This window comes from Lacerta agilis, chromosome 12, assembly GCF_009819535.1.
Source record: "Lacerta agilis isolate rLacAgi1 chromosome 12, rLacAgi1.pri, whole genome shotgun sequence".
Classification (NCBI taxonomy): domain Eukaryota; kingdom Metazoa; phylum Chordata; class Lepidosauria; order Squamata; family Lacertidae; genus Lacerta; species Lacerta agilis.
This window is the reverse complement of record NC_046323.1, coordinates 27,204,279-27,265,576: the sequence shown is the minus strand read 5'-3', so window position 1 is coordinate 27,265,576 and position 61,298 is coordinate 27,204,279. Positions and strand designations below refer to the sequence as shown.

The 61,298-nt window shown below is 43.1% G+C and overlaps 1 protein-coding gene across 1 annotated transcript; it reads right to left on the bottom strand.

Moving 5' to 3' along the window:
- Positions 1–3,741: 3,741 nt before the first annotated feature.
- VWDE (von Willebrand factor D and EGF domains) lies at positions 3,742–49,079 on the bottom strand. The gene is made up of 30 exons (XM_033165943.1): positions 48,632–49,079; positions 46,302–46,486; positions 44,861–45,092; positions 41,499–41,717; positions 39,324–39,718; positions 37,745–37,834; positions 36,370–36,514; positions 34,352–34,566; positions 33,534–33,607; positions 31,377–31,650; positions 29,536–29,744; positions 26,367–27,361; positions 24,741–24,877; positions 22,245–22,400; positions 21,757–21,861; positions 18,795–18,909; positions 16,998–17,248; positions 16,646–16,868; positions 15,661–15,798; positions 14,806–14,952; positions 13,023–13,703; positions 12,061–12,156; positions 11,882–11,977; positions 9,364–9,459; positions 8,485–8,580; positions 7,355–7,450; positions 5,856–5,951; positions 5,636–5,731; positions 4,900–4,995; positions 3,742–3,869 (listed from the first exon to the last, which is right to left on the bottom strand). The coding sequence occupies exons 1-30, from the start codon at positions 49,038–49,040 to the stop codon at positions 3,742–3,744; spliced, it is 6,291 nt and encodes a 2,096-aa protein (XP_033021834.1). The 5' UTR covers positions 49,041–49,079.
- Positions 49,080–61,298: the final 12,219 nt, after the last annotated feature.

Here is a 61,298-nt window from a genome sequence, read left to right as displayed (position 1 = left end):
ACTTATGTTTTCCAGCAGCTGATAAATATTGGAGGTAACATCTAGCCAATGTTACTTGTAGCCATTGATAGTTCTATCCTCCATATGTGGCAGGCGATGTTTCTGTGGTTTTAAGAACATAAGGAGAACCTGCTGGATCAGGCCAATGGCCCAACTAGTCAAGCATCATCACAGTGGCCAACCAGACTCCTATGGGTAGCTTGCAAGCTGGACCCAAGCAACAGAGCACTCTCCCCTCCTGCTGTTTCCAGCAACTGGGAATCAGTTTTTTTGCGTTCGCTTTTCTTGTTTGCCATTTTAATATGTTTCATGAAGCCTGGTGGAAACATAAAATTGTAATGAGTGTGTGTGTGTGTGTGTGTTGGGGTGAGAGCTCTGTGCAGGCTTGGCAACTGTTGCCAAGGAAATAAGAATGGCAGGAGAGTGATAGTTGGAGGGCATTTTAAGTAAATGTGCAGCTGTTGGGGGGGGGACGAAGTAATGATAAATGAGGGAAAATAAATAGCTGCTTGGAGTTTGTGGGGACATCTTTGGTGGCGAAAGAACAGACACAGCATCAAAACAAGACTTGAAAAGCAGAGTGGGGGAGACTGCAGTGCCAGCTCATCTCTCTATAAAATAATTACGTTGGGGAAAGGTATCCCTTTCTCCACTTATAATTAACACTGATTTACCAAAGTGTTTGTGTAGGCTTTCAAACTCCCTTCCCAGATGGCAAACTGAGAGTGTAGCCTGTCACAAGTCTTCTGGTGTCACCACAGGATCTGGGAATGAGGAATTGGAAGCCGAGATGAACAGGGAAGCTGGAGAGGAGCAAGGCCCTGTTCAATTTAGGCATCTCCAGGAAGGGCTGAGATGGACTTCTGTCTTGTGGTGGCAAACTTAACTGGTGTGACTCAAGATACCAACCCATGGTAATTCCTCAGTTGTGCCCTCTTTGTTATCTAATGACTCTCACGCCCATCCTAGATTTCAGTGAAATCCCACTTCCAAATTCAGGCTTATGTCTGCTGCTACAGCTGGATGCCCTTTGTATTCCCAAGGTGTTCAGCTTTCAGGCACATGAGCTGAAGGCTGCTCCAAGCTGTTTTTCTTCTTATGCCTCAACCTCACAAATTGAGCTGCAGGAGCCCCGATTCTACTGGAAGACTTTAGCTCATGGGCAGCTATGATGCTGAAACATCTGCAGGGCACTATATCAGCTACCCCTGCTTGATTTAATCTCTCTTCATTGCCTCTTGTTCTCTGTCCCCTAACCTCTGCACTGTGTTTGATATTTTCCCCAGATTTAGTTGGGCTTCCTCAGCTGAAAGACACCAACCAGTCAGTGTCTTTCTAAATGCTAGATTTCTATTTTAAACTATAATAGGGGAACTCAAAAACAAACTCAAATACAACTTAAAAGGGGAAAAAACTTTAAGAGGGGTGGGAAGCCAGCACCTCCTCTCAAGGACTGTGGTGGATGAAGGAATCCCATGACGTGAAAGAGTTGGTGGTAGTCTCCATTTGGGTATAAGAATCCAGACCCCAGTTTCCCTCAACAACCCAAAAGAAATACAGATGAATACCCTAGCCCATTTGTGACAATATACTTCAGTGAAAATCCAGTTGTTCATTTCTCTTTGTTCACTCTGACAGGACAGATCATTCTCATATTTCAACTCCCTCACTTCTTTCCGACTTCCACACTCCCCCAATCTTGCTCCCATTTTCCTCTCCTTTAGTTGGAACATGTAGTGTGTGGCACATGAACTTTGCCTGCTTTTTATCTGTCCTTCCACAAATAAGGTGGGTCTCTAGGACTTCTCCACAAAGCGATTCTCCACCTCTTGCCCCTTCTATTTCCACAACGTGGAATGGATAAACATGCAGCCTTTAACCATTTTACTCTCCTACATCAGCACTTCAAGCCTCAAAGCCTTTTTTATTTCTTGTTTGGCCAATTACTTGTGGGTAAGCATTCTAATTATAACAGCAGTGTGATTATTTCCAATTCTCTGAAGCAAGCACTCCTACTGGCATTCAGGGGGTCATTGTTAAGACTCCCTAGTGCAAGTGGCGTAATGGGGTCTATTGCAGTAACAGCTGTGATGTGCAACCAGCTGCAGAAAATATCTCCATAGGGGTGCTAATTCTCCTAAACCGGCATTTCTGTGACTACAGGTCCTTCTTGGGCATATGCCAACCTGGTGACACCACCAACAAGCAGCAGGTCCTGCCAGGGCCCTGAAACAGCTTCCCAAGGATGCCAGCTGCTACTCTTTGGGCAATGGACTCTTAAGAATCAGAAACAACATGCTATTCACTGGATCTGTGTACATGCGACATGTAGCCAAAAGTTCTCTTATGTAGATGAATTGCTATAGAAACCAAACTGTGATAAACCATTGGCTAAGGCAGAAATGGTTAACATTACAGGAGCACAGGTATGCTTGAAGCAGTAACCCTGAGAAGTAGATGGAGCCATCCAGCACCCCCCAGCTTACTCAGATGCCGGTGTGAGGTTACAGTGGTTCACAATGTCCTATCTTATTCACAGGTCCACAGCATGCTGAGCATCTTCACTGTTGTTGAGTTGGTCCTTTTGTAAGTGGGCGTGTTTGATCTTTAATTTGCAACCTCGGCAAAAGTTCATCGCATACAAATATGGAATTCTCCTGGCTCACAGAGTATGGTGCATATTTATGGTGCTGGCATGTTACATATGAGGGGATGTATAAACCGTTCCAGAGTTTCAAATTCATACTGTCTCCAAACGCTCATTTTTTTTCAATCAGTTGCAGTAAACAGATGGCTTAAAGTGGCACAATTGAATCCTACACCATACATATTCCATGACTGAACTGGCAGAGGCACCTCACAAATTGCAAGACAGGACCCCAAGCAATATTAGGCACAGGTTTCTTTTCTGAAGCTTGCTCCCTTCAGCTATCATGGATTGGGAATCCGAATTATCTGCCTTATCCAAGTATTTATTACACAAATTTAACCTAGTTCTGAGGCACCATGACAAATGTGTAATTGATGATGTGTTATGCCTGATTTGGATATTTTAGCTGTTTTGCAAAAACTAATCTCATTGGTTTTCAAAACCATGCTGAGACGGATTCTTTGCTGTAACAAACTCGGGGTACTCCAGCCAGAGTAGCAGTGTGATGGATATTGATTGACTGGCAATTTACTGCTATTCTGAGCATGCTGCAACTTACTCAGCCATTTGTGGTTAAGGTAAAGCCTGGTTCAACCTCACCTGGAAGTATCTAGCAGCCCAGTCCCCCTTGGATCCCACATTTGATGCCACTATCTTTCTGCTGCAAAGAGTCTGTGCACCACAGCCATGGGGAGAGGCAGGCCACTGGGTGCTTCGAGGTGAGCCCTGAACAGGCTTCTGCTTAATGTGATTGGCTGGGAAGGTTGCAGCATGCTTGGCAAAGCAGCGTTGTCCCCTACACAGAGGCAGCCTGGTGGGGAAGGGGGGAACTTCAAAGCATTCCTACGAAGAACAACTCTGCACTCAGCATGTGGAAGGGGCCAGATTGTGCCACTCATGTAACGTTGTCTTGAGTGATCCTCTCCACACCAGAGATGGCTGGCTGGCATCCATGCAGCACATTGTGCGATCCAGAGACATTCATTTTTCACGCGTGGCGTCCTTGTGCTTTGAAACATAAGCAGCAAAAAGACCGGCAGATTAGGATGCAACTTAATTTCTCCCTAAATCTCTTCCATCTTTCAAAAGAACTAAGTATTTGTACTTTGATTACCTGAGTTTTTTTTTGCACATGTGACTCCCGTGTAGCCAGGACGACAAGCACATACGTTCGGCAGTATGCACGTACCTCCGTATAGGCATTTCCGGTTGCACGTGGCTGAAACATACAGGTGTGCATGTGTTTTAATCTGGCAATCGAAACAAAACCTGTCTGTTGAGGAGAGAGCCCCTGGTGATTCTGCAGTAACTCTTAAGGTGTACAAGGTGTGTTTAGATGCTACAGCTCAGCAAGATGTGTGGGAACACATGAGGTAGTGCAAAAAAAAGAGAGAAAGAAACAAAAACAAAACAAAACCAAAACAACAACAAAAAGCATTGGTGGTTTGAGGTCAGAAAGGTTCAGTTTCCAAATGGCCCATAACTTTACAGCAACAAAGCAATGTTTTCAAGTGTGAGTGGCTCTGCTAATAGCCCAGTCATTTGATGACTATAAGACGATTTTAAAAATGGTATCGCACTCCTCAAAGGCTGTGAAAAAAATGTATGTATTGACTTCCTATGACACTGTGTTGGAGATGCTAATTTTAGACATATTTGATGAGAATGTAGGGAAATACAGAAGTACTGGGCTGATGAATATATAAGAGAGATATTAGGATATATAGACTGCTAACAAATACAACTGTGTTGCTTTTAGGAAAGCTTGATGGTGCAATCCTGTAAAATGGCAGGTAATATGTGGATTGTTCTTGGTATGAGCTTTCGTGTGCATGCACACTTCTTCAGATACACTAAAACAGAAGTCACCAGACCCTTATATATAGTGAGAGAGTGGGGAGGGGTATTACTCAGAAGGGTGGTGGGAATGAGTGATTGGCTGATTTTGTGGGAAACCTGTTGACGACTGTTAATGACTGCTATTAGTCTTAAAGGAATAACCAAGGGGTGAGAAAAGCTCATACCAAGAACAAACTTAGTTGGTCTCTAAGGTGCTACTGGAAGGATTTTTATTTTATTTTTTATTTTGTTTTGACTATGGCAGACCAACACGGCTACCTACCTGTAACTGTTAATAAAGATCAGTTCATATGGTGCAGCTCTGGATGAACAAGCTATTAAAAGCCCTATAAAAACACATGTGCCCCCCCCCCCCGTCCACTGTAATCCAAACATTACATCTGACTCACGTGTTTGACACTGAACTCCTTCCCATCCTGGAGGGCAATGGCAAGTACTTGGTCCAATACATTCACCCCCGTTCCTGCACTTCTGAAGGCATATAGCTGTACAAGAAAGGCATGCATAGAAAGAGAAGTGTGAATGCCCTCAATGGCTCAAAATCTGCGCAAGCAATGAACAAATGGTACTGAGAACTGTAAGATATACCTTTGCTTAATCTGCATCATGCCATGTTGATGTGTTCCCACCCTTGATAGTTTTCTGCGAGCTTAGGCAAATTCTAACAACTGTCTGCTGCTCTTGGTGGTGGCATTCTCCGGCTTTTTATATATGAAATTAATGCAGCCTAATGTTGACCTCATTTACATTAGTTTAATCAAGCTACAGCCTCATGTCTTCTGGAGGAGAAATGGGAATTTGTCTCCCAGAACTGTGGTAATGCTTCAAAAAGACATGCTGTGCCAGTGAGATACTAAGTTGAGCATTCAAAGCCTGTTTGCTTAAGAACGGAGATAAACAAGGAAATCTGAGCATGCCATTCTGGAGCAGAAGCTAAGACCTGCTTCCATCATTTAGACAGGAAAACCCTCAGGGTCACATTAAGCAGCAGTGGAAAGATGCCCTCCAGTTACAAGTGAATCTAAATTAAATGCTACTTATTGCTGTAGCTTGGACGGAGAGCTTTTTTTATATGCCCAATTTAACAGGCTTCTCCTTTTCCAAGCGGCTGAGAGTAATACCTACGAGTGTTACATCTTTTGCCTCTCCAGCCTGATGGGCAGGAACAAACGTTTGGGCCCACGCATCTCCCTCTGTTCATGCAGACCGGGTCACAGACACCTGAAACCAAAGAGCAACGAGAAAACGTTCAGCACACACGACTGAGCTGCCGGCATCGCCCTGAGTCGGCGTGCTGAGATGCGAGAGCGTGTTGGGTTTTTTCTTTTTTATGAAGCAGCCTTACTTTTTTCACACCGTCGGCCACCATAGCCACCAGGACAGGCGCAAACATTGTTTCTCATGCAGTGGCCGCCATTCTTACAGGCAGGGTTGCAGATGGCTAAAGACAACAGAGAGAGAGGTGGGGTGAGGCAGTGGTTCGAGTGCTGCATAGCAGAGGGGCCTGTTATTTTCACTTTCTTTTCTACAGGGAAGAGGCACCTTAGGAAGGGGTGGGGGATGTGGCCCTCAACTCTTCTGTATCTGGCCCTCCAGATTCTTCGCAGGCCACACCCCCTTGGCTCCCCTTCACATCCTGTTTTTGCGTGGCTGGGTTGTTCCCTTGAGCTCTGATCATGCCTCTGGCTTCACAGGATGGAGGGCACAGAGGGGTGTGTGAGTGCAAGCACACTAGTGGCCAAAATTGTGGAAACCTTTTTGGGGAAAGTGTATTTATGATGTTTGATGGCTCATAACACCTGATTGACTCTCTGAACACTCGTGCTCATTGACTACATTCAAATGAAGGAAAGCGACTGCATATCAACCTAAGCAAGTTGTGCTTCCATTTCTGGTCATTTGGCTATAACTTTGGACAGAATACAGATAACTGAACAAACTTCATTGCATTACATTCTTCATTAACTTATGTTTCCATTGATATATAATTTTATGGTATTTACTTAAAAAAAAAAGTGTTATGAGCCATCAAACCTAAGAAATACACTTTTCCCAAAAGGTTTCCACAATTTTGGCCACTAGTGTAAGCTACTTGTGTGACCCTCAGAAGGGAATGCCGCCCATGGTGTTTTAAAGGTTCACCACCCCCTGATCTAGTTAGATCTGAAATTCACGTCATTGAGGGTTGAGAATGGGAGCTGATGGGTTCTCTCCAGCTTCTTACTTAGAACAGCTACTGCTGCTCTGAAGCCTGTGACTACTGACTGCCCACACTTAGGCCTATTCATTCCCCATCAGCACAATCCGATGAAGATCAAAGGTGGGGCATTGTCCCCTTTAGTGGGTCATGTATAAAGCGGGCCGTATATGATGAGTGGTGCTGGAGTTGAGACCCGCCCCCCACTGCCCTGCCACAATACGGTCAAAATGGGAAAGTCTGAAACCTGATGGCAATGAAACCCTCCATCTGGATCCAGCAGTGCTTCTGCAACAAATTGCTCTCCTTCAGCTCCTACAAATTCTGAACAAGTGCTTGGGTTTGCCCAATGCTCGGACCATGATAAGCTACATTATTCCCACCAGGGTTGTTTTTAGAGCACTGGTCCATGACACAAATTTGCATGTTTTGCCAGAATGCCCATAACCGAAATGGGTGGAGGCACAGAAGTTGTGGGGTCCACCATATAGACACAGGGGTCACCACCCCATCGCAATGCCCTTTGTGCCTGCTATATGATCCATTTGGAGCCATTCTATCAATGTTTCTTCCTTGAAAAGTAGAAGTGCGGGGGGGGGGAGCATTAATTATCGCACACTTCTTTTAAAATACCACAACAAAATTACCATTCTGGCAATATGCACCGAAGAATCCATTGGGGCAAAGGCAAATGTTTGGTTTAATACAGGATCCACCGTTGAGACACACTGGGTCACACACAGCTAGAGAAGACAAGGAGAGAAGAGAAGAGAAGAGTATTTCATTTTAAAGGTTAAGTGGAAACACATTTAAGCATGCGTGCCATGTAGCGATTTCATTTCACTGCACGCAAATACTTCGTTAAGTCACTTAACTAAGTTGTAATGGGAGAAATAACTGAAGTGTAATTTGCTTTGAACTGTTCTTTGGAAAGAGGGCTGCTATTTCTATCAGGCCAAAAGAAAAAAAGAATAACCTATGCTTATTTGTATAGTTAGGAGGCTTATATAAATATATGCTCAGTTAGTTAGAAATGCCTTTTCACAACTAGCACGGAAACTGTAATTAACAACAAAACACCCTCCTTTTCCGGGAGAACAAAACACAAAGTGGGGGGGGGGAGAAGAGAACAAACAAACAAACAAACAAACAAAAAAGAAAAACCTTGGTTGGCTGGCTTAAAAGAGGCCAGGTGACAGTCCTACCCAGTGTTTAAAAAACCAGTGAGAACTACAAGAAACTGCATGAAAGATTATTAAAGCTGAACTTGCACACATAAGAGGGTATTCAAAGCTCTAGCAACCCCTGACTTCCCCCACAAAGCCTCTGTAGAAGGTTGGAACCCACCCCCCAAACCCCCCAGTTCAGAATAGGAAGCCAGGGGCTGCTGAGGGGAGGAGCAGGCAAGAGCCCATGTAGCTTCAGTGGAGAGATCTGAGCAGCAAATTCTCCTTCCATAACTTCCTTAAGTAGGACTGAAGCCTTGACTGTTATTCTGCAGAGGAATGCTGAGCAGAGCTCCACCATGTGTTTCCTACAGAAGCTTTCCAGACAGAAGTTCTTGTGGGAGCCGCTCCCTCTCCATCCCTACCTTAACTCTGGTGCGAATAAATCTCTTACCACAACCAGCGTAACCAACGTAACGCTGGTCCTTCAAAGCCTGTCACTTTTCATATCAACCAGTTGTGATTTCAGCATTTTTGAGCTGATCTTGTATCTCTTGGTGGCAACGTGTGTGTATGGTTTTACTACAAATAAATGGGCTTTTTTTATATACCTGTGCTGCATGTGGGTCCATTCCAGCCAACCCTGCACTGGCAGACATCTGGGGCGAGACATTCACCGCCATTTTCACAGTGCCTGTTGCAAACCACTAAGCAACCAATGTTTAAGAAACAAAATAAACAGAGGTTAGTAGAGAGAAAAAAGGGGTTGCTGTCATATCTTTACTGCAATATCTATATACACCCAAATAATTTTCCAGGTTTTGTCTGTAATTGTCTTTCTGCTATGATATTTTTAAATAAAATTTACACACCAATTGATTGTAAAAACAAACAAACCTCAAAGTGGTTTTACAAAGAACTACACCTCAAGATATTTAGCTGAATCGGGACTTAACCATGCTTAGACATCAAAGCATGTTGACATCAAAGAGGTTGCTGTTAGTATGTATTATTCCATCCAAACAGCTAAATAGGAGTCTTAGGTGCATTTTTCTGTTTTTTTTATCATTGCAAAGTATATTGTTGTAACATACTCTGGGACTAAATGGTGAAGAGTGGTTATGCAATCAAATAAACAAATGACCTCCAATTAATTTATTCACTGGTTTAGTTTTGAGGGTTTTGGGTGGTGATTTTGGCATTGTTTTCATTTGTTTTGTTTTGTTTTATGCTGTATTTTGTGTGATTTGGTTTAATTTGGGGGCAGGGGGTTGTTTGTATTATATTATTGGTTAGTTTCCTTGACTTTCTTTGGAAAAATCAGGAGGGTCAATTTAGAAAAGGGAAACTAATAATTTACTTCTGACAAATTCACCAAGAGGTTCTTTTGGGGCACAGAACATCAGAAAGATATAGCACCTCTTATCTACGTGCATCTTGCTACACCAGGATGTTTTGTTGATATGTTTGTCACGTTTTGCATTACTTACTTGTTTCACAATGTGGACCCACAAACCCATATGGGCAAGTGCAAAGGTTTCTGGTCAGACAGGTCCCTCCATGTTGGCAAGGTGGCTCACAATGTGCTGGAGGTGGAAAGGGAGGCTGGTCAAGATATCAGTTCCAGAAATCAATTAACATTAGAAACTTTTAAACAAAAGGGGAAAAAATAGAAAGAAAATATTTCTACTATTTTTGCATTGGTTACTGGTAAAACGATCAGGTTAGGTCTATGTCCCCACCTAGTGGTCAAAAGGCAGGACAACAACTTGTGAAGTAGGGGACTCCCAGAATGCATCGCAGTTCATCCTGCCTTTGAACAAAACCAGTTCAGTTTCGCTTGTGAACAATTTGAAACTGCCACCATCTTGTTAAAGAAACAACTGAAGCTGCTTCTTGGAATATTGAGAATATCCTGGTTTTAGCAGGGATTCAACTAAAGTATGCGTATAAATAGGCATCACTCTGATGATATCAACAGAGGCAACACTGATAAATGTCAGTGCTGAACTCAATCTGTGTTTGTTTTTGACAGTGGTCTAAGTAGCTTAATGACAGGAAATGTGCTCCATGGCAGATTTAAACCCCAAGGGCTATTTCATTTATTTCATTATCATCCTGCGCTTCACAGGCAAGCAATCCCAGGGTGAGTTATATAATCCAAGCAGACTTTATACAGTAAAGCGACACAATATTGAAACGTGTTTTTACAGTCTTCCATAACTTACTCCATCTCCTCCTTCTCACCATTAAAACAACTGGCCTACTATATTAATCCTCCTCCTCCTCACCAAGAACCTGGAGGTAGAGCTGGGCCTTTAACAGGGCTTTTTTTCAGCCAGAACACACCTGTACTCAGTTCCGGCCCCTCTCAGGTGGGCACCATTGCCATTCTAAGAGAACGAGGGAGGCGTTCATGGTGAGTTCTGGCACCTCTCTTTCTAGAAAAATATCACTGGCATTTAGATTATCTGTTCTAAAGGAAACATTAATTTGGCCAGTTACAGGTGGGTAGCCGTGTTGGTCTGCCATAGTCAAAACAAAATAGAAAATTCTTTCCAGTAGCACCTTAGAGACCAACTGAGTTTGTTCTTGGTATGAAGGTATCTGAAGAAGTGTGCATGCACACGAAAGCTCATACCAAGAACAAAATTAATTTGGCCGTGAGGGATATGTTTCACTGAATACAGTGGTACCTCTGATAACGAACTTAATTCGTTCCGGAGGTCTGTTCTTAACCTGAAAACGTTCTTAACCTGAGGCACCACTTTAGCTAACGGGGCCTCCTGCTGCCGCCATGCCGCCGCCACGCAATTTCTGTTCTCATCCTGAGGTAAAGTTCTTAACCTGAGGTACTGCTTCTGTGTTAGCAGAGTCTGTAACTCAAAGTGTTTGTAACCCAAGGTGTTTGTAACCTGAGGTACCACTGTACTGTGCATTTAGACAATATATCAAAATGCCGGCCATCAATAAAATGACCACCATTGACATCCATCTTTATACATATGAACAGGTATGGGAACTATGATTCTAACACTGAGAAAAATATAGGGTCTTTAAGGACAAGTATATGTACAAAACTGTGTGTATGGATACTGTTGAGATGGAGAGTTGGGAGGTATATTTTGAGTGGCGTGGGGAGAAATTCGATTTTGTTTGCTTTTTAATGAGAAACTTCCTAATTTGCGCTTTTCAATTCAATACGCGAACCACAATTTATGTGCCTCCAAATTTTGTGATGCAGTTCTCCAGGCAAACAATGGGTGCAGAAACAAGTGTATTAGGGGAAGTGTGCACACATGATGGAAAATAACAAAAGTAAATGCATTATGTTTAGGAAATTTTCTTCCGAAATGCATACATTAAAAACTGCATGGGGGGGTTTATGTATTAGGTGAAATTTGCCCTAAAATGCTGATGAACTTTCATGAGGATTCTTTTTAGAATGCAGAGTGCAGCAGAAAAGTGAATTGCATTTAAAGTTGGAAAAAATGAGAAACTGAGAGAAACAAAAATTGACAGATTCATCAATATCCCGACTATACCTTCCCTACACATTTATCACACCAAAAATATAACACAAAGCTGTGGTGCAGGGTAGAACTAAGGAAGATGGAATAGGATGCAAACAGAACTGAGAAGAGCTTGGGGGGTGACTCAAGCATGCATTTCAGCCACTCTAAGGCCAGTTACACCAGGGCAAATCTTTGCACCAGATACATGGTGGCAAACTGCCTGCCTCATGCAGGGTGCCATTACAGGTATTGCTATTCTCAGTACAGTTGCAGTTCTTTGGAATACCTTTAGGACCAAGAGTGTCGCATTAGAGCTTCTGCTGTTGTGGGAACGTTCTGATAAACACAAAATACAACTTTTTCATTTGTTTCAGCTGTTTTCTGGAAGGATTGAAATAGCTGACACTGCAACTTCTGAGAATCAATTTTGGCACCGACATTCAGCATGCATTTTGGGTCATCCTTTAATATTAAAAGGACAGCCCAGTGTTACCTTCATCACAGATGGGGCCACTGAATCCTGGGGGGCATTCACATACATTAGGCTTGGTGCATTTCCCATTGTTTTTGCACTCTGGTCGACACAGAGCTGTATAAAACCAACATTAAATTCTTAGATGTACCATTTAATATTATTAAATGCAGAGGGTGCATAAAACAGGCATCACTCACCAGCCTGACAGCTACGGCCGGAGTAACCAGGCTTACATCTGCAAGTATTGGGTGCCACACATTCCATGTTTTCACCACAGTTATGCCTGCATATTGCTATGAGAGAGAGAAAAAACAGGGAAAATAATATCAGTAACTCATTTGGTTTGTGGTATTCACTTTCAATATCCAGCATGCAAAATTAGCTAACAGCATTGACCTTGAGAACACTATACTTTCCATCAGTTTGTGCAATTATGAAGTTCAAGTTGTTCTGCAACCCCATCATATGCGGCCACCACCAGATATGGCGAAACGCAATGATCAGTGAACAGAATGCGCATTTGGGGAGTCATTTGTGCAATTTCTGTGACCTTGTGGATAGCACTCCTGCTCCTCTCTCCTTCCCCACCATGACTGCTCTTAAGACACAACTCAGCCATGCAAAGTTTCACATAGAACAGCAACTACCCTAAATTTTTGTATACCCCATGCAGCTTGGAAACGGCAAGCTGTCCAGCTCTATGGTCTGGTTCACACATAACAATGAGCCTTAGCTTATTTAAGCAAAATCATGAGGTAACCATATGTTGTTCCACAGATGATCAAACAAAACACTTTTTTCTCCAAAGTTTGTTTCCAGCTGCTTATGCCTCATGTGTTTGTAGTTTAGTGAATCTCTGGAGTGGAGTGCTCAAGCCATGGTAATGGTGCTGAGTTCACATATAATCAAAGGTTCCTAAGCCAACAACATAAATATGGCTTTATATCATGTTTGTTAACAGTAAACCAATGCTGGGCTGGGTTTACACACAAACCTAAGCAATGGTTAATAAACCATACTAAACCATACTTTAATAAACCACAGTTTAGCGTTATGTGCAAATCAGGCCTCTACTGCCATTGTAAAAGTTTGGCACGAACATCTGCTCGAAATAGGATTATGTTGCAACAAAACAACAAAACGTATGTTGTCGCAGTACCTCTACAAATGATACCATCTCCGTAATAACCGAAAGGACAACGACCACATCTGAAGCTTCCATTTTCACTTGGCTCACAAGGAACCCCGGGGAAACAGGGTGACTCTGCACAAGTGAGTAACAGGGAAACAGTTGATGCAGAGCCTGATTTTCGATCTGTGCCAGGTCTTTGGAGTGGCCTAGCAAACCTTTCAAAGGTGGGTTGCAAAGTGCTGTCTTTAGGTTTGCGGAATGGCCTTTGGAATTTGTGGCCACTTCCTCCTCCCAATTCTTTGCTGGTTATTAGTGTCACGTTAGCTTTGCTGCTCAATGTTACGCTGGCTTCTAGGGGAGAATAGATCTGCTTTCGTACCACCTTCGTCTTCTCAGGAAATACTGTCTTATTCCTAAATGGTGTGTCAGATGCAGAGTCTACTGCTGCTGACTCTTCCTTTGCGGTGCCAAAATGGATGTTTACAGTACTGACACCTAATGCATAACCAGGGGATGTGCTACTAACAGGCTTTGTCAAAGCTGGGCTCTGGGAAATGAATACATGTGAAGACACAGTTGTTTTGGCTGCAGAAACGGACCGACTGCTGTTGGCTACTTCTGTGGGAATGAAACTTCTGGGAACATCTGTGGGATTAAGAGGGAAGTCTGTGGTATTTGTAACTTCAGCAGTTGACAGTTGCAGGAAACCTGCCAAACAAACAGGAGACAGACACAAGAGCATTATTACAAGATTTACATTTCAAAGAGAATAGTTTTAAATCAAGAAAAAAAAATAAGTGGACTTCTACATTTATCTGGATTTTTCCAGTCGCATTTGCTGTGGTGTACTTAGCATTAGAAGTCTACTAGAAAAACACACAGGAGGTTAAACCCAAACAAGAGCTCACAGAGTTGTCGGCAGGGAGCATAAGACACAATGGAGAGTTGGCAGGGAGCGCAAAACATAAACCTGAAATTAATACTCCTTAGCATCTACCTATCAGTAGCCTGCGCAAGAAGTGAGCCACAGCACAAACCCTTTCCATAGCATTTCCTGTTTGTCAGTCCATCTTCCTTTAGATAATACATTCTCCAGAACCTACAGCCTAAGCAAGATGGATAGAAAAACAGAAAAGAGTGAGGCCGAGGGCTTATGCAAAGTAAGAGTAATGAGAATGAGGCATAAAGGAAGACTAGGGCCTACAATAAAGTGTTTCAGCGAGGAATGCACCTGCTCAGGATTACAGCCAGCTATGCCCATAATAATAATAATAATAATAATAATAATAATAATAATAATAATAATAATAATAATAATAAATTTATACCCTACCCATCTGGCTGGGTTTCCCCAGCCACTCTGGGCAGCTTCAACAAAAGGTTCAAAATACATTAAAACAACAGTCATTAAAAACTTCCCTAAACAGGGCTGCCTTCAGATGTCTTCTAAACGTCAGATAGTTTTTTATTTCTTTGACATCCCTTGGGAGGGCATTCCACAGGGCGGGCGCCACCACCACCAAGGAGGCCCTCTGCCTGGTTCCCTGTAACTTCGCTTCTCGCAGTGAGGGAACTGCCAGAAGGCCCTTGGAGCTGGACCTTAGTGTCTGGGTTGAACGATGGGGGTGGAGACGCTCCTTCAGGCAAATGTCATTCCGTTTTCAGAAATGGTATATCCCCAGGAATACACTGCCGTTCATTCTGATGTTCAGAAATCAGAAGGAATTCTAATAATAAGGTTTGCCTCCCACCCTGTTCTTCTATCTTAAAAAATATATATGAATAACATAAACCTGAGCTCTTTACTTGCCAGAGACATTTTCATCAGTATGGGCACCAGCAATTCTGTATCTGTGATTTTTGCCCACACCAATTCTTTCACTAGGGTCTGTTTTGTTATATCCATCTTCTGGAGTCAAACGACCAGAGGGAGCCTTGCTTGTTGGTTTTATTTCAGCTACGACATAAACAAAAGAACGCCCAAATCAAAGGGATAGCAAACCAAAGGTAGCTTATTCAAAGGACGACTAAAGGGTTACATAAAAATTTGTTAGGCTTATTGGAAAATGTCCAACTTTCCAGGTTACAGCCACTGCCAGCCTCACTATTCCAACTGTGGCCAGAAAGATTCTACACACATCTTCTGCAAGCACACAGAGGAACAGGCTGTACAAACAAACATTTAATTGGAAGTTGCTTATATGGGAAAACACATACAGGCACAATTATTTTACAACACTGTGCTGATCCTCTCTTGGAAAGTCTTAGTTTCTTACCCAGTAAACGCTACTGTTGTTGTTTTTTGTTTGATTCCAACTCCCATCAGCCCCAGCCAGCTTGGACAATTGTCATGGATGTTGGGAGTTATTGCCCAAAAAATCTGGAAGTCAACTGGTTTGGGAAGGCTGACTTAAGTCAATCTGTTCAACCTATCTACCCAAACTTTTCTCATTTGAAACCCATGTTTCCTATCCCATATAGACAGAATCAGCTATCAAGCATGAAAGTCCTATGAATTTCTATTATACGGACAGTATTAGACAGGTTTCTGCCTTAGGCACATCCGATGTTTTAAGCGTGGATTAGTGCAATGAACAAAACACTTGGAAATAAAATGAAATATGATTTTTTTTTTTTGGGTGACCAACAAAGGATAGCTTTTTACCATAACATCTTTTCCCATCTCCGTACAGGCCACTGGGGCATGGACCACAATAATAGGAATCCATAGTATTGAAGCAAGCTACTCCAGGGAAGCATGGTCTGGATTTGCATTCATCAGGGTCTTTTTGGCAATGTCTACCTAAACAGAAAGAAAGACATTCGGGCATGCATCAAAGGCTCTTCTCAAGTGTCTGTTCCTTCTCAGGAACTAGTAGCTCACAAAAAAAGCCACAAAGATATTCAAAACAGAAAACAAACGCTGGTTCATTGCCTAACTCTTGGGAGATAGCAAGCCCTCGATTTTCCAGAAACAAACAAACAAACAAAAAATCTGGGATGTTTTATTATGTATTTGTTCTACATACATTTAAGGGAACGTGGCCACTTTTGCAGGAAAAAACCTCCAGCATCAGGAAAAGTTATTTGGGATTTATTTCAAACAGCTGCGATGGAGATTCTGAGTTTTGATTGTATAGATTCATCTGGACACATATCTCCCCTATTTATTCTTAATGTTTGGTTGTTTCAGATAAGATCTAAGACAAAATGATTTCATGTATATATTTATGCGAAAGTTAAAAAATGAATTTTATGTAGTTTTTTTTTTTTTTTGTTCTCCTTCTATGCAGTCCACGGACTAATTCAATAGTAGCCTATCCTATTCCTATATAACCCTACATCCAAGCCTCATTAAAGTCAATTGCACTTGCTTCTGAGTAGGCATGTATAGGATTGCACTGCGCTTTTTAACTTCTTATTCTGGCTTCCACTGTAATCCGCAAACCACACAAGCTTTTCAAAAGACAAGCTTTGCCCCTCTTCCTCGTTGGTTTTAACTGGCTTGAGGAGGCGTATGCGAAGATCTAACTCAGTGATGCTTGAAAAATATTTGTTCTGCTTAAATAAACCTCACAGTAAACTGGAGCCTGAAATCATGCATGTAATTGAATTATTGTTATGCAAATGCCGAATAAGTGACAATTCACCCTGCAGCCCAGGTGTACATTCACAGCGGAAGCTATTTATTCCATCAAAACATCTGCCAAGGCCACAGGGGTTGGATCTTGTGCAGTCATTGGTATTCACTTGACAAAGGTCACCTTCAAATCCTGGCATGCAGACGCACAGATATTTCCCACTTCCAGGAGGGAAATTGGTATCGGTCACACAGGACCCTCCATTTAAGCAGTCACATGGTTTCACGCCGACCTACAAAACATGCCCAATAAACAGCAGGCTATAATTACTCTTGAATGGGATACTCCATTTGCAATGGAGCTCTTGTTATGGCTGCATGATAGCAATTAGCGTTGGCTACTTGACCACAATAGTTATTACCTCTATTGCAACTTTGGTTTCCGCACTGCAGTCGTCCGTTACGAAAAAGGTAAACAGCTCAGGCTTCTCTGACAGCGCCTTCCATATCAGGAGTCCAGCGGGAGAAAGACTGGCACCTGGTGGGCCGGAATTCAATAAGAAAGCGACAGCAGAGCCTTCTGGATCCGTTGCTGAGAACTGATACACAAAATCCTCCCCATAAAAGGTCTGCAGCCTTTCTTGCAAATTTTTAAATACAGGAGGCTGGTTGTCTGAAAGGAAATAAATGGAACAGCCACAAAGTGAGAAATGTGAAAAAACTTATGACATCATGAATTTTTTTGATCTGTTCCCCACCTACTTACATAGCCACTGGTAGGAGCCTATACCAAATGTGCACCTGACCGCAGTGCTTTACTTGATCCCATATCATAGCGCTGTTGTTGGAAGAGAGCATGAGGATCACCTAGTGCAACCCTCTGCAATGCAGGGATCTTTTACCCAATTTGGGGCTCAAACCCACGACACGGAGATTAAGAGTCTCATTCTCTACTGACGGAGATATCCTCTTGTGCTTTTTCATTAAGCACTGCAGTAAGTCAGCCTTTCCCCAACCCGGTGCCTTACAGATATTGTCAGATACCAACTCCCATCACCCCTGACCATTGGCCATGCTGGCTGGACCTGATGGGATTTGGGGGTCCAACTGCACCTGGGGATTGCCAGGTTGAGGGAAGTTGTGCAACCAGTCCGTGACACCGGCTCTAAGCATCTGCTGAAAGGGATTTCACTGGGGTGTGTGAGTTCCTGCACAAAGTGGTTTCTCACTTGCCTGTGCCCATCATGATGGCAGGCATTGCTCTACACAAGGAATCAGATACAACTACAATTCCATTTCCTGGAATTTCAATGGGAGGGAGTTAATCACAGGTCACACTGAAACCAATGGGACTTCAGTTAAGTTAGTCTGGATCAGGCTTCCTCAACCTTGGCCCTCCAGATGTTTTGAGACTACAATTCCCATCATCCCTGACCACTGGTCCTGCTAGCTAGGGATCATGGGAGTTGTAGGCAAAAAACATCTGGAGGGCCGAGGTTGAGGAAACCTGGTCTGGATCCAACTCAAGGCTCTTTAACATTCAGTGAGTCATGAAATGTGTTTCTTCAAGACCTGTTTGCAGGTGCCAATGGATGCAAACAGGTCATGAAGAAACACATTTCATGACCCGCTGACATGCAATAAACATCACCCTTCCCCAAGAGCATTATACCACAGAACAAAATGGCACAAATCCATCAGGAAAATGAACCCATGATGAACTTTAGCCATCATCCTGGCGCAGGCAGCTAGGAACAAAATGAGCTGGCGCAAAGCAAGCAATTGCTAGATAGCAAATTTCGTCTGAAGTTTCTGTTTGTCATGAGAAGGTTCACAAGTCATAAAGTCTAGAGAGGTGATGTGCTGCTCCAAACTTTCAGGCAAGAATGGATAGCCTGTGGCCTTCCAAGATGGTGTTGGACTCTCAACTTCAATCAGCTCCACCCAGCATGGCCAAGGGATAAAGACTGATGCAGGTTGTAGTCCAAGAATATCTGGAGGGCCAAAGCTTTCCCATTCTTGTAGGAGTAACAGTTGACTCACTGCCAACTCCATGTCATATGTATCTCCTCCTAAACTTTCTGGAGATGTGTCTCCCCTTCACAGTTTACTGTAAACATTGGTATGCACATGGAAAACATGCATGAATCTGAGAATACAAATCATTTGTTAGGTTTAGGCATCTGAACCCATGAGCTTCATAAAAAATTAGAACTTACTTTCAGCAACTGACCAAGTTAACTTTGATATTTCCGGTCTGCAGAGTAAGCAAGGGCTTGTAGGATTTGTGTCACCTTCGCCATAACAAAGTCCATCTATGTTGCATGTTTTCTCCTTTGCAGAAATAAAACATCATTCCTTAAGACTTTGGAATATTTTTCGTGCATATTTATTCATGTGCCACAAACTGTCAAAGCAGTGGCCTGCTAGTTACTCTCACGTGCCCCCAGCCTCAATCTAATTTTTGCATGCCGATGCTTCAGAGAGTTCACAACTTGTAACAAGCCAGTTCTTCAGAAAAATATTCTATACCACTGTCACTAAAATGAACAGAACTTGGGCTGGACCAATTATGGCCAAGCTATTGCACAAATGACATGCCTTCCAGTGGGGCATTCAGGAAATCCTTTGTAGTCCACACCAGATAGGATTTCAAGGTGCCTTGTTGAAACTTACTGAGTTTGGTGTTTCAATTCTTGATCACGCAAAAGGTCCACTATGGGAATCTGAATTATTGGGAGGGTTTTGTAGTGGATCACTAAATTCAATGCTGCATTGTATTGTTCTATAGCAGATTGTGAATTTGGGTTGCAAATACTGTAGAGATTTGCCTAGGAAGAATTCTTGCTGAACATAGTGTGACTTACTTCTGAGTAAACTTGCACAGAATGACCACATCCTTCCCTGAACTGGTGCCATCCATATGTTGTTGGACTCCAACTCCCATCAAACCCTGTCAGCATGGGTCAATGGGCAGGGATGGTGAGACTTGTAGTCTAGCAATGTCTGGGGGAACCAGGGCAGGCATGATTACAATTATTCATATCATTTCTTTGTAGTGGATACCATTTTGCATCCAAGTAGAAGCTGCTTATTTTTACTTAGAAAGTATATTTTAAAGAATATACTTTCTAAGTATATTCTTATACTTAGAAAGAGAGATTTCACTTTCTTGGGTTCCATGATCACTGCAGATGGTGACAGCAGTCACGAAATTAGAAGACGCCTGCTTCTTGGGAGAAAAGCAATGACAAACCTAGACAGCATCTTAAAAAGGAAAGACATCACCTTGCCGACAAAGGTCCGTATAGTTAAAGCTATGGTTTTCCCAGTAGTAATGTACGGAAGTGAGAGCTGGACCATAAAGAAGGCTGATCGCCGTAGAATTGATGCTTTTGAATTATGGTGCTGGAGGAGACTCTTGAGAGTCCCATGGACTGCAAGAAGATCAAACTTATCCATTCTCAAAGAAATCAGCCCTGAGTACTCACTAGAAGGACAGATCCTGAAGTTGAGGCTCCAGTACTTTGGCCACCTCATGAGAAGAGAAGAATCCCTAGAAAAGACCCTGATGTTGGGAAAGATGGAGGGCACAAGGAGAAGGGGACGACAGAGGATGAGATGGTTGGACAGTGTTCTTGAAGCTACTAGCATGAGTTTGGCCAAACTGCGGGAGGCAGTGGAGGATAGGGGTGCCTGGCGTGCTCTGGTCCATGGGGTCACGAAGAGTCGGACACGACTGAACGACTGAACAACAACAATATTTTAAACAAACCATTCTGTGCCTGAGACGATCCATCAATGTTGCGCAGTGTGAAGCTTCCACAAAATCTGTGTTATGCTGATTCAAGTGCTGCTCTGAAGCAGCTCTGCTATTGGTCTAGGCCACAGATGGAGCAATGGCAGTCCTCCAGATGTTGCTGGACTACAACTCCCATCACCCTCAGCCACATGGCCAATGAGCAGGGATGGTGAGAGTTGGAGTTCAAGAACATATGGAGGGCCATACTTTCCCCATGCCTAATTTAGGAGATGTGAGACTCAGTAGTACACACAAGGAAGTGATATTGTCACGGCTGTGATAACCTCGTAGGCTGAGAGATGCATGAGACACCTTGAGGACAGGAGGAGGAGGAAGGGCTGAAAGAGAGCACTTTACCTTCTGGAAACAACCAACAAATACATCAGAAATTATTTCTGGAATGAATTCAGTCAACCCAGTTGGAAGTTGGGAAACAGCAAAAATAGAGATAAAGCATTGCGAGTACCAGACTGCCTACTTCCAGCCTGTGAGCCTTAAAAGTTTCATGTTCCCATCACCACGGACTATTGGCCATCCTGGTTGGAGCTGTTAGCCAATGGGGAACCCCCCAAGATGCTCCTATCCCTACACATTTAGCTGGGAGTCTCACTTAACCCAATCAGGCTTGCTTCTGAGTAGACATGTCTAGGACAGTGTTGTTGGTCCTATGCATCTGATGGTGTGGACTCTAGTCATGAATACACGTGCCATAAATAAACATGTTGCTCTTTAAGGGAGTAAACCCCAAGGAAAAATCTGTACTCGCTCCCTTGCTAAGGAGCAAACCCTACACAAATCTGGAGTGGAGTCTCCAAGATGGTTGGATCGCATCTTGTACGCCTCCTTCCAGCAACTCCTGCAGCGAAGCTCCTGCCAAACCTATTGCTCTGCTTTCCCTTGCATCACATCAGCAAGGCCAAGAGTTAGGGGGCTTGTCATCTGGGCAGCCCAGGACCTCCATGCACACTGCCAGGGCTTACACTCCAGAGAGGTCACTTTGGCAGCAAAAACAATGCAGGAGGCAGCAGTCATGAGTTACCGATCTCTGCAGCCACAGCAGACACTATGATTCTCCAGCGGTTTGGCTTCACCCCCGGAGGAGCATCCTGTCGTCTCTCAAGACAGACAGATGCCAACAACAACTCATTAAGGTGCCACAAGACTCACAGCTATAACTGATTAACACTGTTGCCCCTCCAGAAATTGTGTATTGCATATTTAACTGACTAATTGATTGATCACTCCGCTAAAATTGTACATGATTAATCTATTCCGTTTCATTTAATGAGATGACATCTCTGCTAGATTTATCCTCTAGCACTAATGAGGTTGTAAATATTCAAAGCAAAACAAAAAAACAAAAATAAGAAGACACTTGCCTTTAACGTGCAAAATCCATTTGATTCTGGGTCGCATATCTGACAAGCTCCATCAAATAACGTCACTGTTTTAGGGTTGCTATAAGTGAACCCATCGTTAGAAATCTGTTTAGACACAGAGCAACAGTTCTGTGAGTTATATAAGCATCCGAAAGGGGATTATGGTGCATTTCACAATTGACAACATGCATATCCTACCTAGATCCCTACATATATTAAGCTTGATTCCTACGTATTGTAGGGGTAAGCAGAAGATAGAACAGGGAGTAATGGTATATCTCTGGATTACCTATTATAAACAGAGAGCAAAACTTGTTTCTTTTCTATGGTACAATTTGCATTATTCCCCCCACCCCACCCCATAGTGTGCCTTTTGATGATTTTTAAATGGTTTTACAAGCTATGCTTGTGCACCTCCTCAGCTTACTTCTGCGGAAGGTGAATCGGGATTTGTTTTTTAAAAAATTATCTCAGTCGCTAGAGATTACCTTAATTTGCCACCTTGCAACGGGTTGGCCATCCACAAGATCCAGACCATCAGTCTGGTGTCCTTCAGTGGGAAGTTGGCAATCCACAGTCCTGGTGTTGTGGAAAGTGGCGTGGATGAATAAAGATTCCCCAAGCACCCACTTGTTATCACTGTACTAAATTAAAGGACCAAAAATGCCTGATTTAGTGACCCTATAAACAAGACAGTGATATACAAATAGATATACAAATAATCTCATCTGCTACATGAAGCAAATCTTTACAGAGTACCTTAATTTGCCACCTCTTTTGACCAGATTTGGCAGTTCTGGGGGTACAAAATGGGCAAGTATTCTGCAGCACTAATGCATAATCAAATCAGAGCCATATAGCAAAGATGGCAAAAAGATCTGTTATTGGATCTCCTCAGGGCTTTTTTATTTTATTTTAAGCAATGGAGCCCCTAATTTAGATCTAGGCTATGACACTTGGCAAAACCAGTTCCCCTCCTCACTGAAGAATACAAGTAGGTCCCAGCTTGTGTGTGTGTGTGTGTGTGTGTGTGTGTGTGTGTCATTTGGATTGCAAAACCAGTGCAAGGAAGAAAATGGCTTACTTCTAGAGGAGGGACTTTTTTTGCTGCATACCCTGAAATGATTCTCATTCAACCTGCGCAAGCACCTATCTTCATCCACTGACAATGGGTCGCTTTTATATTCTGTCAGTGAACTCTTTATTTACAACATAGTGGGTGGAATGTCCATGGGCCACTTAAAGAGTAAAAACACTTCTGCTTGCTTCTTCAGGATGGTTTCCACTGCTCCCACATATAAGATTTTTTTTTAAAAAAGGTAGAGGACCCTTGGAGGGTTAAAGTCTAGTCAAAGGCGACTATGGGGTGTGGCACTCATCTCGCTTTCAGGCCGAGGGAGCTGGCGTTTGTCCACAGACAGCTTTCCGGGTCATGTGGCGAGCATGACTAAACCGCTTCTGGCGCACCAGGACACTGTGATGGAAGCCAGAGTGCACAGAAACTCTATTTACCTTCCCACCACAGCGGTATCTATTTATCTACTTGCACTGGCGTGCTTTCGAACTGCTAGTCTGGCAGGAGCTGGGACAGAGCAACGGGAGCTCACTCCGTCATGGGGATTCGAACCGCCGACCTTCCAATCGACAAGCCCAAGAGGCTCAGGGGTTTAGATCACAGCACCACCAGTGTCCCTCATATGGAGCAACTCAAACATAATACCTTTCTGAGAAACAACAGAAATGCAAAGTACCGCACAACAAAAAGGGGAGTCGGGGGAGAGAGAAATAAAGATGGCAGTGGGTAGGCATAGTGAAAAAAGTATGCCATCTATAAGGTGGATTGCAGGAGCTGTGCAACACAATTCCATGCATACATGTGCTGAAACAGGTCCCACTGTGTCCAACGGAGCTTACTGCCAGAAAAATGAGCATAGGACTGCAGGCCTAATTAGGTCAGGCTGTGCTGTAAGTGAGCAAAAAGATCTCAGGTTGTGCCAGAAGTTATAGCAATAGCTGTTCTTCTCCCTTTGGAAAACAATTAGATATCACTCAGATCTAATGGACTCACATGGCAACCCAAAACTTTATCTGCTTGATAAAAGGATAGGCCACAGAAGCTTTTTGTGGGGAGGGAGAGAGCATAAGACCAAGAGTGTCGCTGCTGAAAGTGTTATTAAAACCCTCCAGCTTGCAATGAGTGAGGAGTGAGACAGTTCAAGCTGTGATAAGTGAACTCCCAATAATTGTCTCACTAGGAGTTAGGGGAGCAGCTCTTAACTTAATGGAATGTAAATGTGCTGTTGGCTTTCTCCTTTCAAACTGACTTGCTGATGAGAGGATCCATGTCGTGTACAAAGGGAAATCCACAGCCTGCACTGTAATATAACCTGCCAAAATAACCTCAGCACCAGCTGGATGGAGCCAAGTATAAAGGTGCACTGGAAAAAGAAAATGTTTTCTACTGAGTCGATGTGAAGATGGAATTTCTTGTACATAAGGGATTCTTATTTTTTTTTAAAGTTGTATTATATCTCAGAGGCCAGGCACTGGTTTCAGCTCCTTTAGCTCAGGCTTCTGATACTGGCCAATTGATCAAGGGTCTTGGATAAACTCCAGTTTTGAGTAATTGCTTTCTCCCCTACAAAAATCGTCCTGTAAATTTTGCTCGCAGTCTTCATACCTAACCAGTAGTAATGCAGAACCAAGTAGCTGCACCTACAAGTCTGCATGGCACTTTCCAGTTTGTCACCTTTGCACAGGGCCAAAAAATAAAGTTGAGGGGGGGGGGAAGAAAAAGAAAACCATGCTGAACTCGGTTTCTCATAGCCTTCCATTTGCAGGCTCTACCACTTGTGCCACGCATGATTTCCTCAGTCAACATCTGCTTGGATATGGAGAATAGGGATGCAGAATGGCTTACAGGATCTTAAGGTTCTAAAAACCTGAGCGCTGAACCTTTATCAATACTACATAAAATAATCCACCTGCAAATTATTAATTTCACATCTGGGGCCTGGTGACTCCATGAATCCACGGCCAAAAACTCTTACAGTTGTGCAGTCATACTGCCGGACATCACACAACCCTCCATTGTTCAGCTCTGTAATTTCCGGAACCTGATCTTGAAAATGAAAATCAGAAAGTGAAACACACCAAGTCAATCAACGGGCCGTGAACAGTATGACAAAGCATTTGTGCTAACAAATGCCTATCAAGCAAATGTGAAGAAAATAGGGCACTACGGACACAAAATCTGGGCAAAGAAACAAACTAATTTCAACATATTTCACGTTGAATTTCTTCAAGAGAATTCGACACACTGAGTTCTGTTAAAGGAAGACATAGGTTTCACAAACAGTGAGCATGGGGGGGCACACTTGTCTCTGAACCACAAATTTTCATTCTGCGGCTGGGGCGGGGGGCACTCATATGATTGAATATTGTTCCATCCAAAAATATCCCCTGCGCTGAGAAAACTGAATGTCAGAGAGAAGTGTTCTTAATTAGATATGCTAATTTTTTCACATGTGCAAAGAATACAGGGATCCTATTTAGATCCATTACAATCTGGGTTCAGACCTGGTCACAGAATGGAATCAGTCTGGGTTGCCTTGATGAATGACCTTTATAGAGAGCAGGACACAGGGAGTGTGACCTTGTTCCTGCACCTTGATCTTTCATCGGCATTTGATACCATCAACCATGGCATCCTCCTGGACCAGCTCTGGGAAATGGGAATTGGGAGCACTGTATTACAGTGGTTTCAATCCTCTCTTCAGTCCAGAGAGTAGTATTCAGAGAGTGTCTTTCGGCACCCTGAGAGCTATGCTGTGGGGTGTCACAGGGGACTGTCTTATCTCCAGTGCTAGTTAATATCTTCATGAAGCTGTTGGGAGTGGTCATTAGGAGTTTCAGGATGAGATGCCATCAGTATGCTGATGACACTCAGCTCTATTTCTCCATAACATCTGAATCAGGAGGCCACACAGTCCCTGACAGAGGCATAGTGTGGGGGGTGCCAGGGGTGACCATGGCCCCTGGCACACAATTTATGAAAGGCTGTGAAGCAGGCACCCCCATGTAGACACCCCCCAGCATGGTCCTCCTCTCCACCCACCAAGGGCTGTGTCATATTATATAAAAGAGCCAAAATACCAGAAATACGAAATAGACGCATCTGGCTACATTCCATAAGGAGGCTGACATGTGAAATTGTACTATTTCCATGAGCTAGTAACTGAGACTAGCATTCCAGTGCTTAAATCTGGCATAAAATAGGAAACAAAATAGGAAATTCTTTCCAGTAGCACCTTAGAGACCAACTGAGTTTGTTCTTGGTATGAGCTTTCGTGTGCATGCACACTTCTTCAGATACACTGAAACAGAAGTCACCAGATCCTTAAATATAGTGAGGGAGTGGGGAGGGCTATCCACCTGTAACTAAATCTGGCATGACAGGAGCCAAATATTATATGACTTACCTCTAGGAAACAGGACAGATGCAGAACAGACTGCAAAGCCAACTGTTTTACAGATTAGAATATAGATGTTGGAAAAGGAGGCCTGCTGTGGGGCAGAGAAAGAAGGCTAGTAACTGCAGCTCGACTCACCGGATGAGGTGCTGCAGTCGTATGAGCTGAAGCCTTGAAAACAAGCACAGCCCCATTCAACACAGTGACCTCTCCCGCTGCAGAGGTTGGGGCACTTCAGCGCTAAGAGCAAGTCCTCAGATAATCTCTTGTCTTCTTCTGCGATGCAGTAATTAACTTCTTCCAAAGCTCTCTTTTCACACTCGTTTTCTAGGAGGGCCAAGCCTGCCTTTGCCCAGCTGAGGTCGTCTTTCAGTTGCAGATCCTTGATGCACAAGTCTACCACATCGTTGACCCGCTGGCCGAGGAGAGCCTTGCAAGCCCTCACTATGCTGGAATTGACAACTGTCTCCTGGCAAAGGTCCAACGCATCTGACTCAGTGAGGCCAGAAGGCGTAGGCCATGAAGACACGGGCTCTTGGTATGGGTCAGCCGTGTGATCTTCTGGGAAGAAATAGCTAAATCCATCCAGATCTGTTTGGCTTAGGCTCTGGGATGGAAACACAGAAAGGTACTCATAGTCATGTTGGCGCTTTGGGCGTGAATGTCTTTTGCGGCGCCGCTGTCTGCCAAACTTGTCTGTGTAGCTGTCAGCCCCCCGGCCCCAAACACCCTGTTTGTGTGTTGTAAATCCTGCCTTTGAGTTCAGAAAGAGAGCTGAGCGTTCTGGGGTTGCTGTCTGAAGAGCTCTTTGATTCAGAGAGCGTCCCTCTCTGGAGGGAACAGCAGAATAAACCCCCTCAAGCACGGAAGCACATTTCCTCAAGCCCCTGATAGGATCAAGCGAGCCGATGTATTCAGCGGTTACATCCAGTCCCGGGATCAAGGAAGGGAGCCAAGCGTTTTGTTTGTTTCTTCTGCAGGGCAAAGACAATTCCGCCTCAAAAACAGAATTCAGTTTATTTGCTGGTTGATCTTCTCCCACGCCACCAGCATTGCAGTTACAGAAAACTATTTCCTCGGCTGGAGTTGAAAGATCTGGTGTTCTGTCAAACAGGCTCTCACCTGGTGAAATCCTGTCAGAAAAACAACAATTGGAAAATCTCAACATGGCTGCTATCCAAACAAGCAACATGCATGGATGGGGAGGGAGGGAGGGGAGAGCCCTTCATGCCACTGAAGCTTTGTGATGCTAGTTACCATAGCAATTTTCCTTTTAGACACTTTTCAATACCAAAGGATGGCTTATCTCCTTATCACAACAAGTCTAGTCAGCTGCATATCTATCACTGCATGACGTTTGTGACCCTTCCTACAGGAGGCTCAGGGTGGTATATACACAGGACCAGCCCTTTTAATCCTGTTACATAAGCAAGTGTGAAGTTGTGACTGGCTTGGTTTAATGGCTAAATAGAGATATGAACCCAGGTCTCTTTAGGTTTAAAAAAAGGTAAGGGACCCCTGGATGGTTAAGTCCAGTCAAAAGTGACTAGGGGGTTGCAATGCTCATCTCGCTTTCAGGCTGAGGGAGCCGGCATTTGTCTACAGACAGCTCTCCGGGTCATGTGGCCAGCATGACTAAACCGCTTCCGGCACAACGGAACACTGTGACAGAAACCAGAGCACACGGAAACACCGTTTACCTTCCCGCCACAGCGGCACCTATTTATCTACTTGCAGTGGTGTGCTTTCAAACTGCTAGGTGGGTAGGAGCTGGGGCAGAGCAAAGGGGGCTCACCCCGTCACAGGGATTTGAACTGCCGACCTTCTGATCAGCAAGCCCAAGAGGCTCAGTGGATTATGCCACAGTGCCACCCACGTCCCTAGGTCTCTTTAACACTCTATCCCACCATGTCTTCCCTTCAAGTCCACATAAACTCGGAGGGGGATTTTTAAGCCACCTATAGTCCAATCCCATTAGATGCATGGGAAACAGAGGTACAGCAGCCCCAACAAATGGCCGTCCAGCCTCTGTTCCAGCAAAGGAAATCCTACCAGACCTCTAGATAATTCATTTAAATGTTGAACCCATTTAACCATCAAGAAATTTCTCCTGCCACCCAACCAAAAAGTATCCTTCCATAACATCCATTTATTAGATATAGTCGTGCCCTTTGGGGCAGCAGAGAATAAGAGCTTGTTCTCTTCTATGTGACAAAGTGACAGCCCTCCAGGTAATTGAAGAATGTTCCCCACGCAAGTCTTCTCTTCGTCAGACTAAGCAGTTCCTTCAAACCTCCTAGGACTTGTTTTCCATACTGTTGAGCATCTCTGTTGCCTTTACAGACTCTAATTTGTCAATATCCTTCTGAAAGTGCGGTGTCCATTATTGCACAGTGTTTTGAATTGTAGCCTGTGTTTCTTTACATGCTGTGCTATATAGCTGGGGTTTGTGTGTATATATAACTACACAAATACATAAATAATGGGGACACACCTGCCATGTCCTCAGCCTAGATTGTCTCATTGTGTGGATAAAAAGATCAGAGACCTTAAGATATAGAACAGGACACATTCATAGTGACAGGGGAAATTAATTAAATGGAAAATGGACAGATTGTGTAAGTTTGTGCAGTATCTTTTCATTGTTTTTTAATGTTATTGAGGAACTAGATTTCACATCCCCTTCCTGCTGTTATTATTTCCATAATTAACTTTAAGTGACAAGAAGTCAGGGCATTTTGGTACAACATTTCAAAATTCAGTCAGTGCCTGGGTGGAAGACAGGCTGGGAACCACGTGCATGCCACCTTGGGTTCCATGACAGAAGAAAGGTAGAACAGAAATAAATCTTTGCACTATTGCACTATTGAGAGCCAGTGTGGTGTAGTGGTTAAAGCAGGCATAGACAAACTCGGTCCTCCAGATGTTTTGGGACTACAACTCCCACCACCCTAGCTAACAGGACCAGTGGTCAGGGATGATGGGAGTTGTAGTCTCAAAACATCTGGAGGGCCGAGTTTGCCTATGCCTGGGTTAGAGTGTTGGACTAGGACCTGGGAAACCAGGGTTTAAATCTCCACTCAGCCATGAAGTTCATTGGGTGACCTTGGCCCAGTCACTGTCTCTTAGCCTAACCTACCTCTGAGGGTTTGTTGCGAAGATAAAATGGGGAAGGCAAAAAAAACCCCACACATATATGGCATCTTGAGATCCTTGGAGGAGAGGCGGAATATAAACAAATAATTGAATGAATAGATCTCCCCTTTGCAATAATATGAAATATACTGATAAGACTTTTGGTCATTACCTCCATTCATTAATAAAAGACATGTAAATATCAGCTCCTCCAGTGATTTCAGTTCCATCCACATCATGGTAATCGTTCTCCACCATGCCATCAAATGTTCCACAGAGGCCCAGCGTGTGATTAAAATCCAAACTGGGGGCCCTGAGAGTGAGACTCATTCCCCATTCACTCACGTCAGCTCGAATAAAAGCTCCGGAAGAAAACGAGATCTAAAAACAAACGGCATCACACCGAGATAACAGGAAAACTTTTTCAGACTGTGGTTCCCATTTACTGACCATTTTGGAGATGAAACAAATTACTGCTTCGCCCTATCTCATCTGACTCCTTTTTTCTGTCTTTTAAGTACAGTAATCCCACAACCTACACAAGGATTACATTCCAGGGGTGACGCCTAAAGCCAAAATTGTGTATAGTCAAACACATTGGGTTCGACAGAGGGTGGAATTGCCAGTGTCTTTTTTCATTGCCCCCATTCTAAATTTTCTATTTTTCTATTTTGCCAAGTGCATAAAGCTGATGACACACAAGTTAAATGTCCGTAAGTTGCATGCACTGCGTTTAAAAGGTGCATTTTCAAAGGAAACAAACCCTGTGCAACAACTCCACTTGCAACTGACTGCTATATTCAAGGGACGGAGGCCCTCAGGACAACCAATCACAAATCTGTAAATGGTAGGGAGAATTGTCACTTTGACATGGAAACGTAGACAAGGTTGGCTTATCAACGCAAAAAACCTCTGTGATGGTTCTCTTTCATCCCCAGAGCACTCCCAAATCCATGTCAACCTCAGGTCACCAAATCATGTGAGAGAGGCAGAGGACTGTGACCCAGATTTGACAGATAATATGACCAACAGGACAAGGGGGTCAGGACCTTGTACCAGTGTCCTCCTCTGGCGTGGTCACAAGGAGATCAGAATCTTTTGCTCCTGCTTTCAATTACCAATAGTTTAGGACAGGGGTGGCCAACTCCCAAGCGACTGTGATCTACTCAAAGAGTTAAAGACTGGCAGTGATCTACCCTCCTTTTTTTGGTTCAGGGTCAAAGTTGTTGAACTTTTTTTAGGATGGAAAGCCCTGTTTTTTGGGTTCCGGTCAAAGTTGTTGAACTTTTTTAAAGGAAGAGGAAGGCCCATATTTTAGGGGTTCACGTCAATGTTTTTGATCTTTTTTAGTGGGGCCAAGATTGTTGAGCATCTTTGAGGGGATCCAGTGTTCTACCAGTGATCTATCACAGACATCCAGTGATCTACCGGTAGATCACAATCTACCTGTTGGACGTGCCTGGTTTAGGATTTGGACATACGATTAATCCTTAACTATATGGCTTATTGAAACAAACCTGCTTTATCAATCACAGTTTGATGTTGGCTTCTTTCAGTAATCATAGTTATGACTAATTACAGTTCATCAAGGTTCAGACATAACAATTGTAGCCAAGGGTTCTAATTTCCTTGTGGCCACACTGGAGTAGAAAGAAGGAATGCACAAGTCCAAGACTAAGCCATGTTTGTTTATATAATCATAAATCATGGCTTATCCTTAACATCCAAACACTGCCCATGTATGTTCATTGGATTTTTTAAATTAAAAAATCCCTAATGCTAAACTGTGGTTAGTTAAAAGCAGTAACAAAAGCTCCTCGTGGCTAAGTTAGAGGAGAAGGGCTGGGCAATGCAGAAACCCAAGGCTCAGCCAAGCTTCTTTATGCAACGATAAACCATGGTCTATCAATAATGTCTGAAAGCAGCTTATATACGTGCATTGATTAAAAAGGAAACAGGAAACTCCTCCTGAATCAAGTTGCTTTACAACAGATATAAAATGGATCAACACACCGTGACTTTTCTTCCTGAATATGATTCAGTGATCCTGACGCCGCTGTCTGCCGAAGCTCTGCTCTTCACAGATAAGTGCGGCTGTGAATCACGTAACTGACCACTGCACATGTCAAATGCTATTATATCAGCCCCTTCTTGGGCAACGAAACCACAGTTACACGATGCTGGGTAATAGAGGCTTCCACAGTCCCACTGGCGCACGTGGACTTCAAAATCACGGGAAGTACTTCTGTATAGCACAAACGTTCCTGTTTTAAAGTTGTCATACATCCTAGAAAAAAAGAAGAGCACGCGAAATTATTTGTGTTTCAAAATTATCACCACTTTTACGAATTGCTATTTTAATGCTGTGCCAATTCATCCAATGTTGTCATTTTTTTATTTAACCTTTTTTTGAGGGGGCTGTTCTAACGGTTTTTATAACCCAACCCTATGCACGTTTACTCACAGGTATGTTCCGCCTAGTTTTAAAGGGCTTTGCTCCATGAACAGGATCGCACACTTCCTCACTGAAATACTAACGTCAAATTATACCTAGTGTTCAGTTGCGTGTAGTTTGTCCCAGATTTCTTTTGTATTTACAAAATATAGCTGGACTACAAACTAAAGCCGAAGGTCAACAATGGGTGGCAGTAGTGATTTCTTAATCATTTTCCTTTTGGCATTTCCCACTAAAAATTGCCTCCCCCCCCAAAAAAAAATCACCAATTTTTGCCCTGCTAAGGAAAATATGATATCTGTATCATTTTTCTTGAAGAGTAAAAAGTTACTGAGGGTAAGGAGCAGTTTTTAGGGTGTGGAAACTGAATGAGGGAAAAGCGTTATGAATACCCACTTTAGTTTACTGCCCCCATAGCTGCATTTTTGAAGAAAAGGAAACTGTCAGGGACAAACTGTATGCGACTGAGGATCAGGTTTAACTTGGCCTTCGTCAGAGGATGTTTCTGGAACTTTCTTTTTCCTTTCAAGGCTGAAGAAAGATTATTGGGGGGCGGGGGTTCTCCCCAGGGAGCTGAAACTGCTATAGGAGAGCCATTTTTACTCATGACGTGCAGACTTATTATCTCTGCTCACACCCAGGGTGTAGGGTGAAGCCAATTCCCCCAGAAGAATTCCTGTAGAAGGAGAACTGAAAACAACACTTTGGATTTGGCATGGGATGTTGGATTTTGGACTCAGAGATGCTAAAGTTCCTTTGAGCAATGTGTGCTTTGCTTCGACAGCTCCATGCTACTCTAGCAGCTTCCACAATTGTAAATAGCCTGATTATTATCCACGCACGGCAAGCAACCGATCTCCTGTTTTCTAATAGAACCTTACTTTGTAATAGCTGCGCTGAACTTCCTACTGCTCTGGACAAGAAAGTAAGTTATCTATTTGTTTGAAAGAGAACCGAAAGAGTCTGCCTCGGCCTTCGCCAACCTTGTGGCATTCAGATCATTCAGACGACTGCCGTTATAGCACTGTATGGCCTGGGGCTGATGGTAATTATACTGTAGTCCTAAACACCTGGATACCACCAGGTTGGTGAAAGCTGGTATATCTACATTGCACAATATTATTTAATCCCTCCCTCCCCATTCCTTGGTGTGTTGATGTCCGCCCAACTCCCTAAATAATACCTTTTTGTTTTTAAAGGGAAGGTTTTGCGATGATGTGAGAATGGCATGACGGACAGTTTTTCCCAATACCATTCAGGCAGGCCGCACTTACCTGTGTGAATTTCAGGTAGTTGCTAGGAGACTGGGCTGAATAAAAAAAATCTCACTGCCTCTTTGCCTAGTCAATGCTTACATAATATGGGTTTTTATAAGCACACGCTCGTCCCTGGCTACGCATTGTGGGTGCAGAGCATTTGGTGTAACCACCATTACTCATCTCTAGGGACAGATTCTGTAGAACAGCTCAGAAGATATGATCATACCTGGCTGTGTTTCATTGTGACAGAACAGATTTCCTTCATGAATATAGCAACCGGTGTCACTGAGCTGAAGCAAGTCACTAAAGCCATAGGTTCTTTCTCCCCCTGCTTTTTTATGGGGTGGGGGAAGGTTTCGATTAACAAGCGACAGATAAAAAAATATTAATGTATTCATCATAGTGCCCAATCCTCTATTGAAAAGAAAAAGGGGAAAGAGGAAGTCTGTAAATTACCTGCCATCAAATGTAATGATATGTGGGTCAGTAAAAGAGTAGCAATAGGCAGAGGGCAGATCTTTCACCGTAACCTTTAAAAGAAGTGAAGACATGAAGGTAAATCAGCTGATCAGGAATCCTTCAGGTATATTGACATACTGAATACAGAGCTTGACTTACAAGTAAATAACACAGCAAGGCTACACATTCTAAGACTCACTAACTTCAAAGAGACTTAATTGTATTAGGTAAGTGTGCAGAGCAGGGGATGGGGGGAATCTGTGGCCGCCCCAGATGTTGTTGGACTACAACTCCCATCAGCCCCAACCTGACTTGCCAAAGGCCTGGGATGTTGAGAGTTGTAGGCCAGCAACATTTGGCCACTGGTTCACCATACATGATGTATAGAGTGGCCGCTTAAGGGGGTCTACCTCACACATACAAAGGAATATGCTAGTCATCATTTGCTTTTCAATACATTTTAGCCATCAATAGTGTTTTTAACTAAATTTATCCATCAAATTAGAGGCTTCTGATTAGGTGGCAAAATGGTTTTAAAACAGCTTTTTAATTAATTAAGATGTCCAAGTGCTGTTTTTATTTCATGTTTTATATATGCATGTAAGCCACCATGGGAGGGCCCTGCCCTGAAAGAATTTCACAAAACAAAAAAGACATGCTGTGCAAATTAGAAATGTCATTATAAATGATGCTCGTAAGTCATTGTTAAAAACGTGAAAAAAACCCCCAAAACCCTAGCCAGTTTACATCAGCCAACTTCTGAGTGATTTCTTCTTCTTCTTTTTTAATCAAGATTGAATGGGATGGGTTTCCACCTGAATACTTTCCACCGTGTAGCCGTTCCACAGGAAGTTGTCACTAACAATAGGTTCTGCCGCAATCCTGGTTACTCTGTCTCCATTTCGGGTGAAATCTGTCACTGCGGTGTAATGGATGCTGCCGTGGCCACACGTCCCGTTGCGGCAGGGATGCTGAAGAAGCGCCACAGAGCAAGAAGAAAGAGCCATGTTTAAGCTCTGCGGAGCTTTGCCTGTTCCAAAGCAGACAGCCATTAGTAAGATTTCTCTTTAAGATGCAACAGAGTTCCATTTTTAGTATTAGTGATTGGTTAAAATCAAAGCAGTTTTTTTGGGGAAGCGGCAGGTTGCAAATAACCAGAGAGGCAACTAGTTTAACCTCTTGCAGGATCTTGTATACATTACTCACTTCTATCTCATCGCTCTCTCTTAGCTCCAAAATTTACTTATGTTATCATGTGCACACTAGCATGAAACAGGAGTGGGAAAATGTATTATTGGGGTGTTAGGCTGTATGCCGAGACCCTTCTCACCCCTGGATACAGGGATGTCAGGGAATGGTCCGAACAGGATTGAGAAGTGTATCCTCAGCCAGATCAGCTTCTCTCTGAAGAGGAGGATGAGGGAAATGATTCACCCCCCTTCTACCCCACAGTTTCGGTAGGAGAGAGAGAATAGAATGCTGCACAGCCTCCACAGGAGTTACCTAGCTACGAGATAGTGGAAGAGCCTGGGCGATCTCCTCTCTCCTCAGGCTCGTAGGTCTCACCATATTAGAGAGCAGAGGATGCAGAGGGGTGAAATGTCCCGTTGGTTTCCAGGATGTTGCTGGAGGTGGAAGGGAAGGGCTCAGAGTAGCCAACACCTCTCTTTGTGGAGAGATATGGATTATTGCTTTGCAACCAGATGACTGAATAAAAAGGACTACAAAATACAAACTGCTTGTGATTCTTGCCTATGAAGTTACTGGGGAAGGAGAGGACTCTTCATGCCTGACAGTGAGTATTGACAAGCCAGTATTAAAATATAAGCCAGGCTAGCTTCCTGATGAGGTGATCACCTTGGTAATGGGCCATTAAGGAGGACAAAGGAAAGGGGCTCTGTGTGAGACAACAGATGGGCAGGTTCCCCTCTTTCAACTCTGTTTGAATCCAAAGCTGCGGTTATGGGGAAGCCAGGCTCTCTTGGAGTGTTAATACTATGAGCCCCTCCATCAGATTGTAAATATGTGTGAACAAACCATATATCATAAAGACACCAGAGTCTCCACCATGCCTCATTCCCAAAGGAGAAATGAACCCTGGGTAAGCATCTGGAAGCCCTAAATCTCACACTGCTTGGAGATTGGGGTGGGGCGCAACATTATCACATCACCGCCAGTGCCAGAAACCAATACATCTTATTGCCTTAGGCCGAGAATGGAGAATGGAGAACCTTTGGTTCTCAAGATGCCATTGGCGTTCCCATTAGTCCCAGTCACTATGGGTCAACTGTGAGAAAATGTAGGAATCAAAGATTCAGAACTGACAAAAGGAACTACTAACAAAGACAGGCCATAACTCAGTGAGAGTATTTGCCTGGCATGAAGCTGGTTCCAGGTTCAAACTGCAGCATCTCCAGGTAGGGCATGGAACATCTCCTGTCTAGAACCCTGGAGGGCCATGGTTATTGTCAGTGTAGACAATTATAAGCTAGATGTACCAATGGCTGACTCAGTATAAGGCAGCTTTCTGTATTCTATGTAGCCCAGTTTCCACACCTGTGACTAAGAAAAAGAACATGATGAACCTTCCTGCAACCACGCTGGTTTAATCTTAGTTCAACGTGGGCATCAGCATAGTGTTTTCCCCTGTGCCTAAGGGCAGCAAGCTAGGCTAGAGGTCTGAACTCCAACACAGGGCTAGCTGCTCGCACAAATGCTGCCACGCAACCAGCATGCATCACCTGAGCAGAGCATTGCATGAACATGTCAAAATGAGGATAAAAAGTACATATTCAAGGCACAAGCCAATTAAAAAAATTGAAGAAGAAATTACCTTCCTCTATTGTTCTTAATTTTAATGAGATTTTGCAGTCATTTTCCAGCTGACTAGCTTGAGGACAAGGAATGGGAATTTTGCTTTCTATCGTCAGTCTGTATTCCTTTCCATCTTCTGATATTATAAATGCCTCAGGATGTAGCTGAATATAAGAAAAGGAACATGCTATGAACACAAGGTATCCGTGTGGAATTATCTCACAGTAAATGTTCAGAACAATGATGAAAAGAAATTAAAGCAAAAACTGGTTTGTACAGCTGTAGAAAACAACAGAAAGGCAATCAATAAGATAACATCCAACTGTAAACCTTGCTGCGATGATGGCAATTAAAAAAAAAAAAAGTCCCTTGGACTTAATTTCAGTAATCTTGCAAAATAGATTCCCCCCCCCCATGCAAAAGGAATACAAAAGCATTTTGCTTTTACAAGGAAACTCCACAGAGTGTGCCTAAACACAGGCTGATTTAAACAAACAAAATGATTGCATGCCAACTCGTTAGAAGAAATAATTTAAATTGTTTGATGAAGACCAATTTAGCTTGCACTTAGTTCCCATTATGTCAAGTCTCAGAATGCTTACGCACAGCATATTTAAAGCATATGACTTCCCTCAGAGAATCCTGAGGACTGTAGTTTACTCCTTGCACAACTACAAATCCCAGCAAACATGGCAAGCTACAATTCCCATGACTCTTTGAGGGACATCATGTACTTTAAATGTATGGTGTGTATGCAGCCTAAATCTACTTTTCACAGTGATTTAAATGGGACCTAAGTGCAATTAACTCAGGCTGGAATCCTATACACAATGGGGTTTAGTTCTTCACAGGATAAGCTTGCACAGCATGCCTGGGTCCAACTCAGATGTTTTTTTTGCATGCATTTGGAGTGCCATTTATTACCTTTACATGCTATCACACCACTAATTTTATTGCCAACAAAGAAGAATTCTTGCACTAGCAAATATTACAATAGTGTTCTTTTGAATATTTGCACCACTGCAGTGAAGACAAATATGACTTACAGCGCAATCCTATACATCAGGGGTGAGGAACCTGTGGCCCTCCAGATGTTGCTGGATTCTCCCGTCAACCTAAGCCAGTATGGCCAATGCCAGGGATAATGGGAGTAGTAGTCTCGTAACTTGTGGAGGCCCATCTACACATATCTACACTACTGAGTTCAATGGGGCTTACATCCAAGTACAATGTGCAAGTGTGGGTCCTGTGGCCCTCCAGATGTTTTAGGATTCCAACTCCCAGTCAACATGGATGATAGGATTTGTAGTCCAACTTCATCTGGGTGTATGGCTTCTTGACGCCTGGGGTACAGGGTAGTAACTACACAATGCACTGTTTTCTTTTCAACGTACCTTAATTCCTGCAAAAAATTCCATGCTCTCAGTGAGTGAACTCTGCATTTCTGGTTTCTCTAAGAAAAAGGTGGAACTGCTGCAGTAAATCTATGTAAAGGACGAGAGAAGGGACAACACCATATTAAAGCAAGAAAGGCAAAGAGCCTTGTGGCACCTTAAAGATAAACTACTGGTAACTTAGCTTTCAAGAGTTAGAGTCCACTGCGTCAGAGGCATTATGTGTCGTACTCTGTCGCAGAAATATATACAAAATCAAGAGGGGTAGGACAGGCAGAAGCAGTGAGATCAGAAGGCAATGAAATGCAAGGAGTACAGGCAATGCAGAAGATCACAGAATGGTTAAAAAGCAATTCCTGACACTTGGCCCTTCGCTATTTCTGTGTTGTTGCTTTTAACACTTGTGAATCTCAATTGGATCTCCTTCAGTTGTATGCCACCGGGGTCATTCCATATAACAAGTGACCCAAATTTTTTACCTCATGTCATCCAATTATCTCAATATTTTGTACACCCATTGAATGATCAAAACTAAGTTTAAATCTAAAGTTTTAATTTTTAATCTCATCCCGTTTTTGAGTTATGAAGGTTTGAAATTTAAAAAAAAAGAAGACAATTTCGGCCTTGCCAGACTACACAAAAACCTTTAAAGCTCAGCCCAGGATTGAGATACACCAAAACTAAAACACCAATCTCATCAGAACTTTGATCATTCAACAAGTGTACGAAATATTAAGAAAATTGGATGATGTGAGGTAAAAAAGTTGGATCACTTGATATGGAATGACCCACCTTGAGAGTGTTAGGTCCTTAAAAATGGGATATAACTACTTTATCTATTTATTTATTTATTTATTTATTTATTTATTTATTTATTTATTTTAAAAACCTGTTCCTTTGCCAAGTTTGATTCTGGCACTGCCTATTTTGCCTCTAGCCACACCCACCACTGGCATGCGGCCCCCAGGAGCCTGGACAAAAGGGAACATGGCCCTCTGGCCAAAGTCTTCATGACCCTGGCTGTAAGCTTTATGGTCGAATGGAGATTTAAACCTGTGTCTCCCTGGTCAAAGTCTAGCCACTATGCAACACTGTCTCTTAAGTTGTAGGCACTCCCAGTGTCCCCTAACATAGGTCAGTTTTCAGATCACTTTTTAAAATTTGCATATTGCCTTTCCATATTGCTATTGCTATGTATACTGAGATACATGTAACATGTTATTTGTTTCCTCCGTGCCTGGTAAAATTTTGCTTGCTTGTGGCAATTATGAGGGGGTAACTTTAACAAAACCAAGTGTTTAGACAGATGCAGATGTAACTGTATCCACCCCAACTCTAAAATCTCAACTGGTGAGCTTGCTGGAATCTTAGAATAACAGATACACAAACCACAACATGGGAGTTAAGGATGCTGCTTCTAAGGGAATTACAAATAAGGAGTTTTGGAACTCAGCATTTATCATTTGGTGCGACTCCTTGCTTAACATGGATTAACTTTTTGGACTTGTAATTAGAAGAGTACTGAGGAGCATTACCTCTTTGCAGAAACATAAAACAATAATATAGAACTTAAACATACCCTGTCTCCGAGCCTGAGGTTTACCCCATCCAGTTCTAAGAGTGAGAACGCCTGGACTGTTGTCTCTTGCTTCAGCTCTTCTTTGATGCTTTCAGGAGACAGTCTGGACCAAACCACAAGAAAGCCCACAGAGGTGTTTGCGGTAGGAACATCAAAGGAGCACCTTAAGAAAATGCTTCCTTCAAGTAAGACCGCCACTATTTCAGGTGTGCTTGGAGGGGGTGGTGAAGGAAGTGGCAACTGTGAAGTAGGCAGTTTCTCTAACAACAAAAACAAGTGGAGAGCTGGGTTAATGCCATTTAAGAAATGTAAAGCAAAACAAAGTATATCTACATACTGGGGCGGGGGGGAAACAAGCAGCCGGAAACAAGCAGCAAGCAAAATAATGTGATTCCCTGCTATGTTAAACAACAACATAACAGGAGCCCTCCAGGATCCAACCAAAGGCCTATCTCGTCCAGCATTCTCTTCTCACCAACATATAAATTTAGAGTCTTGATGAAATCAGAGTCAAACAGGTATGGTGGTATAGCGTAGCATGTGGTGTGAGAGTGTGTGGGAAAAGGGTGGCTGCTGGGAACAGAAAAACCAACACACAATTAACACACAATATCTATTGAACCTATGAGCAGATCATCACGAAACATACAACATATGATTATGTTTATTACTTTGAGCTATAAAGAATTAGAAATTAATGCTGGTGTGAAGTCACAAAATGGCCGCTGTAGGGTGGTTTTTATACAATGGGCACAAATAACTTCAAACATGGGGAAAGAAAGAAATCGACAGATAATACTCCATAGACTCCTTGTTACTTTTTAGCTGTTGTATTTCATTTCACCCCCAATTGGTCAGCAAAAGCCATTTTCCAGTTTCTTTTAGACGGAAAGACTTTATCATCGCCCAAACTTGAGGGTGGTTACAGGACAGAGAAAGAAAAGCCAAGTACCGCATTTTTCGCTCCATAGGACGCTCCGGACCATAGGGCGCACCTCATTTTTAGAGGAGGAAACAAGAAAAAAAATATTTTTCTGGTTTTCCTCCTCTAAAAGCCCTGTTTTGTTTTGTTTTTTGTTTTGTTTTTGAAGATCAGCTAAAAGTTTTGCAGCTTTTTTTGCAAAGGGAAAAGCCCTGGGGTTTTGGGGTTGTTGTTTTTTTGGAGGATCAGCTAAAGGTTTTGCTGCTGTTTTTGCAAAGGCAAAAGGCCTTTTTTGAGAATCAGCTAAAAGTTTTGCAGCTTTTTTTGCAAAGGGAAAAGCCCTAGGGGTTTTTTTTTTTTTTTGAGGATCAGCTAAAGGTTTTGCAGCTTTTTTTGCAAAGGGGGAAAAGCAAAGCTCCTTTTGCAAAGGGGGAAAAGCAAAGAGGAAAAGCCCCATTTTTATGGGGTTTAACTCACATTTCTGAAAAATCCTAAGGAAAGGGAGCCATTTCTACTGTTTTCAGACAGATAATCTAATCAGCCAGTCACATGTCGCTGGGGAAACAAACAACCTCCCTCTGCAGCACATTCAACAAAGGAGGGCGGGGCTGAAAGGGAGCCTATCTCTCTCCCGATCTCTTGCTGATCAGCTGCTGAGCGGGTCCTTTCAATACTCCCTTTTCTCTTTGTAAAATAAAAAGCACAATTTGCTTTTGGCCCTTGGGCAATTCAGCTCCAGGGACCACCATTCGCTCCATAAGACGCACAGGTATTTCCCCTTACTTTTTAGGAGGGAAAAAGTGCGTCTTATGGTGCGAAAAATATGGTATGTCAATGGGAGTCACCTCATGTGGGAGACCACAGGCAACTACCCTTCTGGTGTCTCCCACTCTTTGCCAGTGGGCCACCATTGGGAGCTAATGGCTGCACCCACAAGGAAGCGGCAGATAGTTGGTGGAAGGACCCAAAGTGAGAGGCAAGGAAGTGAAGATCTCGAGAGGCTGCAAGAAGAGACGAAAGCTCCCAGGTGACTGCTTGGCAGGTCTGTCATTTTCTGTGGGTGGCCAGGACTGAGAGCTACCTTTGAGAGAAGAGTCTCAATCTGTGTGCTGTATTTGTATTTTAGATACCACGTTGCTGATTTACTCCTCTTTTTATTCAGCTGCGAGAATTTGTATTGCATTCTGCATTCCTTAATGTAATTACATTTGTATAATTGTTCTGATTTTAATGTTGCACAGATATCCTGTTACAATATTTGTGTTGTAAACTGTCCTGTGGTCTTCTGACAAGGGGTGGTATGTATAAACAAAACAAATAAATGTTAAATAAAATCAGAGTTAAGACAGAAAATACACAGAATCCCTGGGTCAAAATAATATATTGACAAAAATCTGTACAAAACAACTTACCACTGCATGTGGTTTCTCTCCCCCCAGTCTGGCAGGCCTGCAGTTCAGCACCTGAAGTAACTAGAGATATATTCCTTACATACAATTGCATCAGGTGACTGTTCGACAGGAACTCTGAGCATTTTTGCCTTGTGTTTTATTAAAGATAAATTAGAAAATTAATGGCCTAGATTTCTGAGCCTAGATTAACAGACCCTCCAAGTGTCCCTATTTTCCAGGGACGTCCCTGATTGACAGAAGCCGCCCTGGTTTCTGATTTGATCCTGGAATGTCCCGCTTTTCCTTAGGATGCCCCTATTGTCATTGGAGAAATGTTGGAGGGTATCGAGTTATCCAACCCCCGAGCCGTCTGAAGACAATCCTGTATAGGTAAGTCTTTTTAATGTTTAATGTTTTATCATGTTTATATATATATATATTGGAAGCTGCCCAGAGTGGCTGTGGCAACCCAGTAAGATGTGTGGGTATAAACAGTAAAAAATATCATTATGGAATGGGACACCCCTATGTTGGAGGATATGGATTGACAGCTGTGGCAAATTCCAGAGTGGTGGCCATGCCAGTTTCTCACAGCAAAAATAAGGGTCCTTTCAAAGCAGGTGATGAAAGCTAGCACATTGTATCAAAAGCTCTCCTTCAGATGCCACAATACTTTTTTTGCTTTTGCTCCAGCAAATAAGCATTTGGATCAGGGATTGGGGGACTGTGGCCCTCCAGTTGTTTGTTGTATTACAATTCCCATCATCCCTTGCAGTTTGACAATTGACATGCTGCCTGGGGGTAATGGGAGCCGGAGGGTGTACATGTGCCCTCAGAGGCCTTCCTTTGTGCCAAGGGATTCTGTTCCCTCTGACCCTCCCTCAGCTGAAAGAAGCCCTCTTTAGCCAATGGGAGGCATTTCATTTTTCTATTTTTGCAGTGCGGGGTCAATGCAGGGGAAGCTACAACTGCAGTGGGGAGAGTCTTGCTGTGTGTCGAACAACAGTTCCTCTGGTTTTCAAATGTGCCCATAGGCCCCAGAAGGGTGGCAAACCCTTCTATACCTACTCCTGTTTTAAAGTTACACCTCTGGGAAGCTCTGGCCTGGTGGTTTATTTCTTCTTCAAATAATTAAACACCAACCAGGACTGAGTTATAGAGTGGGAAGATTGTTCACCCGCAGCCAGTAAGTCCCTGATATTGTTAAATGTTGACATCTAAATTCACCCTGAGAACGCTTATAATTAAAAGTTCAGTTTTTATTATAAACTATTCAAGCTGAGTGAACTGTTTAAAAACTTTTCAGCACGCTGCAATTTCACTAAACAGCACTAAGCTTTTTTAAAACCAAATGTATTTCGCTGTTTTTAAGACAGCTCATTACTTTCAGCTTAAGAAAACAAGTTGGCTTTTAGTTTAATGTAGCAATGAAAATGTTTTCAATATTTAAATTGTTCTCCGCCATAAAAACAAATGGCGTATTATACTATACACATTTCGCATTTTCAGTAAATAAGTTGCATAGGATGATGAAGAGTGTTTATGCCTTTCACTATCGACTTTTCGCTGGCATAATAAAGAAATCCATTAAATTATGATAATTTCTTTTGGCGTGTAAAAGTAATAAAGTAAACATTATTATGCTGGCCTACTCAGGGTAAGTAACAGTTCCTCTTCCTGATAATAAAAAGTTTATTTCATGTCTTTTAATTAAAACACTAAACAGTACAAATTTAAAACCTTCTTTTACTGCAAGTAAAGTGACTTTTACTAAGAGATTCCTTTTTGTTCTAAGGCCAATTTTCAGATGCAAATGGAATTTTGCTCCAACTACTCATCTGAGTTTTTGAAAAATAACACAACTTAGCATGTCAATTGCTTATTTATTCATTAATGGGAGGGTGTTCCAGGGGCCAGGAGAAGCATCAAATCTCCTTCTATTAAGAAGAGAAAGGGAGAATCACAAGCAGAAGATTCAACATGAGATGCCTCCTTCCTGCCACAGTGAAAACCTCTATAGCCCTTGCCCTACCGGAAGGATGTGCAGATTAGTAGATTGGAGGTGGGTTAGTGGAAGCTTGGATCCAAAGGATCTAAAGACCACCCAGTCCCTCCACTCACCTCCAAACTACGGAGGAAATTACGTGAGATCTGAAGCTGGCATAGGGAACCTCCCTTTCACAGTTTCCAATGGGAGGGAAATCATTAACTACAAAATAACAACAATAAGAAGAACACCTGGAAATGGAGACAGAGGTGCTCATGCCTTGCTTTGCCATTACTTCTGTCCTGCTGGTGAGAGGTTGGCAGGATTTTGTAAACTGCAGTATATCTGCCTTTGATTCTCCCTTTCCTGCAGCTTTTAGGAGGAGGATCATCATCATTATCATTATCATCACCATAATTTATTATTTATACCCCACCCATCTGGCTTGGTTTCCCCAGCCACTCTGGGCAGCTCCCAAAATAATAATAATAATAATAATAATAATAATAATAATAATAATAATAAAGCAATAAAACATCAAACATTAAAAACTTCCCTAAACAGGGCTGCCTTCAGATATCTTCTAAAAGTCAGACAGTTGTTTATTTCCTTGACATCTGATGGGGGGGGGCGTTCCACAGGGTGGGCGCCACTACTGAGAAGGCCCTCTGTCTGGTTCCATGTAACCTCACTTCTCGCAATGAGGGAACCACCAGAAGGCCCTCGGCGCTGGACCACAGTTTCAGGGCTGAACAATGGGGGTGGAGACGCTCCTTCAGGTATACTGGGCCGAGGCCATTTAGGGCTTGCAATCTAACTCAACTAATTCTTGTAGATGGGGCTGCAGCCTTGTCTGAGACTTATGAGGTACATATGATTTATTATTAGAGACATTTTGTGTAATAACTTACAAGAATAAAGCACAGCGGCTGTCAAGAGTTTGGCTCGTGATAGGTGATCGCTGATTGTTTGGATCACTTTTGAGAGAGGACACATTGAGAGCAGCTTACTAGAAAGGAAACATTTGAAAACAATATTCCCCAGCTGCAGTCTGAGGCGATGCAGTCTGCTCTATGACACCTCAGAATTCTTTCATAGGTAGACAAGGCCTAATATTCTCTATAGATGTAGAAGGACTTATAAAAATGTAACAAGAGACCAAATGGTTTGAGGCACATTTGGGAAAAGAAAACATATACATGTTTTGGGATGTAGCAGGCAGCATGTGCTTCCTCACCTTCTGCACAATATCCCATGCACCCCTGGGTGGGCTGGAGTAAGTACACAAAGAAATCTCCACAGTTCCTCACACTCACAGGAATTCGGAAAAGGCAGCAGTCCTCTGTGGTGCTGAAGAAAAACTGCCAGGTTGCACAGGCTGTTAAGTGTTTGATCTCACCAGGCTGAGGCAAGGACTCAGACTCTCTCAGGGACAACCAAACAGGGGCCTGTGTCCCACAGTGATTCATCTTTTAGCATCAAAACCAAAACAGAAGAAAACAGTTGATCAACATAATGTTTCCACCATCCAAGATAAGAAACGCATGCATGCACACAAATAAATAAGCCAAGCCAAAGAGGAGATTATGGCCACTTCATTCTTCCTTGGTTGTTTTGTTTGGGCTGAGCCAAGCCATGGTTTGGCTTGGCTTAGCAGACTGTCTGATCCTGGGCTCATGGTTTAGGTCTCTCCAGAGTAACCATGAGCTGTAACCAAGATTTGCTCTATGGTTTACAGCCCATGGTTCATCAGGGAGACCAAGAAGCAGATTCAGATGAAGGACTAAGTCAAACCATGGCTTAGCTCAGCACAGAACAGAAGCAAAACCAAAGAGCGAAGGGGTTGCAACCTCCTCTCTTGGAACTTGATGCTGGTGCAAAATCATGGTTAGCATAACATGCAAAACAGCCTTTTGAGAAAGAAGGGACACCATGGGCAACCCATTCCCAACCTGTTGAGCGCCATAAAAAATAATGAGGTTGACAAGCACTTGGCAGGCAACAAATACATGCTGGTGGGCAGCCTCAGACTACGCAACACTTACACTACACAAACTGTGTAGGTCTATAGCAGCAGCTATCTCTTAATACAGGGTGGGGAACCTGTGGTGCTGCAGAGGCTACTGAACCACAACTTCCTCATACCTGACTGTTGGCCAAACTGGTTGGGGCTGATGAGAGCCCAACACTATCTAGAGAGACACAGATATTCCAGCCTTACTTTAGTGATAAAGGAACATAGGGAGCTGCCTTTTACCATCCTGGTCAGATTATTGTGCCTCCACCTTGCACTATACAAGTTGATTTTGGCACAGATGATAGAGAACTAAAGGATGTCTTTCGTAAGTTGATCATCTGCATTCACTCGTTGTCAACAATGTGAGGAAAGTAAACTTGTTTTAGAACAAGAACAGAACCTTTTTGATGCTGCCTACTAAAATCTTGCCCACCTCAGACCAAACAGAATTTTCTATCACTACTCTAGACGAAGAATATTCAGGGAGGTTTTAGGATGCAGCAGTGGACTTTGCAGCCTTGTGGTGGACCAGAAGGAGACTTGCATTATAAAGCCAATCATAACAGCTCAGATTTGCATGTATGGAAAATGAGCAATACATATATTTTTAAAGGAGTCTGCCATATTATACAATTATAGGTTAAAAGGAGAGCATCCATACCTCCACACACTTGGTTGGCATTTCAGCCTGTTTATCAAAAATCAGGAAGCGGTACCACCCTGATGGCAGTGAATGATCACATATTAAGTCCTGGATGGCTGATTGCTGAAGCCGTGATGAATCAAAATCAACACTTCGGTATGGACTCTGAAGGATCTGATGACCGCCTGGATGACATTCCAGAGCTGTAGAAAAATTAGAGACATTAGCATTCTTATGCATCCATCTGCAGCGGGTGTCTCCAGTCATAAAATGGCTGCCATGGAGGGTGTGCGAGTGGTTTAACACAAAATGGCTGCCTGGAGCACAGCACAACACTAAATTAGGTAGACAACCCCTCCCATCCTCCTAATGCTTATGACAGAAAGTTAGCTATGTCCTGCTAGTCCTGATTATGGAAGTTACACACACTGAAGCTGTCTAATAACAAAAGGGAGCATTCCTAGCCAAGGTTGCCACACCACCCATCGCTTAGAAGTGCCTGCACATTTTGCCCCATAACTTCCATTGTAGGAGGGTTAGAGACTTGCTTTTTTCTAAAACAAAAGCTGAAGTCTAGGGTACCTGCCAGAAGCACCATTGGAAACCTGCTGGGGTGCCATGGGCACCAGGTTGGTGACCTCTGATCTACAGCATTATATCTAATCTTGGTCTGGTTTGCAAAATATGGCAACCCAAACTATGGCTTACCAGGACAACTCTTGGGCACAGCTTGTGGTTAGTGAGGAGAATACAAAGTAAGCCAAACTGTGTTATGCAAACCAGGCCACTATTTGCCAGAACAAAACGTTGCCTTGCTTCTGCTGCTAATATTTATATTAAATAAAGGTCCATTGGGTTCTATTTAGCAGGGAGCTAAGAAGTTCTGGAACATGGATCATTTAGCAAATCTGTCCCTTCTGTCCGTCATAAAGAAGCTATGTTTGCAACTAAAGGAGTTTGAATCTCCTTTTAAAAATGCAAAGCTCATGAATCAGTTGAATTCTGATAATATTGTGTGATATTTGGCAGAGACTCTAATCAAGACAGGAATCAAATATATAGCATTTTATTTTATTTTTGGGGGGTCTTTGGAGTAAGCGCCTAGTATACCATGGCTCATTTCACGACAGAGACAAAAAAAAAACCATCCTGAATTGAAGAACTTGAAATGCAGTATTAAATAAGAAGACAACTGCTTTAAGTAATCAATAGTCAAGGAAGCACAAGATAACGTAATAAGACAGTCTCGGTTACCATGATAAGCTTAGGTCAAAACATATCAGCAATGCAATCTGTCTTTGGTTTGTATAATATGGCTAACTTCTGCCAAGCTCTCAAACAACATTATATAAAAGTTTTCTACTAAAGCCCGCAACATCATAAAAAGCAACTTGATTGTCACTTTGTGTAAAAAAATCATTATCGGCATTAAAATCAGTGTATAATCAGTGCCAAGACAATCGATTGAAAATAATATACGGTAACAGTGAAGCCTTTCTCACTTGGATTCTCACATTTCATGGGCTATCCTGACCACAAAGGGTTCCCCATACGAACCACAGCAGAAGTATTATAGTCCTGTCTCTTAACTTCTATCACCATCGTTATTCATTTGATTTATATCCCTATCCCCCCCCCCAAGGAGCCCATTCCTGTATATATTCTGTTAATTCATCTAGAATCAGTACCTGGACTTCCTACATTCATAAGCAAGAGTAGAAATACACATTAATAATAATGTTTGATCTCTCTAGAATGCAGTGAGGAGTTAAGGAACTGAAGCATCATCATGACTATTAGTAATGCAAAGAATTTCATTTATCTGGGGGGCTTTCCTTCCACCTCTCGAAACATAGCATCAATTATTAGCAATTATCGGTAGCAGTAATAAGGACAGCACTATTCTGTTACTGAAATTCCTGAGGCTGTGCGCACACCATATCTTTAAATCACATTCAAATCACATTCTCAACTCCTAAAGAATCTTGGGAACTGTAGCTTGTTAACCCTGTAGGGAACAGTAGCACCATGAGGGGTAGGGCTAAACTACAATTCACAGGCTTCCTTGGGAGTTAAAAAGCGTGCCCTGAATGTGCTTTAAAGGACCAGAGCGCGCAAAGTGATGCTCAACAGGCACAGAAGGAAAACGAAGCCACGGAACAACTTTTGCTTAGTTTTTTTTTTTTTTAAAAAAAAAGAACGATCCAATACAGAAGAGGGCATTCCATTTACTAGCATTACACCCGTGATCGCGCCCCTTTCCGCGAGCCTAAAGATGCTCCAGAGGCTCCCCTTTTCTTTCTTCGTGCCCAGAGCCACCAGGCGCCCTTGCTCTCCTTTCTCCTTACCTTGCTGGCCGCGCGCTACATTGAAGCACACCACCAGCGCCGCGTAAAGGGAGAGGACGTTCCGCGGCAGGCTTGGAGAGCGCATAGCTCTCTCCTTTCTCCCACACTCTGGACAAGGCGCTTTCTCCCTTCCGCAAGCCAGCTTGGAGAGCGAGCTTGGCTCCGATCCGCTGGGCACCCTCTGCCGAGCGCGCTGGGAGCGAAGTTCGCGCGCTCTGGCTCTGCTGCAATCTTCTCGCTGCTGCTGCTGCAGTTTCGCAGGTCCCGGGACAGCCTCGCGCGCCCTCTCCCTGCAGGCCGCTCCGCCTGGAAGAAGAAGGAGACAAACAAATGCAACAGCTGGAGCACCAAAGCTGGGAGGGGAGCAGCAACCCGAGTAGCTGCAACCGAGCCTGGTCTCTGACCCCATTCAGGTCGGCGGGGCTTTCAGTTTTGACTGCCAGAGTAGCAGCGCAGTCCTAGCCGTGCCGCTTACTGCTAGGTAAGTGAGATTGGGATCGTAGCCTGTAAGCCCCGTGGACCGTACGCTGTGGGTCTCTCCGGCATACACGGGATTGGCCATTACTCCGGCATTCTCACGTTTGGAGTGCACCGAATGCTATCAGTGTGTGACAGTGAAGCATAAGAAGCGGAGACCCGGCACTTGTTCTTTCACAGGCCTCTCCACCGGCAGGGTCCTCTTTATTCAAGGTAGCCATGGGATGATAGAGGCTTCTACAAGGAGATGAAGAGAAGGCGGCAGAATAAAATAATCCCAGGGTAGGAAATAAATTGCCAACCTTTCCAGCAGAAAATAGGGGAAGTGGACAATGCCAGCCACACAGGCAGAATTATGAAAAACCCAACAAATCAGAAGAGTCCAGCTTTTAGGATTTGGCTTAGTGGTTAGTCTTGATTCCAAACACCTTGGGGCAGACACACAAACAAAATTTTCTGGATTGTGCCCATTGTACAGAAATCACTGATGGCAGTAGTAACAGAATGTTAGACTAATTACGCATACATTTTAGCACATTGGGTCTTTCACAGAATCATAGTATCAAAGAGCTGGAAGGGTCCCCAAGGGTCCTAAAATGCTCCACAGCTGTCCCATGGTTTGTTTTGTAGGAAAATATAAGCAGCAGGTAATTAGCCAGATCCAGTTCGAAAGCACTTCAAAGTGCAAGTAGATAAATAGGTACTGCTCCAGGCGGGAAGGTAAATGGCGTTTTTGTGCGCTGCTCTGGTTTGCCAGAAGCAGCTTTGTCATGCTGGCCTCATGACCCGGAAGCTGTACGCTGGCTCCCTTGGCCAGTAACCCGAGATGAGCGCCGCAATCCTAGAGTCGGACACGACTGGACCTAAAAGCTCAGGGGTCCCTTTACCTTTATGTGGATGAATGGATCCTATCCATTCTGAAGGAAATCAGCCCTGAGTGCTCACTGGAAGGACAGATCCTGAAGCTGAGGCTCCAATACTTTGGCCACCTCTTCCAGGAAGAGAAGACTCTCTGGAAAAGACCCTGATGTTGGGAAAGATTGAGGGCACAAGGAGAAGGGGACGACAGAGGATGAGATGGTTGGACAGTGTTCTCGAAGCTACCAGCATGAGTCTGACCAAACTGCGGGAGGCAGGGGAAGACAGGAGTGCCTGGCATGCTCTGGTCCATGGGGTCATGAAGAGTCGGACATGACTAAACGACTAAACAACAACAACAAAATGTGGATGATATTCAGTTTTGCTTCTTGTTTCTGTTAACTAATCCCAGGGAGTTTCCAGAAATCCTAACCAGGTGTCCAGAGGTGGCTTTTGGATGGATACAGGCAAATGAGTGAAACTTAATCCAGATAAGATGAAGCTCCTTGGACGTGGGTTGGGAAATCAATGGCCATTTCCAAACGGTTCTAGATGCTGTCATTCTCCCAAGCTTGTACCTTGATCTCAGTGCAATTTCTGGATGTGCAGGTAACACACCAGCTGCAATCCTGTTTAGAATATGGACCTTGCCTCAATTTTTCATGCCCTGGTTACACCCAGACTAGACTCCCAGTTGGTAAAAATGCAGCTGCCCAGCTGCTTTTTGGAGCCAGATGTTTGGAAAATGATACACCTATAACTGCACCAGTTGCATTGCCTGCTTGTTTGTTTCTGGACCCAAAATAAAATGCTGGTATTGATATCGAAAGCCCTAAATGGTTCTGTACCAGATTATTTGAAAGACTACCCTCAAATAACCTGGGAATCACAAATTGGGGAGAGTCTGTTGCACTCAAGTCCTGCTAGCAGGCTTCTCATAGGCATCTGGTTGGCCACTGTGAGAATGGGATGCTGGACTCACTTGGCTGTTGGGCTAATCCAGCACAACTCTTCTTATGTTCTGATGTAGGTTCCCCATGTGATGTAAAATCCTGGGAATCAGAGAGCCCACAAGAGTGAAAGGGCGCTCCTTGCCTTAAGCAAGGAATTGTTGCCCTCCCTGGGATACTGTAACTCACTTGGTAGAGCATTGTAGAGTATGAGACTCGTAATCTCTGGGTTGTGGGTTCGAGCCCCACGTTGGGCAAAAGATTCCTGCATTGCAGGGGGGTGGAGTAGATGACCCTTGTGGTCTCCTCGAGCTTTACAATTCTATGAGCTTGTGGGAGATGAATGGACAGGGCAGAGTTAATGCACTAGTCCCTGTATCCTGCTTATCTCATTATACAGACAAAGCTATCTTTAACCATCTCACCCCTTGCTTTTTTCCTTTAAGACTAATTGCAGTCATTAACAGTCATCAACAGGTTTTCCACACCCATCAGCCAATCACCCATTCTCACCACCCTTCTGAGTAATACCCCTCCTTACTCTCTCACTGTATAAGGGTCTGGTGACTTCTGTTTCAGAGCATGCACACGAAAGCTCATACCAAAAACAAACTTAGTTGGTCTCTAAGGTGCTACTGGAAGGATTTTTTTTTTGTCCTGCTTATGTGTTAGTTTACATAGTAGCCAGAACACCTTAAGAGGGTTCTTGTGTATCCTTTTGTTTATCCTTCTAAGCTTGAAATCCTAAATACACTTAACAGGGAGTAAGTCTTACTGAACTCAGAGGGCCTTAATTCTTAAACACACAGGGTTCTTCTGTAAATCTCCTTGGTTTACACATTGCTTTTATATTGAACTCTGCAGATGTATGCTGGTTTTGCAAGAGATTGCTTAAGATCACACATTGTTATATGGTTTTTGACAATACTCCAATGCCCCGCAGCAAATTTTTACTCGGCCTCAATCCTATTGATGTGTCTTTCCCCTTCTATCCTCTCTATCCTTATTTTCCACTCCAAATCATTCATTTTCTCCCTGCCTTTTTTTAAAAAAAATATTTTTATTAAATAATTTCTTGATTTACAAAGGTGTTGCAATGTCTCTTTCGTATTTTTCCGTATAACATTTTTACAAATCACTTTGATCATTTGCATCTGCCTTGGCATTAGGTGCGCAACAAAACCGTTCTGAATCCCACTTTGCTGAATAGTAGGTGTGTATTTTTATTTTAAATCAAAGTTAGCGAAAGGGTACTCCTTTAAAACAGAGGGTCAGACTTTGTTTAAAACTTGGAACCGCTCTTTCTAAGAAATCTGACATGTTGATTACAGGACCAGGCATCAGTGTGCAACATTAATCACTAGAAAACAACATCGGGCCAACTTCCAAAGGTATAATCTGAACAGCAGGCTCCAGGGGAGCTGATTCATGCATATTAGTCTCCTGGACAATTTACGGTAATTATTCTGTCAATCCTGTCCTTGTTACCTTTTTTTCGGCCAGGGTAATTTTCCCTTCACAGTCAACTGTCCCTCACACTTTGTCTAAGGAGCTGTGCAAGCGACAGCCAATAAACTATTCAGTTTCTTGGCCATTTTGTAGTTACTTGGTGATCATTATTATAACATTTAAACATACTCCTGTTTTCTTTTCTTTCTTTCTTTTTTGATGATTTTGAAAAAATCCAAACACCACTTAACACTCACATCATAGATAAAAGAAATAGCGAACTGATAGATCAGTGCTGTGTTAGGGTCGTCGTTTATGAAGAAGAAGAAGAGTTTGGATTTGATATCCCGCTTTATCACTAACCTAAGGAGTCTCAAAGCGGCTAACATTCTCCTTTCCCTTCCTCCCCCACAACAAACACTCTGTGAGATGAGTGGGGCTGAGAGACTTCAGAGAAGTGTGACTAGCCCAAGGTCACCCAGCAGCTGCATGTGGAGGAGTGGAGACACGAACCCGGTTCCCCAGATTACGAGTCTACCGCTCTTAACCACTACACCACACTGGCTCTCAGGCTGCAGCAGTGTATAATCTTTACTAAAGATAAAATGTAAAGGACCTCTGCATAGTTAAGTCGAGTCAAGGCGACTTTGAGGTGTGGCGCTCATCTCACTTTCAGGCCGAGGGAGCCAGCTTTTTAGTAACAACAAAATTTATAATTCTCTGTGTGTAGACATCTGTGGACATACTTAATTAGTGGACAGGAGAGCTTATTAAAGGGAAAAGATGTTGTGAGAAATGGCAAGATTATGGTGGATTGCAGTAAAACGAATTTGCATTAGATTTTCACCACTTGGAAGCATTTCTTAAGGGACTGATGCACAGCAGGGATTGTTCCTATTCTACAAAACAGTGCATCTCACTAATTTGGTCTTCATCTTTTGTGAGTTGTCAGGCACTAAAAGTATACTGCTGGTCTTTGCTCTGTAAGAAGCATACATTTTGTAGCCTAACCATTTGTTGCTATGATCACCCTGAAGGATTTCCCTGCTGTTAATCTAACTGTGCAAGGGCACCATTGGTGTAAGTTTGAGCCAAGGTTTATCTCAATGGTAGTTCTGAGAGAACTTCCATAAAAGTTTCACTATAAACTTCAAAGCCCATTTAAAAAAAAGCAACTTTCTGAGATGGCCGAAAGCAGTTGTTAGAAGAAGGTGGAGGTGTTTTAGGGTCTTTTTTAAAAAAACAAACCACTTTATAACTTAGACTTCAATTCTCACCTCATTTACCTAAGAATAAGCCCCACTGAATTCAATAGCGCTTACTTCTGAGTAGGCATCCTCTCTGAGAAGGGACCTTTCAGCCACTAATTCCTTGAAACTGAATTTTGCAATAGCTCTTCCCTTTTCCTGTTATGGAAAATATGGATTCATTGATGGAAATTTTAAATGTTTTCTGATTTTATGGTTAGTTTTAATTGATTTTATCATTATTGTACCTTTTGTAACCTCTCTGTATATCAGAACACACAATTTACTGGTACTTCTGCTTTTTCACTACCCTTGAAGAGTGTTCCTAACTCCTAGCAGGAGTTATGCAGAAGGTGTAAAGTGTGCAAAAAGGAGCATGTGGCTTCTTGTAGAGGATGCTATTTAGAGCAACGATAATGATGGCCTTTGGAGCATAATGAAACTACTGTGTTCTTCAGACCAAGAAGACAAAGGCAGAATTTTGCTTCAGGGCTTTTCTTTCTTTGGTCATCTTGTTCTGCCACAGAGAGAGGTTCGCTGAGTGGCAGCTTCTGATCCCAAAGGTAATGAAAAACAAGTAAAGGGCTTTGCAGGTGGTGATCTGGCGATATGAAGTCAACAATAAGAAGCCAAGGAGAATCTAATTGCATCAGTGAAACTTTTCCTGTACTGAATGAAGCGTGTTCATCCTGCTTTGCCATTTTTATTCAGTTTGGCCTTGGCAAGAGATGATTCATCCACTTCATCCCACCTCTCTATAATTATCCCAATTTTTAAATAAATTGAATCTTAATTAAATGCAGCTCTCACCTGCTCAAAGGAACTAACTTCTCATATGCAAGTCAGTCCCCTGCCCTGTGGGTCACCCTTCCTCCCATCCTCACCTCCCTTAAACCTTTCCCATGTTACCGGCACTTCTGCCGCCCATCATTCTCATAGGCTGCATGCAAACTTAAGGAGGGCCCAGGGCAAGTGCTGCAGACTCTCCAAGTGTCCCTATTTTCCAGGAACAGATTTACAGAAGCCGGCCTGGTTTCTGATTTGATCCCAGAATGTCCCACTTTTCCTTAGGAGGTTCCTGTTTTCATTGGAGAAATGGTGTGGCGCCCGAGGCAAGGAGACAAGTAACGATGTAATCTTTAGAAGACATCTGAAGGCAGCCCTGTATAGGGAAGATTTTTAAATGTTTGGTGTATTATTACGTTTTTATATATGTTTGAAGCCTCCCATAGTGGCTGGGGCAACCCAGTCAAGATGAGTGGAGTATAAATAGCAAAATGATGTTGATGATGATGATGGAATAAGACATCCCTATTTTCATCTGAGAAATGTTGAAGGGTATGCAAGTGTTATCTGTGGGCACTGCCAGAGCTCCAGCAGATGGCCAAGGATGCAAGATGCTAATGCAGGCCCTGTTCTACCTTAGTATCGCAAGATTGTCACGAGAGAGCGCTGGGACTAAAATTGTCAACCAGAAGCTTTACTTTTCTGGTTTGTCACCACAACAGTTATTAACACTGGGCTTCAGTAAAGCAAATAATTTAATTAGACAGCGCCTCTATGATATCGAGCGACAGAATAATCTGGCCACAATTAGGAAATTTTGTCCACGGTATGATTATTTCCCACCTAGTCATTTTGACACTTTGCCACCCTATTTGCAAAATTTAACAATTCCAAAATACAGACGCGCTTTCACTTTCTCAAGATTGAGTATACTGCCTCCGGCTGTTCTTGAGGGTCGATTTCAAAAAATCCCACTGGAAAAACGGTTACCCTATTTTTCCGTCTATAGGACATCCCCATGTATAAGACCCCCCCTATTTTGGGGTCTCAATTTTAAGAAAATGGGGGGGGGGAGATGGCCCAAAGTTGTTGAATCTCTCCCCCCAGGCAGCTGCGGGCAGGAAATACTCCCTAGATCGTTTCCGGTGGGCGGGAGCGCAACCTCCCCCGATACCGCCATGTGCAGGAAACGACCCAGGGAGCGCCCCCCCACGCAGCGGCATTGGGGGAAGTTGTGCTCCCACCAACAAGCTGGCTGGCTGCACACAGCTTCTACCCTCACACAGCTGCAGGCAGGAAACAACCCCCAGATCACTCCCCGCTCACTGCGGCATCGGGAGAAGCCGCGCTCCTGCTAACCAGATGGCTGGTGGTGCCCTGCTTCCCCCCCCCCCTCGTGCCACTATCCATGTATTGGATGACCCCAGTTTTTTGATGTGACTTTTGAGTCAAAAAACCTCATCCAATACATGGAAAAATATGGTACTGGTATGTCTCTGTGGAGATGGCAGTATTGAGTCAGTGGCACATGTGCAGAATTCTGGCTTGCACTCCTGAGAAAGATTTGAAGAGTCAGGTTATTACCCCTGAATTATTGTCCATGCCGGGTTGCTCAACCATTACTACTGTGTCCTTTGTTTCAGCAAATCAAGATGATCAGGTGACAGCAAAAAATGCAAGGTTTTTAGTGGGGGCAAAGAGAATAAGATCTATTATTTGATTATTGACATAAACCCCCCGAAATGTATTTTCTACAGTTAGGTTTTTACCTCTATCTTCATTACATTTTATTTTATTGTATTGCTATGGCTAGTGGCTGATGCAAATAAAGATTCTTCTGGTTCTGATTCTAACTAAAAACAAACAAACAAACCCCCCAGGTGTGACACCACTCCAGTAAAGTCACAAAAGAACATAAGAAGAGCTGGATCAGGTCAAAGGCCCATCTGGGGCAGCATCCTGTTCTCACAGTGTCTAACCAGATGCCATTGCCCAAATGTGAAGCCCCCAAGCCAGACCGAAGCGCCACCACACTCTCCCACTAGCGATGCCCATAACCTGGAATTCCGAAGCATCTTTTCCCCAGCTCTATTTCATGTGCTGCAACTGCAGCCATAACTTTGAACAATAAGCCTCAGGTCTTTTAATTTCCTTGTTTATCTTTATTTTATTTTTTTTAAAAAGGAAACATTAGCAAAGCTATAACCCTCTGTTTTGTATCCAAGGCATCCATTAATAAAAGTGTTACTTGGAATCCTAAGAAAGGTGTGGTTTTTTTTGAAACATAAAAGCTCCATGCATTTTATCTTAAGAAACAGGCATAACAGAGCTAGTTATTTAAAAATGACGCACCCATTTTTAACAAAAAGCTTTATCAGATTTCCCACCAACCCATTAAGAACTCTCTTGGTTCTTCCACAAGCACCCCAAGGTTGACTCTATGACTCAGTCTCAGAACCCCCATAGTGCAACTTCTAACGGATGCAGTTAAAGGCACAGTTTCCCCCCAGCTATTTGCTGCTGTCCATAGGACAAGCCAATGAAAGTTAACCATAGGCAGAGTGGAGCTTGTCGTCTCGCTCTGCTATATATTTTAAAAACACCCTGTTTTTAACTGTGGCCTTGCTTAATGCCTCTCCCAGTTTTAGTCGTCATAGCAAGTCACTCTGGCAGCGCCTGAGCAAACTTGACACAGCTAGGTAAATTTATGTCATGCATGTCTAATTCTTAGCAGCTTGAAAACAAATCATGTCTTTAAAAACCTTCGTGTTTAAGGATGGGAACAGCAGGCAGCATCTTGGAAAACCTGAAACCTCCACGAAGCAGCTTCCAAAAGCATTTTTATAAATGCGTGGTTTAAAAAAAAAAAGTTGAATCCTGCATTTCGTTTTTACTTGTACCAGAGGAATTCTGTAGTAAAGTAGCTTATGCCTGGATACTTTAAAGGTAAAGGTAAAGGGACCCCTGACTGTTAGGTCCAGTCACGGATGACTCTGGGGTTGCGGCGCTCATCTCGCGTTACTGGCCAAGGGAGCCGGTGTACAGCTTCCGGGTCATGTGGCCAGCATGACTAAGCCACTTCTGGCGAACCAGAGCAGCGCACGGAAACGCCGTTTACCTTCCCACCGGAGCGGTACCTATTTATCTACTTGCACTTTGATGTGCTTTCGAACTGCTAGGTTGGGATTCGAACCACCGACCTTCTGATCGGCAAGCCCTAGGCTCTGTGGTTTAACCCATAGCGCCACCCGCGTCCTCTGGATACTTTACTGCCTCCTTATTTGCATCACAGCCAACTTATCTAAGCTTATATGCCCATTAGCAGTTTAAAACAGTGTCCCCCTTTTCCTGCAGGGTTCCAAGTTGCATTTGCGTGTTTCTATAACAGGCATAGGCAAACTCGGCCCTCCTGATGTTTTGGGACTACAATTCCCACCATCCCTGACCACTGATCCTGTTAACTAGGGATCATGGGAGTTGTAGTCCCAAAACATCTGGAGGGCCAAATTTGCCTATGCCTGTTCTATACACACAAGAGAAGGGGTAGGGGTGTCTTCTCCTGATGTGCATTACCTAATGTCCTCTCACACACCTGCAAGACCCCAAACTCATATTCAGTGAAACTCATCTGCACATGCACAACGGCTACCTCAAATGCACACACTACAGCTTAACTGCATAGTGAATGCGGTAAATAGGATGGGAGCTGGTTTGAGGGGAAGTGCATCAAGTAGCTCCAGGCTAGATATGGATTGTGACTCATGTCGTGGGGACACAGCTTCAAACGCCAGGCGTGAGAGCACACTGGAGCCAGAGTAAACATTAATGTGTACACAGCCCAAGTGGATCACACCGGAGGTTATTTAGTCTGTGATTCAAATTAATATATCATGCATGGAATCCTGGAACAGTTCCCCACATTTTTGTGAAAACAAATAGAACTGCAAAATGGGAAGTTTCCAAGCGCAGTCATGTTGACAGTACTTAATTTAGAGTGGGGAAAGGATGTTGGGGCTCAAATCAGTCTGGAAAGGTCATCTTCCAGAATCGAGACCCTTAATTGGGCGGAGACAGAAATGCACTCTGGACTTGCTCAGAGGCCCTTTAAAATTCAGTTCTTACTGCTTGTGTTCCAGAGTTGGAAACTTGGCACTGAAAACGGATGCCACGACTGAGCCTTGGCACAAATCAAGTCGTGTGTAGTGAGCAACAGAAGTTGGCATGGCATGAAACTAAACTGTGGGCAGGGTACAGCTATGATTGCTGTTTTGGCATGAAGGTCGCACCCATGCAGCTCCTGAAAGTCCCACAAACTACATGTTCAGCAGGGCAGTCTCGGTTCCAATCATTGCTATCTTCTCTTTGTAAAACTTCATTAAAAGCTTCTACATAGAATGCAAATGAGGCTGCACACACACACACACACACACACACACGTGTGTGTGTGGAGCCTAGTTTATATATATAAGCTTTTTGCCATCAAAACAACTCTACAGTTGATTTTGACATGTTTGAAACCCAGGCTTACCTATAAAAATGACCTTTTTAAAACGAAACAAAACAGAGACCGAAAGTTTAGGAGCTTTTGCAACAGCAAACTATTTTAGATGTTCAAACACCCTCTGCAAATACAAAGGATGGGTGAAAAAGGCCATAGGTGCAGTGGGTCAGTTTGGCTGGCTGTTGACTGGAAGTTTGGTGGTTTGTGCACACCCAGGGATGGCTGTGAGCGATTCTACCCCCCCTTCCCCTTCCCCTTCCCCTTCCCCTCCTCCTCCTCCTTTTGACAAAATAACCATAAATGAATAAGAATAAAAATGTGCATCCCACCACTGAGACCATTCCATTGTAACTATCCAACCTTGCAAAATTTCAACACCTCTTGCGATGGTTTGACCCCTTTCCATTTTAGCAGCACAAATTCATTTCTCCTGCGCACACCTCGCCTTACCTTAGTGGCACATGTTAATTTATCAGTAATAGATATATCCCACGCCTCTTTATACCATTCTTCCCTTTTATATTCTGCTTACCCCTTCCACGATTCAATTATAAATTGGGTGGTCAAGCTGACATCTGGGTAGACTATCAATGGCCACTAGCCACAATAACTATGCTCTGCCTCCATGGTTGGAGACAGTAATTTTCCTGAATACCAGTTGCTGGAAACCACAGGAGGGGAGGGGGCTCTTGTGCTCATGTCCTGCTTGCAGATTTTCCACTGGGGCACTTGGTTGGCCACTGTGGGGACAGGATTCAGGGCTGAATGGGACACTGGTCCGATCCAGCCGGTTCTTGTTATGTTCTTAAGTCCTGCTAAAATCCTGTTGAACTCAGCAGGGCTTACTAAACACTTATAGGATTGTACTGTTAGATCTATGTACGTTTATTGATGGAGGTGTAAAATTTATCTACCAGGACCATAAGACTTGATATCCACAGGCAAAACAGGTTTGCCATGCATTAGGCTAGGGGATGTGATTTGATTGAAACTTGCAAGGAAGACCAGCTGACTATAATCAAAATACCACGGATGGAAATTTCTATGCAAATCTGAATCTTTAGCATTGCGGTGTTGAAGCAGAGTTTGACATATTTTCCAATCCTAAATGGGTTTCTCAGATACAATACCCCTCTCTCTTTTTGTGTGGCTCCCCCCTCCCCATTTACATTTTGGTAAAATTACACTTCCTTCCACTCTGCCTCCTATAGTGATGGGATTTCAGAGGCTTCACCTTTCAATCATAATTCGCAGGATTCTTTTAACACTATGTGAGCACAACACCGTCTTTGTTCATAACTAGCAGCTTTTCGAAATATCGTTACTGAGATAAGTTCTCTTGATTCACAGAAAGCCGGACAAAGCACTTTTTAATGCCATTTAGTTAAGAAAGTAAAATGTCTTGCGGACAAGTAAAGTATTTAGAATGATAATAAACACTTAATGAGGGGAAGCTTTACTGTTCGAAGCCACAAATATGAGCATGAGTGATTCATTAATTGCTTAGGACCTGGGCTGGACAGCTGTGATAGAGAACAAAATGTATCATCATATAGACAGTTGATGGATGGATGATCTGCAGAGAGTTAAAATGGTTTTCATTCAGAGTTGTAATTACAAATGGATCATTTGACACCCCCCCTGTAATTCAGCGGGTAATCTGAGCATCAGCTCTATATATGTCATTATTATTATTATTATTATTATTATTATTATTATTATTATTATTATTAAAAATGTGTTTATTGAGTTTTCAAAAACAACAACATGCAAACAAGACGAACAACGAATAAAGAACAAGTGTGTGGAGCACATTGTTGCAGTTAGAATGAAATAAACAGAAGGTTCGGTACACTTTTGCAGACATCATAATAAAATAGATTCTGCAAAGGGAATCTATTTTAGGCGTGTGTTGTTGGGGGGCCTATGCAGCACATTATTTTTATTTGTGAGGCATATAAACGGAGACCATGCAACATCAAAATGGTCTCATTTCTTAACCCCTCTTATCACCCCCCTGTGATGGGTTAAATGCTCAGAGAAAACAAGTGTCCCACACCCTCTCAAACCATCCATCCCTAGAGAGACCCAGTGCAGACTTCCAACTTCTGGCGATTTCTAGTCTGGCTGCAGCCAGCAGCAGAGCTAGCAGCTCCTTGTGAACAAGAGTGGGATTTAAATCACTTTCAATTATATCTTGTATGTTTGCTTGTTTTGTGTTACATATATACTTTTAGCTAAATGACCACAAAACTTGGAAGAGGACCACTGGCAGGACAGAAAGAAAAAAACAGGAAGAAACACCAGGGCACTTTCAGACTGTGGCTGTTTTTTTTGTCTCAGTGCACCAACACAGGTAGTTGTAGTGTGGCCACAGTCTTGCCTCCTGGACAAGGAGG

What these genes read in the sequence shown, in the direction of transcription:
- VWDE (XM_033165943.1), bottom strand. Translation starts at nt 49,040, where the DNA reads ATGGGGTCAGAGACCAGGCTCGGTTGCAGCTACTCGGGTTGCTGCTCC. An exon ending in TACTGATGAAAATGTCTCTG is followed by an intron (nt 13,704 to 14,805) that starts GCAAGTAAAGAG and finishes TTTGTTTGGCAG; the next exon opens with GTTTCCTGCAACTGTCAACT. An exon ending in TGGCCGACGGTGTGAAAAAA is followed by an intron (nt 5,732 to 5,855) that starts GTAAGGCTGCTT and finishes CTTTGGTTTCAG; the next exon opens with GTGTCTGTGACCCGGTCTGC.